The 71,036-nt window shown below is 35.3% G+C and overlaps 1 protein-coding gene, 1 non-coding gene and 1 pseudogene across 2 annotated transcripts; 2 read left to right on the forward strand and 1 right to left on the reverse strand.

Annotated features, from left to right (window-relative positions):
* The first annotated feature begins 35,479 nt into the window (after nt 1-35,479).
* On the forward strand, nt 35,480-36,118 carry LOC113305872 (annotated as a pseudogene).
* Nucleotides 36,119-47,541: 11,423 nt separating this feature from the next.
* TRNAE-UUC lies at nt 47,542-47,615 on the forward strand. The gene has a single exon. It is a non-coding gene; the product is annotated as a tRNA-Glu (tRNA).
* Nucleotides 47,616-48,148: 533 nt separating this feature from the next.
* Nucleotides 48,149-53,483, reverse strand: LOC113302406 (adenine phosphoribosyltransferase 3-like). The gene is made up of 6 exons (XM_026551311.1): nt 53,051-53,483; nt 52,839-52,949; nt 50,500-50,592; nt 49,369-49,518; nt 49,237-49,295; nt 48,149-48,517 (listed from the first exon to the last, which is right to left on the reverse strand). Exons 1-6 carry the CDS (start codon nt 53,166-53,168, stop codon nt 48,464-48,466), a joined length of 585 nt encoding a protein of 194 aa, XP_026407096.1. The 5' UTR covers nt 53,169-53,483; the 3' UTR covers nt 48,149-48,463.
* Nucleotides 53,484-71,036: the final 17,553 nt, after the last annotated feature.

The following is a 71,036-nucleotide window of genomic DNA, read 5'->3' on the forward strand; positions in this document are numbered from 1 at the left end:
GATTAGTTTGTAGTATCCACCAGCGACAGATTTAGAGATCATAAATGGTCCTTGCCAGTTGGAGTCCTTTGCAGAATGAAAGTTACGCTTGGTTTCTTTGAGAACTAAATCTCCTTCCTGGAACTTGTTAGACTTGATCGGCCGTGCTCTGAATATGTTATGCTGATTCGGAATCCTATGTGTAGTAGTGTTCCATGGTTGTGGTATATATGAACACTCATGCAGAGGGGAGTATTTGAGATATTGTTTGTCATTCTTGGCTATATCTTCAGCGATAAACCTTTTGATAGTATGCTCAATTTGAAAAATCTCTGAACTTAACCATTTGGTGAAATATTGCTGAGGCGAGGTTATCCACTCATAGCACTTTGCAATTGCTAAGTTGTTGGTGGAGTAGAGCCCTCGAACCAAAGCAACATGTTTGAGAACTGATAATATCGACACATGAGCAGGAACAAGACTTGCCTGAGTACGAAATCTTTTGATGAAAGCGTTTGCTTTTTCCTGAGGATTTTGTGTTAGCTCCGTCAGGGCTTTGACTTCTTTCAGATACTCGAATGATGAGATATCTTCTTCTTCTTCCGAATCAGAGGCTGCTTCAGCGAAGAAATGTGCAATTGAAGGTATTGGTGTTACCTTCCCAGCATGAATCCACGTGCGTCCAAGAATCATATCATATCCTGGATCCCCTTGGATTATGTAAAATTTTGTTTCTGTCCAGACTGAGTTAATGTTCACCTTGAGAGTAATGTGGCCATAGGCATCTATGGGCGCTCCTTCATGATCTGTGATTGTTACTGGAGCATGAATGGCTTCTTGTCGTGTGATACCAGTAGCTCTGAGAGTTTTCATAGGGATAACATTGACAGCAGTGTCGACATCGACTAATGCTCGTTTGAACTCATTTCCCTTAAGATAGACTGTGGTGAGAAGTTCCCAGTCGTACATTTTTTCATCCGTTATTGAAGGCGGTTAAGGAAATGTCTCTTGAATCAACAATCGTTTCCCTGATACGATGTGATTCAGTGCAGCAAACATGTCTCCCCTTTGAGCTTTGACAGGTATAACAATTCGCGGACATGCTCGATTAAGGATTGAACTGCTCCCTTGACAGGAGGTTCAGACAGGGTGAAAGTTCTGACTGGGAGAGGATCTCTGTGTACTCCTTTTGTCCCCAAGTTGAGTTCTCCTGATTCGAGTTTTTCCTTAAATATGCGCTTCAAAGATCTGCAATCACTTGTGGGATGGTTGACGAATCTATGAAAGAGACAATAATGAGGATTTTCCATGGCCTCTTCAGTTGGTTCTTTCCTGATATATGGCAGTTTGATTGCGCCGTCTTGAACCCAGGCATATATAAGTTCAATAACCTCTTCAATAGAGCAGGGAAAATCGGGTGCCTCTGGATCGGCTTCTGTGTGTTGAGTAAAAACTTGCGTATTGCCCTTCTTCTGTGCCTTCGAAGGAGTTGAGGGAGTATGTTTGCGCTGCGGCTCAGCCTTTCATTTGATACCTTCCGCAACAACATTTGTAGAAGGTTGGAGGTTGTACCGTTTGTTGATTAAACGTCTGCTACCTCGAGTCTCTCGTGGCTCTTCAATTTTTGTAGTCTTAGCCCTCTCCAACAAAGCATGTGCATAGTTTCTGATCTCTTGGCCGCTTCATGAAGTTCTGAGAAAGTCTGGAACCTGAGATTTTCCAATAAGGATCTGTAGACTGGAATCATTCCATTGATGCACAATTCCACGAGTTGTTGTTTTGTGACATTTGGATCATGGCAATCCAAAGCTTGAACTCTGAACCTTTTCACATAATCGTTAGGATGTTCGTTGCTTCTTTGGAACATCCTTCCGAGATCCGAGAGGGTGATTTGTTCTGAGATGAAGAAATACTTCATGTAGAAAACATTAACCATTTCTCCCCAACTTTTGATACTTCCTGGTGCGATGTTGTTGTACCAGGTATATTCTTTGCCTTTCAGAGACTTTGAAAATTATTTCAGACGGACAGTATGATTATGCTCATGTTATCCCAGTGCCTCTAGAAATTGAGAAACATGTTCTCGAGCATTGCCTGTTCCATCATAAAGTGTGAAGGTTGGAGAGGTGTAACCTTTTTGCAGAGGAATCCTTTGTGCAGTAGCAGGATATGGAGGTTGGTGACGGTGGACAGAAGGCGTTTTGTCTTTTCCACGATCCTCCAAAAGGCGTTCCAGGTCTTCACGAGTGATGAAGATGGATGGCTCTTTCGCTGGTGGATTGTCTGCAATATTGGGAACTTCCTCATCGTCTACTACATGAATCGGATTGACCTCAGGATCAGCGTCTGAAGACGTTTCTTTAGATTTTCCTTTCTCCTGAGTTTTCTCTGACATCTTGTCTGTAAGAGTCTTGAGATACTTGAATAGTTCCTTCTGACTAGCAACCATGTCAGTCTGATTTTTGGCAAGAGTTTATTGCACCTTCATGATATCACCTACGGTATGTGGGTTTTCCATGACTTCTTCAGGAGAACGTCTGAAGAGTGGATTGTTGATGTCTCCGGTGTCGTCACTTACAGGGGTGATCACTGAAGCACCACTGCTCGGATGGGCAGTAGTGGTAGGTTGCGCCAGAGGAGTGGTAGTGGCAGGTTGCGCCGGAGAAGTGGTGCTAGCAGGTTGTGCCGGAGGAGCGGTGGTAGCAGGTTGCACCGGGGGAGTGGTGTTGGCAGTACCACTAGAGCTTGCAATATTAGAGTCGGGTGTTGAATCCAGGTTGGTAACTGAACCACACCTAATACCGACCATCTTTGTGAGAAGTGAGATTGCAACCGAGAGAATGATCTCCCGATGTGGTGGTCAATATGTAGATGGGGCAAAACGAGTTGCTGGTTTTTACGGAATTGGGGTACGGGGGAAACTCCTTGAACCGAGCGAACTGTCAAACCTCACACAGATGCACTGCAAGAAGGGAGTACTTTGAATTCGAGAGATCAATCTGTAGTACTCCGACCTAAACCAAGACAATGGCCGTTCCAGAGTAAATTCGGTCACAAGAGTGGACGGGTCGATCTATAGGAGGGAAGCTAAGAAATGTGTGAGATCAATGGTGATCGAAGATTGTAGGTGTGTTGTATATTCTGAAAATAAGATAAGTTCTGAATGATTGAATTTTCTCAGACGTTGAGTTGTTAATCTCGTGTTGTTGCTTGACGTAAAATTTTCCTCATTTTTCAATCATGATTCAGAGACTTATTTATATCGCTAGAATTGTAAACACCATTATCCCATGAAGTGTGACAGTTGATGGGATCAAAGAATGGAGAAATGGAAATCGTGTGTTAAAACCAGTTGCTCAACGTGCGAAGACTTGGTCGATTTTCCATACACTACTTTGTTAACTCCTTCAACTGATTGCACGACTTGCTCACATTCTCATTTTGTGTATGAACACACGTGCCGTAGACCGCCAGACCAAAATCCTAGTTAATATCCCCCAATGTGACACGATTGACGTCTCGTGATTGTGGAGTCTGCAAGGTATACATGTATTTAGTTAGTCAGTTGCTGACTTCATGGGACGATGAGTCCATGTATTGCTGAATTGAACATGATTTGCAAATGTTCTGAAATTCATGAATTGAACATGTCTGTTGAGACAAAGGTATTATTCTCAAGTAAACGTTGATAGTTAAGGTGAGAAAATATTGCTCATTCGATAAATTGTTGAATATTGAGAATCAAACCAATATTCCTTGGTTTGAGCAAATATTGCTCATCTGAGCAAATGTTGCTCGTTTGATGAATAATTGGTAGCGTGACCAGATAAAATATTAAATTAAGATACTGACAACTGGACCGAGTACCATAAAATCAACGTAAAATTATTAGCGTTTGAATCTGGGATTATGAACCTTGGACTCGAAACCCTAATTTGATCAATTAATGGTCTATTGAGAATTAACCATGGAATGAAGGAGGGACCGTCTATATGGATGATTAATCGGCCATGTAGCGCCCAGATGCTCCAGTGAGCAAAATACCAAAGTCTTTTGAAGACGTTGATGAAAGGATGATAATATGCCGGTTTAATCATTTATTAAAATAATGCTCGTCTGAGCCTTAGGTGATAAAACCTAATTAAGTATGACGGGATGAGGGACTACCAAGGGGTCATGAAACCAGCCCTGGGTGGTCACGGGATCAAATGACGGTCGTTTTATGAAGTTCCAAAATTATTTGGAAGAGTTTGAACCTAATATGAACAAATTAGGTCAAATGATGAAAATATGTAGGACCGGCCTTTTGCAAGCCAAGGAGACAACCTTGGTCGGTCAAGGTAATATGCTCGCGTCACCAAAGTGTTCATGTCTCAGTCCTGAGAATTTTGATGTTTTCTGTTATGCATTTGAGCAATCATTTGGGAAAATAGGAAGAAATCAGGGGTTTTTGCTGAAACTGAGGAAACTTCATGAGATGGAGGAAAAATAATAATAAAATGAAGGAATCATGAAGTGTGGGACCGGCCATGGTCAAGGCATGACCGGTCGGCCAATGATCCCGGACCCATAGCATTTTTCATAATTTTATTATATTTTTCATGATTTTATGAAAATATCATGAAATCAAGGAGTTTATTGAAATAAAGGAATTTTCCTTGAAGTGAAGGAGTTTCCATGAGATGAAGGAAACAAATAATATAATAATAATAAAATAAGTGCGTGTGGGACCGGCTTGGGCATGGTCGGCTGGCTAAGGCCCGGTCCCATGAGTTTTCCCTAATTTTATGTATTATTTCCATGATTTGAAAGAATTTTCATAATTTGAAGGAAATACCATGAAATCAAGGAATTTCACGGGATCAAGGAAACATAAAAATAATAATAAAATAAAGGATGTGTGGGACCGGCTAGGGAATGACTGGCCAGCTAGGTCCCGGTCCCACGAGTTTTCCTAATTTTATCTTATTTTTTCATGGTTTGAAGGAAATACCATGAGATTAAGGAGTTTTCATGAGATTAGGGAAATAATAATAAAATAATGAGGAATCATGAGGTGTGGGACCGGAGATGACTAGGGCATAGCCGGCCGGCTAGTAAAAGACGGTCCCATGACACCTTTCCCAATTTTATATTATTTCTTTGATGCGAAGGAAACACCATAGAACTGAGGATTTTCCTTAAAACGAAAGATATTTGTTCAAATGAAAGGATTTTCATAAGATCAAAGAAAATAACAAAATATGATAAATATAAAACTGGGGGTGGGACTCGTCACGACACGGCCGGCAGGTCGGTGGGCCCAGTCCCCCAACACTTTGATCAATATTTTATTATTTATTATTTTCTTTCCTATTTTGCATAGGTTCATCGTCTCGTCATATTTTGAAATACTCATTCGCGCATTCAGGTGATTGTTAGTGCATTATTGTTGAGCACACCTGTACCATTTGGGTCGGGGCTTACTCGAAGGTAGCTCAGATGCCCGTACGCTGAATATTTATTACTAACCCATGGAACTATGTTGAGAAAACCATGAATTGAAGTAAGGAAATATTATGAAAAACATTGAATATTTTTGAAGGATTCAGTGAATGAATCTAATGATTTAGGAATAGTTAATTGATGGCTCTATACTAGTACGATCGTCTAGGAGGATTAATTATTCAAGAGTTGAGTGATATGAGCTTGTTGAAGCGTCATATTTCTTCTATACAGTCAGGTAAAACATTGTTACATCCTGAAGACGTTATTGCTCTATACTAGCAGGCAAGCTGTCTAGGAGCCGTATAATCTTGCGATTTTATATGGAAGTGATGACTGAAGTTGCTCAGTATTCATGAGATATGTCGTTGCCTCAGCTGAGAGACTACACATCTACATATACTCTGAGAGACAGTATTCTCAGTCAGAGATTCTCGTGGCATGAGTTTTTACGCTTTCGATAAGAGACATGAGCCTCAATACTCGTCTGATTGCTAGATCAGGAGCATATATAATTACGGGTTTACGATTTTAGCCCTTGTCAAAATCCACCATCTACAAGTAGATAGACTTTTGAGTGATAGATAAGTTCAAGTCTTCAATACCTTTTTGTCGAGAAGTTCCACCGGTTCCTTGGGTAGTTCTTCTACTTGTATGATGAATCGCCATGAAGTCATTGAGATCAACTATACTTTCTATCCTAGTCCGAGACTTATCTATAATAGACTAGAAATCAAGACTTATAGTTTTGATCACTAACATTGACAAACATGCTTGAGATAGCAACGCATGCAAGTTCGACCGAGAAATGCTCTAACAATCTTCCCCTTTGCCAATTTTAGTGACAAAACTATCAATACATATGGAATACAAAAAAGATAAAGAAACTTTAGTAGCTCCTATTCCACATGTCTAATCTTCAACATTCCTCGAAATATTCGTTACTTCCAAGTACTCCAATGATCCCAAAGGTTGTAAGTTTAGCATCACCGCCGTTGAAGATCCGTAGCTATAACAACGAGAAAACATAGTTCTCGATCATTGTTATACAGTGTCATAGTATTATTACACAGCGTCAAAGTTCATTTGTATCACAACTTCAACAATAATACTATGGTGACATGTATCACCCCCCCCCCCCTAGTCAATACTCCATCTCACATGGACACTCCCCCTTACATAATGATACGAAAACCATATGTATTTGTAGTATGAACTACATATTAATTCCCCCCCTTTTTTTCAATAAAATTGGAAAAGGTACAAGAACGAGATCGTAATAAAATTTCCGAGAGAGACATTTCATGATAAAAGGAAAAAAATATATACCAACTAATTAAGATGCAATCATAAAGCTGAAGCTAAATGCATTCATCAAAGAGTTTAAAGATACAAGATAACCCCTCTAAAATTTCACAGCTGCACACCCCTCAAGATATGACCATTAAGCACAAGTTCAAAAGAACTCTCCCTCATTTGATGTTATTCCCGAAAGAACAACAAGAGCGACCTTAATTTCAAAAGAAAAGAAGGATTTTATTGGACACCAAAAACCATGAGAACGATTTTCTATATCCAAAAAACTCAATCAAATTAATCACAAGTAAACCCATGATTAATTCAATCGGAATACACAATCAAATTAAACACAAGATGTGATCAATTCAATTGATTATGCTCAACATAAGAGAACTTATGGAGACACGAAAAAACTCAACTAGATTAATTACAAGAGAACCCATAATTAATCTAATTGGAATACACAACCAAACTAATCACAAAAGTAATCAATTTAATTGTCATTTGTTTTGCTCGACATAAGAAAACTTACGGAGCAATAACTAAATAACCAAACAAGATGATTAATTTAGTTCAATATGCTCGACATAACATATCTCACGGAACACCAACTAAGCTAATAAATCAACTTGGTTGTATAATGCTCAACATAAGATGCATTACGGAGCCTTAGAGTAATACATAAAATATGGATCAGGGATGATCAATACTGCGGAACACACAAGGATTCGTTCTATCTTCAATTACTATTTTCATAATAACAATTAATAGACATAATCCTTGAAGACAAAAGATTTTAACCTATCTTCCATCAAAGATTGACAATATAGTCTTAACTTTTGTATTTTCCAAAATTCCATTCATTCTTTTAACAGTACGTGAATACCGAACACGAACGACTTTACTTTTGACAAAGTATGGGACAAACATAGTTCACGGACGTAAACACCAATATCCCATAACAAATTGCAATATAACAAATCATAAAGATTAAATACTGCAAAACATCATCCTCCAAATATTTTTAGAATTTATCAAAGATTGACAATATAGTCTTAACTTTTGTATTTTCCAAAATTCCATTCATTCTTTTAACAGTACGTGAATACCGAACACGAACGACTTTACTTTTGACAAAGTATGGGACAAACATAGTTCACGGACGTAAACACCAATATCCCATAACAAATTGCAATATAATAAATCATAAAGATTAAATACTGCAAAACATCATCCTCCAAATATTTTTAGAATTTAATATCAAATAAACCTAAAACGGACAAGAAGATGAAACATAATAGCTACGTGTAGTCACAATCATTGCTATTCAAGTACTAGTTATTCTTCCAACTAAACCAAAAAGAAGACATACTAGAAAACATAGAGATTTCTCAAGGCCTCTACTGAGAATTCCTTCTCATTATTAAAGAACCCGTTGATTATGGGATCATTCAATTCCTCTAAGTATTCAGAAATATCAGTTAACTCACTGAGTTTTCTTTTTAGATCACGCAAGGTGTTCTTGGTTAGAGACAACACTTGTTCATGGTGAGTTATGTTTTCCAAAGAGGAAACAATTTGAGATTTTAAATTATTTCTCTTGCTGATAAAAACTTTCACCATGCCTCTAACATCATTATCAGAATGACAAATAGATAAGAGACAGTTAGAGGAAGAACCTTCTCCAATGTTTGTATCCTCCAATTTCTTCACCCTTGAGGAGGAAATTCCTTTACACAAATACACTTTTGCTGCCTCGACTGCATCCCTGCTTGTAGTACCTCTAGTTACGGGAGCCATGAAACTGTATTTTTATGAAGAAGAAGGTCTACAAAAGAATAAAGATAGACTTATGAACGTCTAAACCCTAGAAGAACAAGTATTCTATAGTTTAGTGATCCATTATCTATATTGTTAGAAGAATATTTTCTTAACAAAAATAAATACAATACTTGAGCCGAAAAGACGCAACACCGCATTTTCTCAAGTTAAAGATGAGGATGCGATCGTCTCTGGAACTAGACAGAGACGTTATGAGCCAAACGCTCCCCTTGTTTTCCACATAGTGGTTTACCAAGGTTTGTTGTGTAAACATATTTCCTACCTCTTCTGAATCTGGAAGCACTGGTTTTATGAGTTCCCTGTTGATTATACAGATTCATCTTTTCCATGTTCTTCTGCAGTTTGGTGATTTTCTTATTGCTTTTTTGAATCTCCAGCACGTGCTTTGAACATGATTTGAATTTACACAAAACAAACACATCAAAGATCCTTTGTCTTGTCGAAGTACCTTCTGTTTATCACAACTGTCAACCTTTAATCCATGATTAATAGAAGTAATAGGGTTGACAATGCCAATAGTTTTGCCTTTAAATCCTAAACCATTTGTGTTTCCAAAGGACTTCTGACCAAATAGCGTTGCTGAAATTTTGTCAGAGCTTCCAGAAAATCTTTGTAGATCATATTTAAGAGTGTTAATCTATTTTTCCTTTAGATCAATGGTTCTGGTGATTTCATCATTGAGACGATCTATCTCAAGAGTTTTCACATGGATTAGTGATTCTAGTTTCTTCATTGAAACTTTTAATTGAAGATTTTCTTGAAGAACCTCTCTATTCAAGAATTCAGAAATCTTTGTGTCAGACTCAAATTCTGAATCAGGACTCGAGTATGAGGATGTTTCGGTTGCAAGAGCTGAGGGTTCATCACATTCATCAGACGTATTCAACTCGTTGACACTTAAATATTTTTCCTTTACAGAATCATTAGCGGTAAATGCTGACGAAAGATGTATGTCACATCTAAGGATTCTTTTCACAATATTTTTGATTCTTTCTGTCACTAATGGTTTGTCAAACCAATCACCATTAGAGCAACATTCATCATCCCAAGACAAGATAGAAGTTTCACTTGTGTCGGAAACAACATTGAATGCAAAGGTTTGAACAAAATTATGATCAAGATTTTTTACCTTTTCATTGGGAGGACAAGATACAAGATTCCATACCTTGGAACTGAGTTAACTCTTCATGCATTGCATTTTCCAATAAGGGATCTCTCAGAGTTTTATCAATATTCCTTTTGAAAAGGTCAGGGGTTTTAGAACATTACCTGAGATTGTGGTTTATTCCTGGTGAGGCGCTCATAGAGATTTTATCTTCCATAGAGTCAGATCGCTACAAACACAGACTTGTAAGGTCTTGAACGTGTTTGCCTGCTCTGATAAAAATTGAAAAAGAGGGGGTCTAACAACACCACCCAATATTTCGCTTAGCAATCTATATGGACAAACTCGAATATACTTTTAAGAAAATCAACAAGACTCAATCAATTAAAAGTATATCAACGAGTTTATATATGTCTCTTGATTTGATTTACTCAAGAAGGAACTGCGAGTTCTAATGCAAGGAATAACTTGGATGGTACCAAAGACCAATATCCAAGGATCAATCAATGACAATCAACAACCAAAGGTTGGATTACTCTAATTGATGATCTAACGCACAACCTGTATTATTTCAATTATAAAGATAAAACAATATAATGCGGAAATTGAAATAACACAGAAACCAGAAATTTTGTTAACGAGGAAACCGCAAATGCAGAAAAACCCCGAGACCTAGTCCAGATTGAACACACAATGTATTAAGCCGCTAAAGACACTAGCCTACTCCAAGGTAACTTCGGACTGGACTGTAGTTGAACCCCAATCAATCTCCCACTGATCCAAGGTACAGTTATGCTCCTACGCCTCTGATCCCAGCAGGATACTGCGCACTTGATTCCCTTATATGATCTCACCCACAACTAAGAGTTGCTACGACCCACAATCGCAGGCTTTGACAATAAACAAATCTGTCTCACACAGAAAAGTCTATCAAAGGATCAATCTGTCTCCCATAGATAAACCCTAAAGGTTTTGTTCCGTCTTTTGATAATAATCAAGGTGAACAGGAACCAATTGATAATCCGGTCTTATATTCCCGAAGAACAGCCTAGAGTTATCAATCACCTCACAACAATCTTAATCGTATGGTAGCGAAACAAGATGTTGCGGAATCACAAACAATTAGACGAAGATGTTTGTGATTACTTTTTATATCTTGCCTATCGGAGATATCAATCTCAAGCCAATCAATCTGATTGTACTCGTACGATAGAAGATGCAAGATCAGATCACACAACTACGATAAAAGTAGTATCGGTTTGACTTCACAATCCTAATGAAGTCTTTAAGTCGTTAACCTGGTTTTAGAAGAAGAAAACCAAAGGTTAAAGGAGAATCTACTCTAGCACGCAAACTAGAATCACACGTAAGGTGTGGGGATTAGTTTTGCACAATACTAGACGTCTCCTTTATATTGTCTTTCAAATCAGGGTTTGCAATCAATGTTAGCCTAGTAACAAAGCATTCAATATTCACTGTTAGATGAAAACCTGATTTAGATTTAAGCTAATATTTCTCAACCGTTAGATCGTAAACTTAGCTTGTGACACACATTTGACAATGCACGCTTCTAGGTTTGTTAACCGTACCCAAACATATGCACTTGTTGGTTCAACAATAGTTAACCAAAAGTTTATCCATACGGGCATTTCATATCAAACATGTTCTTCTTCACCAAATTTCTTCACTGAGGTTGAACCAACTTTTTGATAAGTGTCTAATAATACGTATTTGTAGATAATTTCCGAGGAATTTATTGTATCCCAGGTGCTTTAATGTTCCATTATATGTCAAATCTTGTATTGTGTGCATATGTCCATCGACGGGTCATTTTGTCGGAATAATCTCATTTTGTACAGTGTTGTAGGTGGTTGAGTAAATGGTGAATAAGAGAGCAATGGGTTGATACAAAGGAAGTGATTAGGGAGGACCTGGTGGTAGAAAAAAGAAATCACTCATCTGATTGTAGCCATAGACAAATAGTTTTGGTGGCTTTGTGGTTTTAGCGAGGAAGATACATATAAATGCATTTGGTCTTATAGAATCAGCTAAATAAAATAGCTGCTCAAAGGATCCAAAAGTCGCCATTTGGAAACCAATGATACATGTCAAACTCTCATATATTCAAGGTTGATGTTAGTGCCTAACACCAAAAAAACTCTTTTATCACCTTTCCCAATTTCAATTCCAAGATCAGAAACTAAAAAAATCCTTCTCCTTATTACTCCACCCAACAACAGTAACCTCCTCCCTACTGCCAAACCACCAACATCTCCTATCTTTCTCTCTCAAGCTTTCAAACCCATATGTTTTGCATCTTTCCCTAATTAATCAGATGTCCAATTCGTACTCCAATTTTTTTACCCATTTCAAGCTTCCCCTAGATATCAATAGTTGTTACTCGAGGAACAATAGGCCGGAGAATTTATCTCCAAGTGCAGTGAGAATGGCGAAGGAAGGGTCTGAGATTCAAGTTCTCTTCAACATCAACATCGTCAGACAATTAGCTAGTGAAAGTAATAGGGTGAATGTAAATTGAAGACTTCATCAATGGTGAGTTCCAAGAACACCAAATCCTTAATTTTCTAATAGTAATTTACATGGGATTGAGAATTGGGAGAATTTTGTATAAATGGGGGAGGCAGATGTGTATTGAAACTAAGATCGGAGTAGCCCATGCAACATGCAGTAGTACAAATATTTAAGTTTAGTTTTAATACTTTCAATGTTTTAATTTCCTTTTGGGTTGAGATGAAACCCATAAATAGTTAGAATCATTTGGTTTGATTTACTTGTTCTCCATGAATATATTGAAAAGCATGATTTAATCTCTGGATTCATAGAAAATTACTTTCACCTTTTATCTCATGCATCCATGGTAGTTTGAGCAATCCTTTGTTATGTATTCAGGATCTATGTAAACTATTTAGTTCAATTTGTGACTATTTATGCCTAAACAGATAGATAATCCTAGGGATTGACATATTTGGCTTGAGGTTAAATCATTCATTTGTAGAAGTGATTTATCACACCTTCAAGATAGTTTGAGGCTAGAACCTCTATGGCTCTATAGAAAGGGAAATATTGGTTAACATTAATTGGGAATAGGAAAACTGTATTTAGGTACTTTAATGCATATCTTGAGAATATTTTCGGTTTTGGAATTTGAATATTTTCCTTGTTGTCCAAACAACCTTGGTCTATAAATACTTGAGTTTGTATTTCTTGCAAACTATCCTAAGAGCCAGACAAACTTCATTTCTTGTTGTTTCAGGTGGATCCGTCTATTTGGAGAGGAAAGTACCCTAATTAGGCGAAATCTCTTACGACCGCTCATTTAAAGACTTCAGTGGGATCAAGAAGCTCTACGATTACCGTTGATGGGAAACTAGATAATTGCAGTGTTATTACTTTTCGATTGATTTGATTGACTAACGGTTGTTGAAACTTTGATCGCACCTAGTTTGTTTATTCTTGAGAATCTTCTCTTATGATATAAGATTCACTCAAACTAGATCAAAGTATCGGCGAGATCTTTAGAACCATTTTCGGATCTAAAGACATCTTGTGATAATCTATTGCTAACAGACTCCGTTCTGTGCGTGATTGCACAAGAGGATTCAAGTGTTGTTGTGTAGGTATTTGAAGGCAATAGAAGATTCGAAGACGAAGAATATTTCTTATTAGTTTCAGTATCTTGTGGATTTAGTGCACAAACCTTGATCATCTGGGATCCAAATAGAATCGGTTTATCTTTGATAGACTTGATTGATTATTTGAGTGAGATCGGCATCGCTTTATAGTTTCTCTTTGAGATCTATATTGATTGATTGCGAATCTAGAAGTTGAATATTTCGGTAATCAATATTTATATTTATCTAACCAGACAAAGGAGTTTATTAGATTAAACATAAGAGCCTTTGTCAACGACTCATTAATATCTTATAGCAAGATTGATTAGAGTGGTTACCAAACAGATTATTCCTTTGTTGTTTGGAATACGATCCAAAGGACTTGTTATTCACGTGCGTGAATCTAGAAGTCGAAGGCGCGGGGATACTGGCGAAACTAAGTAGCTAGGGGTAGTCTGCTTGGTATCAACTATACGAAGTTGGTATTAGATTTTGTATCGAGGTTTAATTATGAGAATATTCAAAATTGGATTAGGTCCCGTGGTTTTTCTGCATTTGCGGTTTCCTCGTTAACAAAATCTTGATGTGCCATTTTCTTTACCTTTCCGCATTATAATTGTTTTATTATAATTAGAGTAAATTGCACTTGCACGTTAATTTCGTAACACTTGATATTGATCCTATAGAGTTTCGGTTATTTCTGAACCTATTATCAAGTACGCACTTTGTTGTCGTATCGTCTCGATCTTGTATCCATAGTCAATCACAAAATGGATCTTGTTGTTGTATTGTATCGATCTCGTATCCATAGGCGGTCACACGAAGTGTGAACTGAATTTGGTGTATTGTCTCGACTCTGTCCATAGACGATCACATTCGGTAGAGGGCTTATAGGTGGATAAATAAAAGATTGTGGTGTATTTAGGTACCCTCATCTTTTCAGACTTCAATAACTGAATCCCCCAATTCATAATCTAACTAAGATCAGAATTAACTTAATTTCTTTTATCCAGAATCAAATGGACTAAACACATGACCCCGTAATTTTTGTTAAGCCAAAAATAATAGATACAAACCAACAAAAATTGACTTGCCATTATTTTTCTTAACCGGAAGCAATTGAGACAAATATAATCATCGTAGCACCGCATTTTCACCAAATTTCGTTAAGCAAAAACACTTGATACCAAAGAATAAAGAAGATACCAAATCATAAGTCAAATAGATTGACACGCTTTTTCTTAACCAGAAACAATTGAATCATAAAAATCAATCCATACACAATAATGGAACATATCAATTTTACCGATTTTTTTTTAAGTAAAAGCAAAATATATGCAATATAATCATGCTTTTTCTTAAACATAAAAACGTTTAACTAACAAATAAAAATCGTTACCTCAATTTCCGCAGCCACTTCTCCCCAAAAAGATATATCATTAAGCGCAAGTTCAAATAAGAAATCTCCCCCTGTGTGTTGTCATCCTCTCGCAAGAACAAAAGAATAACAACAAAAGTAAACTTTACCAGAGAAAGGTTGAATCGGTTTTAACTAATGTGTGCCAATGGCAAAAGTTGAAACCCGAAACACATATGTTATGTTAAACACAACTTATGTAAACATCAATTGATTATCAACATATTGTGACTTTTCACATATGGGTTTCAATCGGAACACTTTATGGTCCTTTGATAAAGCCTACCAACATGGGCTAAAACTTAAACCTGCTAAATCAAAAAGCCACACAAATCATAAGGACTATACATAATATGAGATTGAAACTTAAAGTTAATGAAAATTAACGTTTATCTCATACATCAAGAGCACTCACATGTATACCAAATATTTAGTTTATAGAATATAAACAAACATTAGTACAATTGACTTACACATGATCTACACCATCAAAACGTTCTTATGATTTTGATATAGCAATCACGAAGATATTATCCAAAGATTGGCTATATTCAAAAGTCAGTAATCATAAGGAAGTGAGCCAACATATGAGAGTGAAAGACAATGGTTTATCTCATAAACTCAAATGCAATACACCATAAATATTCAACATAAAATCATGTATTGAAATTACCTCAATCTTGTAGGGAATGAAATTACAAACACAACGCAAAAAGAATGAGGTCATTCCGAGTTCGGACGAAGAAGTTATGGGAAAAAAGTTTTACACTCCTTTCGTATGAACTAGGTTATGACCGGTTACACCTTGATCCCTAGGTTAGGTTATAACCGGTTACACCTTGAATTCATACACAAAACTGTTTTAGGCATAAATTTTGCATACGATGTCTGAATTCAGTGATTTTGGCTCGTTTTAACCGTATAAACAAGATTTGCACATATATGACATGTAGATATCAACACCATAAACTCGTAATTACCGTTTCTATCAAAAGCTCAATTACGGATAGATAAGGTATGAGCAAAGAAGAGAAAAATCTCCCTGAAGATGTTAATTAGTCATATAATAACTGAGAGGTAATGTGCTCAGTTTTTATGTGCTTCCTCACCTTTCACAAGATTGAGCACAAAGGTGAGCATGCACATTCCAACACAACTAGGTTGTGTTGAGTTGAGCCTTGTCTTGTTCGTCACAGATGACTAAGACATAATCATCATTCTTGACCTCTTGCCTGGTTTTCTTATTACTCTTGTTCCATTTCTTGTTTTTCTTCTTTAACTTGTGATGAAGAGTGTCATTATCACAATGTGCATTTGTACAAGAGACATTAGATAATATGATGTCTTTCTTTAGTCTTTCAAGAAAATTCTCATAATCATTGTTACCAACAATTATCAAATGAGAATCATTCTTGTGACTAAATTTTGTCCTCTCCTTGGATATGGAGGACTTCGGGACCCATTTGTAGGTGGTTTTCGTAGCGAGGTTTTCTCCTTCATACCATTAGGACCATTGCCCTTTTGGCTATTTTTCGAAATGACCTTTCTCCAATTTGGAACATCAGATCTTGTCTTCGCATTTACAAAGTCATCTCTCTTTCTATAATCATGTATTTTATGAGATGACCTTGTCAAGCGAAATGAAAAATTTGAACTATCATTATAATAATTTTTTTGCCTAAACTTAGGATAATAAAGATCTGAGTTTTTTCGGGGAGCAAACTTAGCCAATTCGTTTGATACAAAAGAAAGTGCATCTTGCATCATACGAAATTTGCTTCCCCATTGCAAGTGTCCTTTATTACCACAAAAATAACAATGCTTAGTAACATAAGGAGTACGAGTTTTAATGTTACCTTTTTGTGGATCCTTTTGCATTGGAGCTCGACGAGTTTTCTTCTTGTTGTTGTTGTTGTTGTTCTTATCTTTGTTCAACGTTGCTGGTTTCTTGACATTAGCATAAGTGCTTTCTTTGATGGGTTCACTTGAAGGGTCTGATTGAAATGATTCTTAAGCTTGACAGGCTTTACTTCCTTACAAGAAATAAGAGCATCTTTGACATCAGCGGAAGCCTCTGGTTGAGAAGAATTTGTAGCTTTGAAATTTTTTACCTCTTTGCTAATATTTGAAGCATTTATTCCCTTATAGCGCAATCCTCGTGTATCACGATGATTTCTACTTGCTTCTAACATTGAGGTTAATTGTTTGATCTATCATTGTACTTTTTCAGGTCCAAAATTTTTTCTTCCAACATCTTGATTTTATCAAGAGCACCAGCTGGATCAGCTTCAAGATGTTTTTCTCGGGAGAGAGATATGCACCTTCTTTATCTTCAAAACTCTTTTGTTGAGAATTAACCCTTGCTTCCAATTCAAAACTCTTTTGTTGAGAGTTAACTCTTTTATTATTCGACAAAAAGATATCTCTCCGAAGATTCTCGCATTCGAGACTCTTTGAGTTTAGCTCTTCTTTACGATCTTTAATAAGAGATTCATTGAGGCGATAACCACTATAATATCCTTCGCAAACATTCTTCGGTTTCTTGTTCTCACGACAAAGAGGAGTCATAAAACGAACGAAATCCTAAGTTCTCAGTTTTTTATTTTTCAAAGGATCCAGTAGTTTAGAGTATTCTGAGATATCCTCTTCTGCATATCGTTCAAAATCTGAGTCATCATCATCGGAAATTTCATCCAACATTTCTTATAGACGTTTTCCCCAGTTGTCATCAGTTTCTACATCATTAACAAGATTAACTTGTCTAGTAGATTCTCTCGAGATGATTTTATGAACATATTCAGATATTGATTCGTAGATGCCATCATCAAGTGTTAATTCAAAAATCTTGATACCTTGCTTTACGTTAACTAAATCATTCTCAGGTTCTATAAAAACCATTTTTATATTCCAATCTTATAGGTTAGATCGCACCAAACACATATTGTTAGATCTTTTCGTGTTTGCCTTCCCAGATACCAATTGAAAAGACGAGGGTACCCAAATACACCACAATGTTTTAATTATCCATCCATAAGTCCTTTACCGAATGTGATCGTCTATGGACAGAGTCGAGACAATACAATAAATGTGGTTCACACTTCGTGTGATCGTCTATGGATACGAGATCGAGACAATACAACAACAAGATCACTTGTGTAATTGACTATGGCTACAAGATCGAGATGATATAACAACAAAGTCTGCACTTGATAATAGGTACGGTATTAAACCGAAACTATATATGATCAATATCAAGTGTTAAGGAGTTAACATATGTGTGTAATTTACTTACTTATAATAACAATTATAATGAGGAAAACAAAGTAAATGACACAACAAGATTTTGTTAACGAGGAAACCGAAAATGCAGAAAAACCTAGGGACCTAATCCAGTTTTGAACACTCTCAGAATTAAGCCACCATACAAAATCTAATACCAACTTCGTATAGTTGAGACCAAGTAGACTACCCCTAGCTACTTAGTTTCCTCAGTATCCTGCGCCTTCGACTTCTACAGTCACGCACGTGAATAACAAGTCCTTTGGATCGTATTCCAAACAACAAAAGAATAATCTGTTTGGTAACCAGTCTAATCAATCGTGCTAGAAGATATTAATGAGTTATTGACAAAGGATCTTCCGTTTAATCTAATAGCCTCCTTTGTCTGGTTAGATCAATCTAGATTTTACTTACCGAAATAATCAAACTATAGATTCACAATCAATCAATATAGATCTCAAGGAGAAACTATAAAGCGATGCCGATCTCACGCAACTAATCAGTCAAGTCTATCAAAGATAAATTAATTCTAGTTGGATCCCATCCGATCAAGGTTTGTGCACTAAATCCACAAGATACGAAAACTAATAAGAATTTTTCTTCGTCTTCAAATCTTCTATTGCCTTCAATAACCTGCATAACACAACTTGAATCATCTTGTGATCAACTACACACAGAACGGAGTCTGTTAACAATGGATTATCACAAGATGTCTTTAGATCCGAAGATGGTTCTAAAGATCCCTTCAATATTTTGATCTAGTTTGAGTGAGCCTTATATCAGAAGAGAAGGTTTTCAAGAATAAACAAACTAAGTGCAATCAAAGTTTCAACAACCGTTAGTCAATCAAATCAATAATCAAAAACTAATAACACTGCAATTATCTAGTTTCCCACCAACGGTACTTGTTAAGATTTTTGATCCCACAAAAGTCTTTAAACGAGCGGCCGTAAGAGATTTCACCTAATTAGAGTACTTTCCTCTTCGGATAGACGGCTCCACTAGAAACAACAAGAATAAAGTTTTCCTGGCTCTTACGATAGTTTGCAAGAAATGCAAACTCAAGTATTTATAGACCAAGGTTGTTTGGACAACAAGGAAATTCCAAAATCATAAATATTCTCAAGATATGCATTAAAGTACCTAATTTCGGTTTTCCTATTTCTAATTAATGTTGATAAATATATCCGAAAACTCTCATAGAAAACTTCTATTATTAGTCTAGCACATTAACTAATAATATTTTCCAGAGGATATGCTTTAATTGCTGGTAATTAAAACATATATGGTGAAAATCATAATTAAATGTTTTTCAATATTTTGGACCAGGATCACCTTGAGCATCAAGGAATATCTTTGTAAAACTAATGATAAGAGTTATATACATGTTCAAATAATGTCGACATCTAGAAGCTTCTCATCTTGACAAACCCAAAACCCTAATTCACACACACCATGAAGAAATATGTGAACCATGTATACTTGGTTTTTCTCATGGAACCGACTAAACTATCACTCCAAAATATGTTGTGACCGGTTATACATGATTCCCAATATAGGTTGTAATCAGTTACACCTTGCTCCATAAAGTAGCTTGTGACCGGTTACACCTTGCTTCCCGAAGTAACTTGTGACTGGTTACACCTCGCTTCCCAAAGGTAGCTTGTGATTGATTACAACTAATTTCCCAATTCATTTTGTGACCGGTTATACCTTGAATTCCAAAGTAACTTGTGACTGATTACAACAAGCTATATTATATAGGCTATGATAGGTTTTACCTCAAGTCTCAACATAAGTTAAGATAGGTTCTACCATTGTCATCTTCCATTGGTCATCCAAAAGATATTCAATAAAGAACAAGACCAATCATGATTTCCCTTTCGATTATAAAAACAAGTTCATACATCTACTTCCTTAAACCCATGTAATGATACATAGTTTTCTAGGATGAAATCACACCTATATAATGCACACATAATGTAACAAATATATACACAATAAATTATGTCGATGTCGTATTTACGAAGCTACAAAAGATAAGCGTTTATACTTTGTAATATGTTTCCTTGATACTTCGATCATCCTGTTATGACCAAGTATCATCACTAGAATATTATATACAAATATATACAGCTTCGCATGTTATGTTTCCAATATAGCACGACTTGAAAGATACGTTAGGAATGGAAACAAGATCAAGTCAATATTACTAACCTCAAGTGGAATGATGATGTCGTCATTATAGTCGTTACTTCTTCTCATTCTTCAGGTCTTCGGAGTAATACTTGTACGTCTCAATATTCCTAGACTTTATAGTCTAACCTAAACGAAGTTGAATCTAGTATTTAATCAAGCGACTCTAGATGAGTTTTGATACTAAAATATGACAACCAAACTTGACATACCAACGCTTGGTGGGTTCAACCGAGTTATTCTCTAACAAGTTCGACCGAGCAATGCTCTAACAATCTCCCCCTTTTTCAATTTTATTGACAAAACTATCAAAACATATGGATAAAAAATAAATCTTCGACAACTTATTGAATCCAACATGTCTTGATTTCCTTGGCATCTTCAACTCCTTGAACTCTTCGTAATTTGAAGTTGCAATGATTCTGAACGTGTTCAACTTTGCATCGTTGTTGTTGAAGAACCGATTCCATAGCGATAACAAATTTTGAAAATAAATATTTTCAATCGTCGTTATACGGAAACATAGTTCCTTCTCCAAAGTTCAATTGTATCTCAACTCTGAAGTAATACTACGGTGATATGTGCCCCCCCCCCCTCCCCTAATCAATACTTACATCTTTTGCATAATAGGTAAAACCTATAGATTATTGATTCGCCCCCCTTACATAATGATCCGTAAACCATATGTATGTAGTATGAAACTACTAAATAATTCTCCCCCTTTTTGCCAATAAAATTAACAAAGGTACGAAAATCGCGGGATCGTAATGAATACAATCAAAAGATATGTCAAGTTTTAAGGAAGTTTTGAGATTCCACATTATAACATAGTTAAAATGCAACTCATCATATCAACTTTTTTAGATGATATCACATAGTAATAAATAGTTAGCGCCCATCTAGGAGATTAAAAAGATACAGGCATCCCATTTCAAATTCCACAACCACACTCCCCACAAAGATATAGCAATTAAGCACAAGTTCATTTAAGAACTCTCCCCATTTGATGTCATTCCTAAGAGAACAACATGAGTGACTTTGCTTAATAAAACTAACGATTTTGTAAGACATTAAAAAATCACATGGATTTGTATCCGAAAATTGACTTAAAATAGTGTCAATGCCAGTTACAGACACAAAGATAATTTTGATCGATATGACTCAACGTAAGAGAATCTTACGGAGTGTGTCAAGCAGTAAAAACATAAAAGTGTGATCACGAGTAGATCAATACCACGAGAAAATTCTCAAAGAGTTTGTTATTCCAACCGATGTAGACAAATATAATTTATAGGTAAAAAAAAAAGTAAGAGAAAAAAAAAATGAAGATATAACAGGAAAAATTGAGGCTTAGTCAAATAAAAGAGTTCAAAGTGAAAAATTAGCCGTAAAACTGAAAAGTTGGAAATGGAAATTAAGTATCCGTTCAAAATCACACGGAAACTAAGTTTTCGTAAAGTAACTTTTTAAACTTAGCTTAAAGGGGGATCAGATCTGATCAACTCTTTAGAGTAACGAAGGAATTTGACCACATTAAAGTGAAACAAAAGACCATATTAGTTTGAGTTCGATACAATTAAGAGATTATCCAAGGTAAATTTGATTTTCTGCTTTAATCTTGTATTTGTTAGAGCATTGATCGGTCGAACTCGCAAGCGTTGCTATCTCAAGCTTGTTTGTCAAGTTTAGGTGATCAAAACTATAAGTCTTGATTTCTAGTCTACTTATAGCCATGTCTCGGATTATGATAGAATGTGTAGTTGAGCTTTAGACTTCACGGCGTTCATCGATTGAAGACGAAAATCTAGTGAGGAGAGTTTGGAAGAAATTCATCAACAAAAGGTATGCGGAGACTAAAACTTATCTATCACTCAGAAGTCTATTTTATTCTATATCCTAATGAAACTAAGTCGTATATCTATATAGACTTTTATATTATACACATTTGATATTTCGATCTGAGTTTAACTCGGTTATCTATTTCTCGAAATATGTGTTGGAAGCTTTTTTCTCTAGCTACGTTCATCATATTCTTGACGAGTTTAGTTGGAAACGATTTATTTGTTAGAAACTAAATAATAAGTGAAAAGATGATCATGTGAAAATCGCCTTGAAACATCTTACATGATTTGTGTGAGACAATCATTTGACGTCGACTCAGAAAGTTTTATATTGATCAGTCGATCACTTGAAAATTACTTATAAGCTAATAGTTTGTGTGAGATAGCTATTGTCGTCTTCTAAGGATGTTTCAATGATTGAAATGGGAATTTAGAACAATTAACCTTTGTCTGGAGACATCATAGTATGCATACCAGTATGCAAACTGTTGTGGTATGATTCAGGTCCGGAAACCTTGTTTGCACACCAGTATGCGAAATGTTCTACCTGAGTTAAGGTCCGGGACAGCAGTATGCATACCAGTTTGCAAACTGCTGGATAAGACCTAAGTCCGGAAGCTATAGTTTGCGTACCCGTTTGCAAACTTAGTGGTTAAAGTTCTAAAATCGGTTAAGTATGCTTTCATACTCATGAACAAATACATTTATTAACTAAGGAATGCAATCTTTGCAAACCATGGCTTAATGTTCATGAATTGATTCTCATGAATCAATTCGATTTGGATTCAATTGGTTCATATATATTTCTATGAAATAGTGAACAATTGAAAAACTCTATTTGAAACACAATTAGATTGATTTGATTATCTTTCATGAATGATTGATCATCATAGTTGATCTAGAAGTGTTAGATGAATGTGGTTAAGACAAAAGTGTTCATATGGCTAACTTCGGTTAACTATTATTGAGCCAACTCAATATACACGTTTAGGTACGGTCACCCATATCCAAATGAAAGTATATTTCATTTGTGTGTAACAAGCTAAGACCATCTAATGATGGAGAGATATTTCTTTGTTTTTAACCAAACTTAGATTGAATCTTAAATCAGGATTTCATCTACCGGTGAATATTGAATGCTTTGTTACTAAGCTATCTTAGCTTTAATTCTAAGCAAACTCTGATTTGGAAGACTATATAAGGGAGAACTCTAGCAACTGGAAAATCCAATCACGGCACTTTCCTGTGTCCTAGTTGCGACTAGAGTCGATTCTCCTTTAACCTAGGTTTTTCCAAAACCATTAGAGGTTAACGACTTGAAGACTTCATTTGGGATTCGTGAAGCCAGACCCAACTATTTTATCTGTAGTTGCGTGATCTGATCTTACTTGTTCTATCGTATTGAGTACTATCTTCTCTAAGATTAACTCGAGATTTATCTCCGATAGGTAAGATATAAAAAGTAATCACAAAGCTCTTCGTCTCATTCTTTGTGATTCTACAATAACTTATTCTACTACCATTTAGTTAAGTTATTGTGAGATGATTGATATTTCTGGGTTGTTCTTCGGGAATATAAGACATGATTATAAATTGGTTCATGTTCACCTTGATTTATCAAAAGACGGAAAAAAACTTCATAGATACTTCTCTGGGAGACATATTTATCTATCAGAATAGACTTATCTGTGGGAGACAGATTTTTTTTATAAGTCTTCGACTTCGGGTCATAACAACTCTTAGTTTTAAGTGAGATCATCTAAGGGAATAAAGTGCATAGAGTCATGTTAGGATTCAGAGGCGTAAGGAACGCGACTGTACCTTAATCGGTATGATACTTGGTTATGGCTCAGCTACATTCCAGTCCGAAGTTAACTTGTAGTAGGCTAGTGTCTGTAGCAGCTTAATATAGTGTGGTGTTCAAACTGGACTAGGTCCCGGGGTTTTTCCTGCATTTGCGGTTTCCTTGTTAACAAAACTTCTAGTGTCGGTGTTATTTCTTTTCTGCATTATATTTGTTTATATGATTTAAACATCATAGGTTGTACGTAGTTCAATCAATTGGTAATCCGACCTTGATTGTTGGATAAGAATTGATTGGCACTTGGGCATTAGTCTTTGGTACCATCCAAGTATTGCTCACATCAATCAGGCTCATAGATTTCTATCTGTTTGATTTGCTGATTGATTTTAAAAAAAATGATATAAATCTTTGGTATATTTCTTGATTGGTATATTTCTTGATTGAGTTCGCTTTTTAAGTTGGTGCTCTCGGAATTATATTGGTGTTAGTCCATCCAGATTGTCGAACGGATTATTTGGTGTGGTTGTTATACCACCGCTTTTTCAATTGATATCAGAGCGAGCAAACACGCTAATACCTTATAAGTCTGTGTTTGAAGCAATCTGATTATTATGGACGAGTCTATCTCTAATAACATACCAGGTCAGAAATTGCTAGATGATTTTCAAATCTTGGATTCACCTGAGAGAACTGTCACATCTAAGTCAATATCTAAACATTATCTTGATGTAGAAACTGTTGATTGGGAAACACGCCTAGAAGAACAGTTGGATGAACTTTCTGATGAAAGTGGTTCAAATATTCATAGAGATGTTGATGAGGAAGTCTCAGAGCATGTTAATCTATTGGATTCGTTGGAAAAGAAGAAGATGACAACTTCTCATGTCACACCTCTTCTGACTCCTCTCTGTCAAGAAAACAATAAATTGAAAAGGATTTACGAAGTTTTTTATGTTTCGAATTGCTTTCGAATCGATCCTCAATGATTCCGAGGAAAACCTGAGTAGAAAGTCACTTGATAATGTTTATCAAAAATACTTCTTATTGGAAGAGAAAGTTGCAGAAACTGAAGTAAGGATTAACTCCAAGCACACAAGTTTTGATGACAGAGAAAACACTTATCTCATTCGATCAAAACGCTTTGAGGCTGATTTAACTGTTTCTCTTGATAAAATCAAGATGTTGGAAGATGAATTGAAAATGTTCAAAACTAGTTCAAGCAAATTAACCAAAATGCTAGGAGCAAGTAAAAATCTTCGTGATACCCAAGGATTGGGATGTAAGGGAATAGATGCTCTAAGTATTAGCAAAGAGGTAAAATTTGTCAAGGCTAGTGATTCTTCTTAACAAAAGGTTTCCACCAATGACAAAAGTGAATACCTTTATCGGTAGTTAAGGTTCGAAAGAGGAAATTATATCAACCTTCAAAACCAGCACGTACGCATGAATCCGGGTAAGAACGTTCCTTATATTTGTCATTATTGCGGAAACAAAGGTCACCTGGAAAGGAGATGTCGTTTTCGTATAAGGAATGTAAAACTTTATGATATTCTTGTTTGGGTGTCAAAAGAAGTGGTTAAACCTAGATCATATGTTAAGGTTAACACCCTTGACATTACGGGTTGTAAACTTCCAACCTTTAGGCAAAGGAATCAGTGTTGTATTAAACTTAGATTTACCTATCAATGTCATACGAAGTCTTTTCACAATTGTAATGATTATCAAAAGGATAACTTTGTAAAGACGAAGACAAGATCCTATGCTCCCAATTGGATAAAGACTAACTTGCAAAAGAATAGTCAATCCAAATCTCTTTTGAGAAATCTAGAAGAGAGTAACGGGAAGAAGGTTTCGATTGTTCCTACACGCACTTAGAAGTGGGTAACAAAGAAGGTCAATGATGATTTGAGTGTGAAAAGAAATAATCTCCCAGAAAATTCCATGACTATGGAGAAGGCAATATTCATGATGTTGGAAGTTAAAAAGTACTTTGGAAAAATTAATGTGGATATGAAAGGTTCTAAAAGTGATCTCTTTCATGATAATTCAAAAGTGAAACACAATAGTTGGTGTAAGAAGAAACAAAATAAGCCAAAGACTGTAGATTGTGAAAAATCCGTAGATGCGTAAAAGTAGGTTTCTGTCACCTTTGGTGAGCAAGGAATTTTTCACCTCAACACAACTTGATTGTGTTGTAAGTGCATCCTCACCAAAGAATGCCCTATTACGTATACAGTGAGGGAGGCACGAGAATTGGGGCGCACATATTGTGTTAGGTATGATTTTTTGAATCTTTGGTAAGGCTATAGAATTCGATTGGATTCCTCTAAAAATGTATGTTTATAAACTTGAGAAAGATTTATGTTTCTATTATTTTCTTAAAGTACTTATAATGATCCATGTAGCTTGTGTATCGTTCCTTCTACCTAACTTGATTTGTATCTAAGGTTCTTAGATGTTTAGGTTTGAAAATAGTAGTTCGGGATGTTTGGACTTCATGTACACATACCAGGTATGCATACTATCGTTTAAAATTAAAATCCAGGACTTCAGTTCGCATACTAGGTATGCAAACATCTCCAGTTCATAAAATTTTGTTTGCGAACACCGTTTGCGACTGGCATGTAGACGTCAATTTTGACAACTTGTTTTGGCCTTAACTTCTTCGTCCGAACTCGGAATGACCTCATTCTTTTTGCATTTTCTTCCTCTTTGAATTCTCTTCAAAATGATGATGAGAAATACAGGATTTGGATGAGTTAAAATTGGTTTTCGTTCCGTTTATTGTTTTTGAGTGTTTTGCTCCGTTTCGTCGCCCTTGTACCACTTGTCTTGGAATTGGGCACTTGGATTCTTGGAGTACTTTGCTTATAAGATCATTTGTATCTTTTAAAAGAATGTTGTTGGTGAATCACAAAGAAGAAAGTTCAAGAATGGGCAGTAGTACGCATTGCTCTGAGATTCTTGAATGTTCACAATCCTCTTATGTGAACTATGGTACATGATCGTTAGTGACTTTGTATATTATTATTTGTTAAGAAAATATTTTTATACGCATTTGGTAGCCATTCTTGGTGTAAACCTGTGCGAAAAAGATTGATTCTACCTTCTTAGGGAAAATCATCTTGTAGGTTCTTTACGAGTTTGTTTGTCTCTTCGTTTTGTTATCTAGAAAAATTCTTATGGGAATTTATTCTTATGTTTAAGAAGGATAACTAGGATTTGGAATAGAAAATATTGTGATTACACATATCTATATCCAAGGTTTTTCATCTTGTAATGTTTTAGATTTATTTAAATTCTAAGTTATTTGGAAGATGATTTTGCAGTATTAATCTTTATTGGTTTTATATATTGAAAAAACATTTTATAGGATATGTGTGTTTACGTCCGTGAACTATGATTATCTCATATATGTCAAAAGTTAAGTCTACTTTATCTTTATGCAAATCCTGATAAAAGATAGAATAAACTTTTGAATATTCCGCAGTATTGATCTTTCCATGATCCACATCTATGTGAAAATACCGCATGGATCCGTAAGTTTTCTTATGTTGAGCATTTCTGACTAAATTAATCTATAAGGTCTTCTTGTGATTAATTTATTGAGTTTTCTGGATACAAATTCATGTTTCATGTAATTTGTTAATGTCCAAAGAAATCCTTCTTTTCTTGTAAAAGTAAGGTCGCTCTTGTTGTTCTTTGGGGAATGACATTTTTTTGGGGAGAGTTCTTAATTAAACTTATGCTTAATTGCCAGATCTTTGTGGGGAGTGCGGTTGTGGATATTGTAGGAGTTATCTTGTATCTTTATAAACTCCTTGATAAATACACTAAGTTTTGACTATGTCAAATCATCGAAACAATGTTGATATGTTCTCTCTTAGTCATGAATTATCTCTTTGAGAACTTCATTATGATTCCGCAATTTTCGTACCTTTGCCAATTTATATTGAGAAAAAGGGGGAGAATTATTTGTTAGTTCACACTAAATACATATGGTTTACGGATCATTATTTGGTACTTTTCATTGTGAGATGGAAGTATTGACTAAGGGGGAGTGATACATATCATCGTAGTATTATTATCAAAGTTGTGATACAATTGGACTTTGATGTTGTGTAATAATACTATGACATTGTATAACAATAATTGAGAACAGTTGTTTTCTTATTTTTATGACTACGAATTCAAGGAATGTTGAAGAACCAAGGAAATCAAGCATGATGGATGAGAAGCTACAAAGTTTATTTATTTTATAATTCATATGTATTGATAGTTTTTCACTAAAATTGACAAAATGGGAGATTGTTAGAGCATTGCTCGGTCAAACTAGCAAGCGTTGCTATCTCAAACTTGTTTATCAATTTTAGGTGATCAAAACTATAAGTCTTGATTTATAGTCTACATATAGCTATGTCTCGGATTAGGATAAAATGTGTATGTTAGAGCATTGCTCGGTTGAACCCACCAAGCGTTGGTATGTCAAGTTTGGTTGTCATATTTTAGTGAATCAAAACTCATGTTAAGAGTCGCTTGATTATGTACTAGAGTCAACTTCGTATAGGTTAGCTTGAAAGTATTAGGATGATGAGACATTACAAGTATTTCGAAGACTTGAAGATGTGAAGAAGCAAGGATCTACAACGACAACAATCATCCTTCCACTTGAGGTTAGTGATATTTAACTTGAACGGTTTCATTCCCTAACGTATCTTTCAAGTCGTGCATATTGAAAATAAAACTGCGAAGCATATTTGAACTCTAGATAGACATAGTATTAAGGAACACAATACGAGGTTTATTGCTTAACCATTAAACTTTGTAGACAAGACATCGTCATAATTATTTTAATGCTATTGTGATTATGTATGGGTATAAGGTGAGTATTTCATCCTAGGGAACAATGTTTTACATGTATTCTAAGGAAGTAAGTTTATAAACTTGTTTGTGAATCGAAAAGAAAATCGCCAGGAGTTATTGGTTTTGTTATTCATTGCATATCTTATGACAACCAATATGTGTGATTGGGTATAACCATTCACGACTTGTTTGTGTTCTTGGTAGAACTATTCGCAAAGTCCTGACTTGTGTATCGGTATGACTTTTATTAGTGAGACCGATCTTAAGTAATCACCTGAGATGGTATGACCGGGTTTGTGATTTTATGTCTGACCAAATATGGGAAAGGGGAACCGATCCTAGTAACAGGTGCAATACATCACAAAGGGGAACCGATCCTTATATGAGGTGCAGCAAGGTTTACAGCAGAAAGGGGAACCGATCCTATGAACATGTGTAACACGTTTTTAGGCAAAGAGGGACCGATCCTATGGACATATGCAACACATATAAGTTAGATACCATATATACGTGGGGAACCGATCTTAGTACCTAGTCAACCGAATTTCGGAAATCTAGTGTGACTATGCACAATACTCACATGGAAGGTAGAACCGAAACTTGTTTTGGTAGAACCGTTAAACCCATGAATGTGATTGAATGTTATTTGATCAATCACATAGTTCTTGAAAGTCAGATGGACCAATTATAAACTTGTTTGGAAGTGTGGCAAATCGGTTTCAAGGTTGTAAGTGTGAAAGAGAACTTACAAAACAAAGTAAGGATGTCGACATACTTTGAACACGTGCTATGAATATTTATTTCTTTAATTGTTCAACGTTATTCCTTAATAGCTAAGGGAAGATAATCCCAGGATCGAAACATAAATAAGTTAAGAATCTTTTAATTAAGGTTATTAATTTCATTTTGTAGGGAAATAAGAATCAGTAATATGCATTTACTAATTAGAGATTTTTCGAGAGATTTCGATCATTATTTTTGGACAGAGCATTTCTAGGAATTATGAAAACCGAATTTGTGCTTTAATGAATATCTTGAGAATATTTTCGGTTTTGGAAATTCCTTGGTGTTCAAACTTCTTTGTCTATAAATACTTGAATTTTTCCTTTCTAGCAAACTACTCATTCGTAACAATAAGCTTCCTCTTTGTTGTGTTGTTACTGGTGTAGCCTCCTATTCGGAGAGGAGAGTAACCTAATTAGGCGAAATCTCTTATGGCCGCTCAGTTTAAAGTCTTCTTTGGGATTGAGAAGCTCTAGCGTGTACCGTTGGTGGGAAACAAGATAATTGCGGTTTATCTTTTGTTTTCATTGATTTGATTGACTAACAGTGGTTGAAATATGATTGCACTTAGTTTGTTTATGCTTGAGAATCTTCTCTTCTGATATAAGATTCAATCAAACTAGTTCATATTTTCGACATGGATCTTCAGACTGTTGTTAGTTCTAAAGACGATCTTGTGATAATCCATTGTTAACAGACTCCATTTTGTGCATGATTGATCACAAGAGATTCAAGTGATTGTGTGTAGGTTATTATTGAAGATCTAAGAAGATTTGAAGACGAAGAAGATATTGAAGATTTATGATTTGTGAGTTCATAATCTTTGGTGTGCACAATACTTGTTTCTGTAAAAGAGGATCCAATTAATAATCGGTTTATCCTTGTGGTGGATTGGATTGATTAATTGAGTATATCGGCATCAACACAATTCTTTGGATTAAGAGTGTTGTTGGCTTAATCTTAAATTATTACTTCGGTAATTGAACATAAGATATATCTAAGGATCTGACGAAGGAGTTTATGTTAAGATAAACAGAAGAGCCTTTGTCCAACTCATATCACTTGGTTGAATAGAGTTGATACCAAACATATTTGTTTTTCATTTACTGTTTGGAATATGAGCCAAAGGAATTGATCCAAGTACGTGACTTATTTATAAGTTGGAGGCGTGGGAATACATACGAAACTATGTGAACTATAGGTTTAGTTGCTTAGTCTCAACTATACGAAGTTGGTGTAATTTTGTGTAGCGGCTTAATCCTGAGAGTATTCAATTATGGACAAGGTTCCGGGGTTTTTCTGCATTTGCAGTTTCCTCGTTAACAAAATCTTGCTGTGTCGTTTACTTTATATTTCCGCATTATAATTATTTTATTATAAATAAAGTAAATTACACAAAAGTTAATTCCTATTTACTTGATAAGCAATCCTATTGTTTTTGGTTAAGTCCGAACCTTTGTATCAAGTAAACATACTTCGTTGTTGTATTGTCTCGATCTCGTATCCATAGACGATCGCACGAAGTGTGAACCGATTAGTTGTATTGTCTCGACTCAGTCCATTGACAATCAATTTCGGAGAAAGGACTTATAAGTAGGAAAAGTTTTAGATTGAGGTATATTTGGGTACCCTAGCATTTTCATTGTAGTTGAGCTTTAGAATTCACGACGTTCATCGATTGAAGACGGAGATCTACTGAAGAGAGATTGGAGGAACTTCATCAACAAAAGGTATGTGGAGACTAAAACTTATCTATCACTCAAAAGTATATTCTATTCTATCTCCTAATGACACTAAATAGTATAGCTATATATACTTTTATATCATACACATTTGATATTTCGAGCTAAGTTTAACTCAGATATCTATTTCTCGAAATATGTGTTGGAAGTTTTTTGCTTTAGCTACGTTCATCATATTCTTGACGAGTTTAGTTGGAAACAATTTATTTGTTGGAAACTAACTAATAAGTCAAAAGATGATCATGTGAAAATCGCCTTGAAACATCTTACCTGATTTGTATGAGACAATCATTTGATGTCGACTTAGAAAGTTTCGTATTGATCATTCGATCACTTGAAAATTACTTATAAGCTAATAGTTTGTGTGAAACAGCTACTATCGTCTTCTAAGGATGTTTCAATGATTGAAATGGGAGTTTAGAACAATTAACCTTTGTCTGGATACATCACAGTATGCATACCAGTATAAAAATCGTTGTAGTATGATTCAGGTCCGGAAACCTTGTTTGCATACCAATATGGGAAAGGTTTTAACTATTAAAGTCCGGGAACCAAGTTTGCATAACAGTATCCGAACGATTCTACCTGAGTTAAGGTCCGGGACAATAGTTTGCATACCGGTTTGCAAACTGCTGGACAAGACCAGAGTCCGGAAGCTATAGTTTGCGTACCCGTTTGCATACTTAGTGGTTAAAGTTCTAAAATCGGTTAAATATGTTTTCATACTCATGAAAAAATATATTTATGAATTAAGGAATGCAATCTTTGCAAATTGTGGCTTAATGTTCATGAATTGATTCTCATGAATCAATCATATTTTGATTCAATTAGTTTATATATATTTCTGTGAAATAGTGAACAATTGAACAACTCTATTTGAAACACAATTAGATTCATTTGATTATCTTTCATGATTGATTGATTATCATAGTTGATCTAGAAGTATTAGATGAATGTGGTTAAGACAAAAGTGTTCATATGGCTAACTTCGGTTAACTATTATTGAGCCAACTCAATATACACGTTTAGGTACGGTTTCCTATATCTAAATGAAAGTATATTTCATCTGTGTGTAATAAGCTAAGACCATCTAACGGTGGAGAGATATTTCTTTGGTTTTAAGCAGACTTAGCTTGAATCTTAAATCAGAATTTCATATAATGGTGAATATTGAATGCTTTGTTACTAAGCTATCTTATCTTTGATTCTAAGCAAACCCTGATTTCAAAGACTATATAAAGAAGAACTCTAGCAACTGGAAAACCCAATCCCGGTACTTTCATGTGTCCTAGTTGCGACTAGAGTCGATTCTCCTGTAACCTAGATTTTTCCAAAACCATTATAGGTTAACGACTTAAATACTTCATTTGGGATTTGTGAAGCCGGACCCAATTATTTTCATTATAGTAGCGTGATCTGATCTTACTTGTTCTATCGTATTGAGTACTATCTTCTCTAAGATTAACTCGAGATTTATCTCCGATAGGTAAGATATAAAAAGTAATCACAAAGCTCTCCCTATCATTCTTTGTGATTCCACAATAACTTCTTCCACTACCTTATAGTTAAGTTATGGTGAGGTGATTGATATTTCTAAACTGTTCTTCGAGAATATAAGACCGGATCATCAATTGGTTCCTGTTCACCTTGATTTATCAAAAGACGGAAAAAAAAACTTCATAGGTACTTCTGTGGGAGACAGATTTATCTATCAGAATAGACTTATCTGTCGGATAAAAATTTGTTTATAAGTCTTCGACTTTGGGTCGTAGCAACTATTAGTTGTGTGTGAGATCAGCTAAGGGTATCAAGTGCGTAGAGTCCTACTAGGATTCAGAGGCGTAAGTAATGTGACTATACCTTAATCGGTGTGAGACTTGGTTAGAGCTCAACTACATTCCAGTCCGAAGTTAACTTGTAGTAGGTTAGTGTCTGTAGCGGATTAATACAGTATGATTTTCAAATTTGGACTACGTCCCGGGGTTTTTCTGCATTTGCGGTTTCCTCGTTAACAAAATTTCTGGTGTCCGTGTTATTTCTTTTCCGCATTATATTTGTATATATAATTGAAATATCACAGGTTGTGCATAGTTCAATCAATTGGTAAATCCGACCTTGATTGTTGGATAGGAATTGATTGGCATTTGGGCATTGATCTTTAGTACCGTCCAAGTATTTGTCACATCAATCAACCTCGTAGATTTCTATCTGTTTGATTTGATGATTGATTTGAGAAAAAGATATATAACTCTTTGGTATATTTCGTGATTGATATAGCTTTTTAAGTTGGTGCTCTCGGAATTATACTGGAGTTAGTCCATACAGATTGCCGAACGAATTATCTGGTGTGGTTGTTATATCCCCGCTTTTTCAGTACTGACACTCACGCAACAAAATAGTCTATAGGTTCTGTAACGAAAAAGTTGGTAATGTATTTGGTACCCTCTTTTTTCATACAGTATATTGCACCTTTTCGTAATATATTGACCAAGTATTGATGTTGATTTTTGTGACAAGGGAAATATGGCCTTTTTAAGGTTCGTTTCGATTTTTACCGCAAAAGTTAGACTCATAGGCCAACCCAAGTCTCGGCCTCATGTGCGAGACTCAACTCTTAATCTCTCGAGCGAGACTCAGCTTCTCTTGGCCTAATACAAGACCCAGCATCGGCCTCACGTGACTACGTTCTCGTCCTTAGAGCATATAGACGTGGCTCCTAGTATATCCCCCCGAGATACAACGGTCATGTATACTCATCACCTCATGATGCATCCACCAGTTGATTCCATGAGCATGAACGAGATTCAGGTATCCGGTAAGCACGACTTACGCCTTGGTCTCACTAGCATGACTTAAGTAGCCTTGTGACTGAATACTGGTACATCTCTGCAAGATACATTGGTCATGCCTGCTCTCGAGACTTGTGACTGAACCTTAGTAAATCCTTACAAGATACACCGTTCATGTCTCCTCCATCATGAACTTGCTCCCGACTCCTAGTAACATTAAGTGTTATATAGTATCATATAAACAAAAGATACTCTCACGTACAATATGCAGACCTCAATCTCAATCTCATAAGCACGTACCAGATGACTCCATGAGACTTGAGACTCACAAGCACATCCCAGTTGACTCCATGAGCCTTGAGCCCCACCAACTCACCTATATCTCATAAAAAGACGAGATGCTGGCATACATAGCTTCAGACATGTGTGAAAGAAGATCCATTCACATTGTTATCCCCACACTTCGGCTGCTTTTTTTATTACTATTATAACACATAAATAGTGTTGTATTTAAAATTAATATTTTGAGGATACATTACGAAGCTCTATGCTCCTATTATTCTGAAATGTATAACATCACCATCTATTATCTTGAAAATCAGCCCGTTTGAAATTAAAATCGGTAGACAGTGGGATTTGATATTTTAGATGCACTCATTTTTTTCTAGGTACGTAAAGCTTTGCACAAAAAAAATACATCCCAACATATTAGCTTAAAACAGGCCACATAGCTCAGCTGGTCATCCATGTTCCATAGAATTTAACATGGAAGGTAGAGTTAGCTTGCCCCCTTGTGACATAATCACAACCTCCTATTCGCTTCGGTTCCCTTGGCTTGGTTCCTCATGAAACTCGTTGGTAGGCTACCACGGAAACTTGTTCAACTAATGTAGTATAGTAGTGCGTTATTGGAGTTTAGTTTGTCACGCTTCCAATTAGTTAATGTTATAATATTCTTTATCTAATAATAATAAAAATTTATAAAATATAAGATAATAGTATGAAAATGGCAATGTGAGTGGATCCTCCCACTATTGAAACCAACAAGCACTCCAACAAGATAACTTAGATATCCAACGATATCGTAAGAGAAGAATCCGTCTTGACTTAATACGAGTCAAGATATCGTATAGCCCTATTCCAACTTTAGGACGGCCGGCAGCGTAGAAAATCAAGCATTGTATCCCATTTTTTCCTTTTTTCATTTGTTATATCAATAATACGAGTCAAGATATTTGAGTTGAATGTATAGAGTCTATAGACAACGTTCACAACTATCCAAAGGCATGACGAGGTTGTGAAATTCAAAACGGGAGATACCCAATTTCTTAAAGAATAGATCCCAAAAATGCCAAAATCTTTTTGTATAAATAGTACCTTTGAGATGTTTATTCTTACAAACAAGATCAAGCTCGTAGATCAACATGAATACTCATACTCTAACTCCCCTCATCTTCTTTCCAACCCTATTGTTTTCAATGTTCTATTTCACCGCAATCACCCAAGCAGCTACCTTTGACATCGTGAACAAATGTAGATTCATAGTCTGGGCTGCAGCTGTACCAGGTGGAGGTCGACGATTAGGCCCAAACCAATCCTGGAGAATCAATGTAGCTGCTGGAACAAGTCAAGCCCGCATATGGGGTCGAACAAAATGCAACTTTGATGGTAATGGCCGTGGCAGTTGCCAAACTGGTGACTGCAATGGACGTCTACGATGTACCAGTTTTGGTAAACCACCAAATACCCTAGCTGAATATGCATTAAACCAATTCAATAACTTGGATTTCTTCGATATTTCTCTGGTTGATGGGTTTAATATACCCATGAGCTTCACCCCTACAAGCGGCTGTCGAGGTATCAAATGCACGGCTGATATAAATGGACAATGCCCGAAACAACTGAAGGCACCGGGAGGTTGCAATAATCCATGCACCAACTGCGTTATCTAATTTTTCAAAAAAAGGTGCCCCAATGCTTATAGTTACCCGAAGGATGATCCTACTAGTACTTTTACTTGTCCTGGTGGTACAAACTATAGAGTTGTGTTTTGCCCACATTAAGGCCTGGCAAATCTATTTGATCTGCGAGCTGCTAGTAAATGAAGCTTCTCAACTCAATACTATCTATATATTTATCTTCCAGTGAGCACTAGTTACCTAGAATAATAATGAAGCTCTGAAATTTGTCTCTCTCTCTGAATGTAAGATTGCAAAAGATAGCGTGTTTGTTTCACTATTGTATCTAAAATGTATATTCATAATAAAATAGGACGGTGCGTATGCTTTGTGTTGGCAATCTATGGTGTGCATGTTTTGGCCCCGGCTCCGCGTTAACTCTAATAGCTAATTTCTTAATCATGACATAGGTATGCCTTGAGTGGATTTTGTGTTATAGTGTCTTCGTAAAAACAGAGGTAGATTTCTTGATAAAATAGCAACAATATTGCTTGGAAATTGAGTATACATATAGTTAAAGTGAAAGTCACATCAGATATTGCCTGGGTTGATGGATTTCATTTTGATATTGTGCAATGGAATATCAACGTAATCAATATCGTTGTCCAAACCAATTTTGACTCTAGTAAATGGGTACTCATCTGCTTTTATGGAAGTCCTTACCCAACTAATAGAAATGTAGCCTGGGACTTCTTAGAAGATACATGACATCAAGTTAATATGAGAAACATGCCTTATCTAGTAATAGGAGACTACAATATGATCTTTGATCAATCGGAAAAGTTACGAGGTCTCCCATTCAATAAAAGAGATTGTAAATATGATCATAGAATCCTTGAAAGAGCAGGGTTTTTTGATTTAGGCTTCTTAGGTTATGAATTTACTTGGGACAATCATAGAAAATGTGATAATAATATCCACAAAAGATTAGATAGAGCCTCCCAAAATGCACAATGGAACCTACAATTTCCTAATGCATCTTTAACCCATCTTGTAGCAGTAGGATCATGCCACTCTCCAATTTTATTAAATCTGGATAGTATTCAAAAGAAAGGAGAATGGATCTTTAAATTTTATGACACTTGGAAGAAAGAGCAATCTTGTGTCCAACTTATTAATAACTCATGATGTAGGAACACCACTAATGAACCTTCTCTAGATTTGGTGACTAACCTAAAAACCCTAGGTACCAACCTTCTTGATTGGAAGAGGAACATTTTTGGTATTACTTCTAAACAAATTAATAAACTAATAAAACAAATAGAAAGACTTAAGGCTAGCAGAACTACCGATCACCATCAACAAAAGCTAAAAGGAAAATATGTAGAACTAAAAAAACTTTATGCAACACAAGAAGCTATAGCGAAACAGCAATCCAGAGACAATGTCATAGAATTAGGAGAAAAGAATACTAAGTATTTCCACACAATTACGTTAAGAAGGCGCAAATGGAATAATATAGAGTGCCTTACAAATAAACAAAACGTAGTCATCCGAAAAAAAGAAGACATTAGTGATCTTTTGACTGATTATTTTCAAGATCTATTTACCCAACCTGTTTCTTTCCTGAATCCTTCTAATGATATTTTTGAAAACATCTCTGCTGATATATCTGATATAGATAATACAAATATTATTGCAATCCCTTCTGCTGAGGATATTTTTTCTGTGCTTAAGAACATGAAACCAAATAAGTCGCCAGGACCTGACGGTTTCCCAGCTAGCTTTTTTAAGAACAATTTGGAACTAGTAGGAACTCAGGTTATAGCTTCAGTTCAGGAATTCTTTCAAACCAAACTCATGAATCCAGACCTGAATAAGACTCATGTCTTCTTAATTCCTAAGCTGAAACAACCAAAAAATCCTAGTCATTTTCGCCCTATAGGACTGTGCAATAATATATATAAACTAATAGCTAAAATCCTAACCAATATAATTAAGCCTCTGTTAGATAAAATTATCTCTCCTTTTCAATCTGCTTTCGTTTCATCTAGGAAAATTTCAGATAATATAGTTGTAGCCCATGAAATAATCCATTCCTTTAAAAACAAAAACATCAAAACTGGGGGTCTAGGAATTAAGATTGACATGTCTAAAACCTTCGACATAGTAGATTAGAACTTCCTTCTAAAAGCTCTTTCTTCACTAGGGTTCAGTAAAGAGGTATGTAATATCTTTGAACAATGCTTTTCTACGACTTCGATTGCTGTCCTTCTAAATGGTTCGCCTGGTATATTTTTTTAACTCTCTAGAGGATTACGTCAGGGGGATCCCCTTTCTCTATACTTATTCATTATTTGTATGTATATTTTCTCTAGATATCTTCTCTCCCCAGAACACAATAAATCTCTCCATGGAGTTAAAATCACACCTAAAAGCGAACCAATATCCCATCTTTTCTTTGCTAACGACTGTCTTCTCTTTGTTAAAGCCAATCTAGTGGAATGCAAAAACCTCCTAGAAGCCATAGACAAATTCAGTAAAGCTTCTGGACAATTAATCAATTTGGAGAAATCAGGGGTCTTTTTTAGTAAGAAAGTTGAACCCACCAAAGAATGATGAGGAAGATCTTAAAAATTAAACATATCAACCTCAAAGATCCTTATTTAGGTGCTCCACTGTTCATTGACAAGTCAAAAGTTAAAACATTTGACCTTATCATAGAAAGAATGGAATCTAAGTTAGAAGGATGGAAAGGAAAATTTCTTCCTCAATCCAGTAGAATGGTGTTGATAAAAGCTGTCTTAGCTAGTGTCCCCACTTTTCAAATGGGATGCTTCATCATCCCAAAAACGTTAACTAAGAAAATAGATGCTATCCAGAGGGACTTCTGGTGGGGCAAGGATACTAATTCAGGTGGATTATATCCGAAAGCCTGGCTAAGTCTTTGCAAACCCATCCATAAGGAAGATTTAGGCTTTAGGGATGCCCATAAATTTAACCTTGCAATGCTAGCTAAATTGGCATGGAGACTGATCAAAAAGAAAGACTCTCTTTGGGCAAAAACCATGAGAAGTAGGTATTTCAAAAATAAGAAATCCCCTCTCAGAATTAAACCCTCTACTAGAAGTTGTTGGAGTTGGAAATGTATCTGCCAAGGACTTGAGCTAATCCAAAAGTATAGTATTTGGGAAATAAGAGATGGATTAAGTGTTAACATATGGATGGATAACTGGATTCCATGCCTAACTTCTTCTCTGCTAGAATTTAAAAACTCGTTTAATAATCACCTATCCTTAGTAGATGATCTTCTTCTTCCTAACTCGCTGTCTTGGAACATTACCCTCATAAAGAACTCCTTCCCTGAGGACATAGCTATTAAAATTCTGAACATGAAACTCTTTCTTGATTTAGATGGAAACCTAAAACAAGACCATCTAAGATGGACACTGACTATCAATGGAGACTTCACTGTCAAATCTATGTATGACAAGTTGAATGAACCAGGAACAGAAATAACCAGTCTTCTTTTACCAGACTCGTTCTGGAAATCTGTCTGGAAATTGGAAGTGCCTCAGAGAGTTAAAGTGTTTCTTTGGAAATGTTTGCAAAATGTCATTGCGACAAATATAAATCTTTACGGTAAGTAAATGATATCAATCTTAATTGTACTATGTGTGGCGAAGACCTAGAAACAGCTGAGCATCTATTCTTTTACTGCCCATATGCTAGAGAAATATGGTAAATGGCTCCAAACCCTATCTCTCTACAACTAGATCCCACTATGTCCCTATTAGACACCTATAAGGAATGGATTAAAAACCCAAGACATGATATATCTATAGAACTAATTCTAACAAAAATGTGGATGATATGGAAAGAACGGTGTAACAGGGTATTTGAATCTAAAACTAGAACAACAACACAATTATCTCAGGATATACAAAGACATCTGTCTTTTTGGACTAGGAACCACTCTAATCCTATTAAGCAGAACAAGAAAAAAGCTACTCCCAAACCTTATTGGATAGCTCCAGATGATAACACACAAAAAATCAACGTTGATGCAGCTTGGGATTCTGATATAACCCCCTCAAGTTTTGCTTTAATTTTGCGTAATGGTACAGGAATCTTTGAAAGAGGCAGAGCAGGACCATCACTCTCAACAGATCCACAAGAAGCGGAAGCAATAGGAGTGTACCAGGCAGCAGTATGGGCGAAGAAAAAGAACTTCAAAGATTTCAGCATTGAAGGAGATTGTGAAAGCTGTTTCAACTACTTACAAGGAAAGCGCTCCGAGGTTTCATGGATAAGTAAAGCTTTACTGTACGAAGCATCTAAAATCATTAGAGAAAGTCATAACTTTTTGGGTTTTCATTTTGTGCCTAGACTAGGAAATGAAGTAGCAGACTCTATTGCAAAGTTTGCTAAAAAACTATCTTTTGTCACGGACTGGGATAAGATCCCTCCGCCTTGTATCTTAAACAAACTGGCAGTAGATAAATCTAATATAAGGAGAACTTCACAACTCTCTATATTAGATGGCTCTACTTCAGATGTAATGGAGCCTCCTTTGGAGTGCTAGTTTTTCTTCAATTAAATGTCTTATTCACAAAAAAAAAAAAAGTCACTTGAGCTTGAAGCCGTGAATCCATGAACACAAAACCGACGAGAATATATTTTAGCTACCCTACCCACCTTGTCCTTGCATTACAATCGGTCACTTTCACTTTTTACATCTACTGCCATATCATTATCACAACATTCATTCCGTGGTCAAATGTATGATGTACAATATGATTTTTTCCAACGACAAAAGTGTGCAAATTATAGTTGGTACTACTACTACGTAACATCTCTTCCATGAATCATTCACATATACTTGACAAAATGTACGAGACTGTAGAAAATATGATATCAAAGACTTAATGAAAAACATGACAAGATACTCGAAAATACTTCTCTTAATTGATGTTTTTCGACTCATGGCTCAATATCCTATTTATATGTTTAACAAGCTTGACTCTCAAGCAATAAACACTTTCCTAACATAACCAAACTCTAACAAAGACTTTTCTAGAAAATTCTCACGTAAACAAACTCTAAAACCAGTAAAACTTGCAACCCAATAGTTTACTTCTAAATACTGTACCATCGTGTCAACCAAACTAGTTGATTCATGCATTGTGTCAACAATACTTGCTGACGCACTCAAACTTTGTCAACTCTCATAGTTGATCCTTTCTATCTTCTTCATAGAATCTTGGTTTATTCTTCAACATCCTCCCTTAAACCAGGATACTCTTTACTAATCATTCCCAATTTTCCACGCAAGTAAATTAAAGTGTTAGACTTCAGAGACTTGGTGAAAATATCAGCTACTTGCTCTTTACTTTCACAAAACTCCCACAGTTATCTCCTTGTTACTGACAAGCTCTCTGATGTAATGAAACTTAATATCAATGTGCTTACTCCTTCCATGAAGTACAAGATTTTTAGTTAATGAAATTGTTGACTTGTTATCACAAATATTGTTGTAGGTGTCTTCTGTCTTGAAATCAGACTTCGGCATCATTCTCAACCACACAGCTTGTGTAGCACAGTTTCTAGCAACTATATATTCAGCTTTTGTTGTAGATAATACAATAACTTGTTGCTTCTTAGATGACCAAGATAAGAATCATGTTCCTAACTGAAATCCATAACCAGATGTGTTCTTTCTTCTTTATGTATCTCCATCCCAATCACTGTCAGTGAAACCAACTAATTTTGGATCTTCTGAAACTGTATAAAAAATTCCCATGCTAGTTGTTCCTTTAACATATTTCAGAAAATGTTTTGCAGCTTGTAAATGTGATTGTCTAGGAGATTCCATAAACCTACTAACCAATCCAACTGCATACATGATATCAGGTCTTGTAGCAGTCAAATATCTCATACATCCAACAAGACCCTTAAAGTCCGTTGAATTTACAAGCTCTCTCAACCCTTATTTTGTCAACTTCAATCTCTCCTATACTGGTGTTAATTGGGTTGCAATTATCCATCTTGAAACGCTTTAGTATTCCTTCTGCATATCTCTGTTGATTGATAAAAATTCCTCTTTCAGTTTGTTGTACTTCTATGCCAAGAAAATATGACATTAAACCAAGATCTGTCATCTCAGACTCCTTCACCATATCCTCCCTGAACTCATTGATCATCTCAGAACTATTTCCAGTAAATATAATATCATCCACATATAAATACACTATAATATGATTGCCAAGACTATCAACTTTCAAATATAAAGTATGCTCATGTGGATATCTTATAAACCCTTTCTTAATGAAATAAGAATATACTCTTGTATACCAAGCACGTGGTGCTTGTTTCAAACCATACAAAGCTTTGTTTAGCTTGTATACTTCATTCTCCTTCCCCTCCATAATGTAACCTGCTGGTTGTTCAACATAAACTTCTTCTTCCAATATTCCATTCAAGAATGTTGATTTCACATCCATTTGAAAAATCTTTCAATGCTTTTGTGCAGCTAAAGCAATAATCATGCGTACTATATCAAGTCTTGCCACTGGTGTAAAAACTTCTGAATAATCAACTCCTTGTTTCTATCTATATCCTTTAGCAACTAATCTTGCTTTCAAACGATCTACTTCACCATTTGACTTGTATTTTGTTTTATAAACCCACTTAACACCAATAGGTTTCTTACCTGGTGGAAGTGTAGTAAGTTCCCAAGTATTATTCTTCTCAATTTACTTCAATTCTTCTTTCATAGCTTGAATCCAACCTTGTTATTTAGAAGCTTCTTCATAGGCTACAGTATCACAATCTCCAAATAATGCAAAGTTCACCACATCATCATCAATATCTTCACTATCTCTTGATAAAACATAATCATTCAACCTAGCAGGTATGACATATTTCCTTCTTGGTCTTGTAGTTTCTTATTGTGGTATTGCTTCTTTTCTTGCCTCTTCATGATGTTCTTCAACATTGTCTTGAGTTTTCACATCTTCTTCAATTACAATTGGAACTGTTATGACAACAGTAGATGGATCAAAATTCCTTGTTGATCCATTATTTCAATTCAATTGTGAATCTTCATCAAATATCACATCTCTACTTGTGATTATGTTTCCAATTTTTGGATTGAACAACTTGTACCCTTTGGTTACTAAACTGTAACCAACAAGAATACACTTCTCACTCTTATCATCCAACTTCTTCCTAAGTTATTTAGGTACATGTGCATATGCAATGCATCCAAAAATTCTCAGATGTCTTACACTTGGTCTTGTACCTCTCCAAGCTTCTTCTGGTGTCATATTATTCAAACTATTTTTAGGACATCTGTTAAGTAAGTACACAGCTGTATCAACAGCATAACCCCAGAAATTCTTTGGTAAATCTTTTGTTCTTCTTATAGTTCTTGCCATCTCCATTATGGTTCTATTCTTCCTCTCAGCAACTCCATTCTGTTGTGGTTTATATCTTGCAGTTAATTGATGTTGAATGCCACGTTCTTCCATAAAATTGTCAACAACAGTATACTCTTTGCCTCTATCAGTTCTTAAAATCTTGATACTCTTACCAAATTTTTTTCAGCATAATCTTTAAAACTTCTAAAAGCTTGAAAAGCATCACTCTTTTGTCTAAGTAGATATACCCATGTTTTTCTACTAAAATCATCAATGAAAGTTATAAAGTAATTGTTACGTTGATGTGATGTGACTTCAATAGGACCACATAAGTCACTATGAACAATCTCCAGCTGTTGTTCTGCCCTTCTTGCCTTATTTACTGGGAATGTATCTTTGTGCTGCTTGCCAAAGATGCAATTCCCACATCTTGAATCTGGAAGCTCAATAAAAGGTAAACCATATACCATCTCTTTCTTTGCTAAAAATTGTAAATTATTAAAGTTTACATGACCCATTCTCTTGTGCCATAACCAAGAATCAGTATGTACAAGAGTACTATAACAGCTTTCTCTTTGATGCTGAATATTTAATGGAAACAATCTATTCTTTGTCATCTTTACTCTTGCAATAAGTCTTCTAAAACGATCATGAATTGAAAAAAAATACCATTGAATATGTTCATAGAATATCCTCTTTCTGATAACTGGCCCATGCTTAAAAGATTTTGATGCAAGCCTGGAACATAAAACACATCCATAATATATGTTTTAGCATCATTCTTCAGAACTATTCCAATTCTTCATTTTCCCATAACTGGAATTGTTGAATTATTTCCAAATTTCACAGGTGAACATACTGATTCATCAAGATTGTCAAATAACTCTTTTCTACACATATGATTGCTGCAACCTGTATCTAGATACCACTTATGTTGAGGTTGTTCTTCAGGTGTATGACAAGCTAACAACATATTTTCAACTTTCTCTTCTTCTTCTTCTTCTTCTTCTTCTTCTTCTTCTTGACTTTCTGCAATATCAGCTTTGAAGTTTGCCTTGTAGTTATTAGCTGTTGTATTTCGAGGTTTTTTACACTCAACAGAAAAGTGTCCAAAATCTCCACACTTGTAGCTTTGAATCTTTGATCTATCAACTGGTTTTATTCCTTGATAACCTCTAGTATTAGATCTCCCTCCATTGTTATATCTTCCTTGAAAACCTCCAACATTAGGTTTTCCTTGATTGCTTCTCCAGCTTACTTGACTTTGAAGTGTTTCTTCAACTTGTTTTGTAGCAGATGTTTTATCTAGCAATCTTTGTTCATAAGCTTGTAACGAACCTAACAACTCATCAAGCGTCATAGTTGCAACTTTGTTGCATTCCTCTATAGCAGTAACCTTTGATTCAAACTTCTCAAGCAAGCTTTTTAAGATCTTCTTTACAATTGCAGAATCTTCTATGGTATAACCATTAGCCTTCATCTCACTGACAAAATTCAGTATTTTTGAGAAGAATTCTGATATTGTTTCAGTAGTTTCCATCTGCAATAATTCATACTTTCTCTTTAAGGTTTGTAATCTAACCTTCTTGACCTTGTCAGATCCTTTGTAATAGCTTATCAAAGAACGCGCGATTGGGGGATACTTAAACTAATTGGGGGATATAAATTACTTCCCTCAACCAATAGTGTTTGCTAAGGGGTGTTTTCTGGAGGGGGAAATACTAAAATACCCTTCCCTCAAAATAAAAATCTAAAAACTTAAAATCAAAAAACAAAATCATATCCCCCATTTCCATCTTCACTTCTTATTAATTTCTTTTAGGATTATGGCTTTGAAACTTAAATATTCCCCATTTCCTTTCAAATTCTAAATTTTCCCAACTCCCTTTCAAATTCTTTTCTCCTTCTCTGTCGGCTCCTCACTTTGAAAACAATTTTTTTTTACATTTGAAAGTGATGAAGACCATGCCAGTAGTGATGAAGATCATGCCGATAGTGATGAAGACCATGCCAGAAGTGATGAAAACATGTCGGTAGTGATGAAGACCATGCCGAAAGTGATGAAGAACATGCCGGTAGTGATGACGACCATGCCGGAAGTGATGAAGACCATGCCGGTAGTGATGAAGATCATGTCGGAAATAAAAAAATTTATATCGCCGGAAGTGATGAAGACCATGCCAGAAAATGGTGTCGGCATGCTTGGTAACTAACATTCAATGCCGTAACTAAGTGCCGACATGCTTGATAGAAATCTATCAATGTCAGTAGTCAAGTGGAAAAACATTCAATTTTCTGGATACTCAACATCATGTGTCGGCAAAGAAATTTAAGCAACATACCATGCCGGTAGCAGTACCGGCATGCTAGAGAATTAACTGACTGTGCCGACAGTGGACTGGAAACCAGAAGAAAAAAAATCAAAACGGAATAGGTTTTGAATTTCAAAACCAGAAAAAAATTCTACGAACACAGCCGGGAGGGGCTACGCCTCCCCGGACCCCCTAGATAGCGGTAGGTAAAAAACAACTTTTGTACCAACATAGTTTTTTGGTTGAATACTATGTCGGCTTGAATTTCAAAATGGGGGATAAGCTCGGTGCCGGCATGGACGTGGTATAAATACCATGCCGGTATGGCTGCTTCTGGCATTGTATTCATGCCACGTCCATGACGGCACCGAGCTTTTTCAGCTGCAAAAATGGTGGATTCAAAGAAAATAATCAAATTTTCAACCTCTTAGCAGCAATTCTCTCTTCACAATCATCCTCCATTTTCACCAAAAAAAAATTCCTCTCAAATACTTTTTCCCTCCTTCTACTCTCACCTCGCTCAACCAAATACAAATAAAAATACACACTAATCATTTAACAAATACTTAAGATTTTTTCTAATTATAATTTAAAACTGATTAGTGAGGGGTATATTAGGAATTATATAAAATACTTAGATAAGGGGTGACCCTAATTTGATATTTAAATCAAGTTTTTTTCCTTTTCCTCCATCCCCAAATTAGTTTTAGTATCCCCCAGTCGCGCGTTCTTATCAAACCATCCCATGCTCTTTCAACTTCTTTAATGTAGATAACTCTATCCATGAGAGATTCATGAATACCCTGATGAAGAATATATGTAACTTTAGAATTCTTCTTTCTGTTTTCAGTTAAAGTTGCTTGCTGAGCTGCTTAAACTACTACTCCTTATGTTGGTTCTACATAACCATCTTTCACAATATCCTATACCTCTTGGTATATGAAAATATTCTCCATCTGCAACCTCCAGTGTTCAAAGTTTTTACCTTCAAACACAGGTACCTTAATTGAACTTAAACTTGTCATCTTCTTCAACTCAACAACTCATACCCACAACCCTAGAATCTGATACCAGATGTAGAAAATTTGATATCAAAGACTTAATGAAAAACAGGACAAGATACTCGAAAATACTTCTCTTAATTGATGTTTTTCGACTCATGGCTCAACAACCTATTTATATGTTTAACAAACTTTACTTTCAAGCAATAAACACTTTCCTAACATAACCAAACTCTAACAAATACTCTTCTAGAAAATTCTCACGTGAACAAACTCTAAAACCAGTAAAACTTGCAACCCAAGTTTACTTCTAAATACCGTACCATCGTGTCAACCAAACTAGTTGATTCATGCACTATGTCAACAATACTTGTTGACCCACTCAAACGCTGTCAACTGGCATAGTTGATCCCTTCTATCTCCTTCATCGTATCTTGGTTTATTCTTCAACAGAGACAGTGTGTTGTATTTCAAATTACACAAATGAGTTCTATAAATCCCACTGGTGTATCATTTTTTTTTATCGGTATCCGGTATCCCACTAGTGCGTCATTCTTATGCAGAAGACCTAGCAATATATGACAGTACTGATTCCCGTTGTCAAGGGATCATTAGTTCCAACCAACAATTTCAAAGTCTCCCTGACAAAAGACTTAAAACGAAGGGCTTCATCTGCTACCCAATAATAAATTAGATACAATTCAAGAATGTCTTTGTCTCCTCTAGAACCACGGGTGAATGAGAATGCTCATAAAGTATGGTAGCTTATAATTTGAAGTTAAAAGTCAGTCTTTTGAACTGTATCAAATTCAAAGAAACCAGATATAAAAGTAAATAACTGATACATCTCACAATCCATTGTAGTCCAGCCCGGTTAGGATACCTGGCTTTCACCCAGGCGACCCGGGTTCAAATCCCGGCAATGGAATCTTTTTTATTTTAGCACCCCATTCCTGGCAAGGGATTTTTTTTTTCCTTTTAATTTTAGCACCCCATTTGACAGGGTTTTGTTTTGAGACAGCAGTGGCCACTGGAAACTTTTTATCTTACTAGCTCCAGGGTATTGTTATGAGACGAGTACAGATGAGGCTTGGCGTGGCGGAGAGCTAGCTAACATGGCTGTCCTTCCCAAAGCACAAGATTTTTATATGCCTCGGCATATGTTAGCTAGATACATGGCTAGTTAGCACTTGTCGTTGCTTTCATCTAAGTTCCAGGTATCCTTCTAATCTTTTCGGTCCCTGCCATACGCACCAGTTACTATCTAAAAATTCTTCCGAGATAATTTAGATACTGCGAAGTATCCCAGATTTATTTTCTGACCAGCTTTCAAAATATTCAATGCAGACCAAATTTCTCATACATTTGGATTTTTAGCCTGTACATAAGAGGCTTCAAAGCCAAGCGTATAACTATTGATTGAATAGTTTTCTGACATTCAGAAATTAAATGGATAAAAGGGAACAATAAAGAGGATATCCGGTTTCATGCTATTGATTGATTTGATTCATTCAACAACCCCTTCTTTCACATAAATTAGGATACACTATGCTAACCGATGAAGAAAACTTGCTCGGAACATAAAAACACTGCCTAAATTTTACCCAGATCCATGTAATTAAGTCCAGAAGTGTAAGAGCAGAACGACCTTCTTGGAGCAGAACACTTGAACTGATCTTTGTAAAGGAGTTGTGAATAATATGTCTCCGCTGTTTAAACATCGTCATTTTTAATCCTCGCCAAGGTGCATAGCCAATGCTGCGATGCTACCATCTTCTAGTGGGTCTCGACCAAGATATATAACGGCTTACCATTTAAACGCTCACGACCCTGCAGCAATGAGAGAGAACCACATACATCATATTCAGAAACCTTAAAAAAACTTATTATAATGTGTCATTCAAAGTTCAACGGATTAAACACGGGTACGCACAGTAAAACTAAACAAGTATCAAAAACCAGGTAGTTCACACATCCACCAAACAAAGTAGCAAGCTGAGGGTTTACATTAACTACTCTTTTTTTATCCTAAAGCGATTGCAGCCTAGCAAAGGAGTACAAAGTGACATACAATAAGCCAAAGATTCAGTTAGACCTATTTTATTAACACAAATTTTGCTTTCAAGCAGTTTTGGACAATAAATATTATGAGATTGCAAGTCCTGAAAAGCACCATGGCAGTCTTTAAGCGTAAATAGTAGCAACAACATCGGCAGTTTAAAACAATACAACAATATTCATAACATCTTTGAGATGTATGCATGCTCGGCAAGTTTCATGATATTCTGCAATGTTGCTCATTGTCTAACACAGCCATGTAGGGGGAAATAACTTTGAGATGGATTATGTGTACCCTGAACATTTCATCATATTATGAAATGATTACACGGTTGATCATAGTCGTGCAGAGTAGATAACTTCCATGTGTATATTTGCATACTCTAAGGAGACATTAGATTTTAAAACTGAAGCTAATGATTTAAGCATGAGTATGATCCAGAAACATAAAATAGAACAAGAAAAAATCAGCAACTATAAAATGAGCACACCTTCAAATCAGGAAGTTCAATCACACATGCACATTCAACTACTTCAGCCCCAACACGCTCTGAAATTAAAATAAAAATGTTAATTGAGTTATAATATATGGAAACAATTTATTCATCAAAATTAAGACTTACCAAGTAATTTCATTGCAGCACACAAGGTTCCTCCAGTGGCTATCAAATCATCAACTACTAGCGCACGATCACCAGGTTCAACTGCTCCAATGTGCATCTCAAGACAATCCTTTCCGTATTCCAGAACATACTCCTCAGAGATGACTTTGCCTGCAATTGTAAGGATATTCAACATACAATTTAAAGCATCACTTTTGGTATGGAGAATAACAATTATGCTTTTCAAATAGGAAAAGCCATTTTGAAAAGAACAAAGAAAAGACAAAAAAGAACATTCTAATAAAAAGTATTATTTCTAGCATGAATAAAGTTTTTGTATCAGCCGCTAACATCGGTCTTGGCAATGTGGGTTTCAGAATAGGTCTACCTTGTTAGATGATTTGAGTTGAAACTCAATAGACGACAAGCTAATATATGTGCACATCCCTCTTCACTCTTTAGTTTTAAGTCATTTAGCAACAAAAGTTTCAAATAAGTTTGCACTTTTGCAGTTCGTGTTTCTGAAACTTCTTGAGACAGGATGTGTTTCTCACACATGTTGCACCTTTTTTTGTCCTACTTAGACAAGGTATAATCATGCTAAATACCAGTAAAGTCTCCCCCAAAAGTTCTTTTGATACTCGAATGCACTGCAAATTTGCAATGCAGAATCTGAATTTCAAAGGGATCGAGAACTATCTAAACTCTAAAATACATTCAAAATTTTCAAACTTAAACTACCAAGCTGAAGTACAGTAAGGGCAGAGAAATTTCCAGCGAAGCGGAAGCACAGCCAAATTTAAGAATTACTGATGGGGAAATGAGGTTCGGGTGATAATGGCAAAACTAAGGTATAACTTTAGAAATTCGAGATCCATCAGAAATCTCTACAGAAAGTTATGGCTTCTGGACTACAAGTGATCAGACCAAAGGAAAGACAATGATCAACAGACTAGTAGACTCAAAGAGAAAATGAAGAAACACACACGAGCATTTCATAACTTTAATAATCTGATTTTAAATGTGTTTGACACAAAAAGAGGAAAAGAAAGGAAAGACATAAAGGTTAAGCTCACAAATGTATAGTAATAGAGAAAAAAAGAAAGCATTTAAGTAAAACCAAACCACTATGATAAAGAGGGTAAAATATACCAGGCAATTTTCGTGGTTTCCTCAATGGAACAAACTTCGCTCCAATTGCCAATGCAATCGGTGGACCGAATATGAAACCCCGAGCCTCGACTCCTACAATCATATAAAGACGATGTTTAACAAAAGCTCGCCTAGCTTAATGTTTCGGATATCAATATAAAGTGCAGCGCATTATACATTTACACCACCATCAGTTGAATATACAAAATACAGGGCAGTGTGCTATCATCAGCTTCTACGCAAAGAAATTTGCATTAACAATAGAAAGTGTAGATAAGTCAACAACAAGAGAACCGGAAAAGTTACACCTAAGATCTATGAGAAGAGTCGAGCAAAACACATAAAAAGATTGAATATTAATTGGTATTCATGGCTCAGAAGGGATAATGAATTGATAAGGCAAAGAAGAAGTGGTAAATGCATACACATTTGTGTGATCAGTGAATGCAAATATATTGTGCATGTTATCTAGTGACGTCTATCTGGTGTTGTTGACTTGTAAACCCATATACAAGTTAAGGTTTAATTAAAAAAACTGTTTGCACCAGAAACAAGTTTGCCTGTTTTATTGCAACGGAAATCACTTGTTGTAAATGATTATATTGTTTCCAAGGCAAGAGAAGTTAGTTTCCATTGGAATAAGACAAAATGAACCAACTATCAATGCAGTTAAACAATTTTTTATTAAACCTTAACTTGTATACGGGTTAACAAAGGCTCTCTTAGGACAGAAAAATGAGTTATAGGTGGCAATTGGATGAGCCCAAGAGTATATATACTCAATTATACCATGTTGAATCTTTTTGACCTATAATCAGTTATATGAATTACCCTCAGCTGCATGTTTAAATCCCGCTTGTGAAAGATTTTACAAGTCGTCGCCGATGTCCTAGCTTGATCAGTAAACAGTACAGTGTGAAAACCAAATTATACAAAATAAAATAACACATAGGTGTATTGCAAAGTTGATATCAAGGATTAAGATGTATCTAAAATACTCAAAGAGTATTACTCACTTCCTAATCAATTCAACCGACTCTTATGTAAGTTAGTGAAGCCATAACCTAATAGTGAAAGAACTCGGAGTTGCAGTTTTCGCTTCAATTCGGTTGGTTTAACAGATCAACACTTTTACACATTCATTTCTAATTAAAAGATTGATTTCAAAAAGATGGAGCAATCTTATCCCATGTAAGATGGAGCAATCTTATCCCATGTAACAGTTGACTCGCCTTAACAATTCAACTATGTCACTTCCAATTTAACTAACCATGACTATATGGGAAAACACTCGCATCATACAGCTGATTTTATAAAGCTAAACACCAATCATCGTGATATTTATAAAGAAAAAAAAATTAAAAAAATCAGCACAGGAATGGAATCGTCTAAAATGCAGCAGCAGTTTATCAGCCTAATTAGATGTTCAGGTGATTGTATCTTGCCTTAGTTAAATTTCTTATGAAAGTGGACCTACTTCACGAGTTCATGAAACCCTCTCCATCACAGAAGGCCCAATCAATACAACTTATGCAAGTATGCCCATTTCAACTCTGGTTTCATAATCAGCTCTTCCAAGAACTAAGAGTTTGAAAGACTAGGTGCTAATTCAGATAACCTAGCCCTCTTTCTAGACGGAAATTCAGTAAACACTGGCAGATACTTCATTCCTCGGAATGCAAGCAAACCACACACACCAAAAAAATTATAAGAAAACGGTAAAACCCCTAAGTGAATATTAGAATTAGACCATCCTATTTAAACAGAGAACAAAAAAGGATGTCCAGAACAAGAAGAGAACAAAGTCTTGAAACAATGAAAGGACAAAAACCCACACAATATCCAGCCACAAACAAAAATCATCCGAATGCCAAAATTACATCAGCTGGGTCCATATACACAAGTTGTCATCCATTACCCACCACTAAACATGCAAATAACAATAGGATCAAGAAACAGTTTAAACACTAGATTTTCTTTGATATCTTCATAGATAATACTCAATAACCTAGCCACTGACAAATTTTGTAGTCAAATAAAACCACTCAAACTTCCCATGAAAATTATCACTAGAAGAAAAAAAGAAGTATTCTAAAAGACAATCAGAAACTTCAGCAATGGTGATGATTGAAAGAGTAGAAATCTACCTTTACTTCAATCTTAAAAGTGGCCACTTTAAACAAACAAACGATTTTTTTTTCTTTAAAAAAAAAATCCTTGAAAAAGTACACAAGAAAAAAAATCCCACTTGCATTTGCCGATCAATAACAAGAAATTATAATTAGATGATTAAAATCTTAATAGAAACACAAAAGAAATAGTAGTCCTTTTCTTTTTACCTGCAACCACTGATATATTTTTCCCCTTATATCTCTCAACAAATAAATCAACAGTATCCTTGAATGCTTTTGGATCAAGAAGCAAAGTTGTTATATCTTGAAACATAATCCCTACAAATAAAAACCCCATTAATATTACTAACAAATTAGTTTGTTCAAACATTAAAAAAAAAAAAATTCAAACAAATAGAAATGAAAATGTGAGCAAAAACCTGGTTTTGGAAAATTGGGAACAACACGAATTTTAGTCTGGATGCCATGAATACGAGGATCTTGGTTCTTACAAACCGGCATTGTTCTTTCTTCTGCTTCTTCTTCAACTTTGAACATCCTTCCTCACTCGGACTCTGTGTTGTTCAAAATTCCGTTTGCGGTAATAAAAAACCTCTCGTGTTAAGCAGCAACAGAGAATCTTCAAGAAAATATGGAGAGAGAAGAGTACAGAGGAAGAGACAAATAGGTTGAAACAACAAAAGGGAGGGAAGAAAGAGATGGTAGTAGAAGTACTAGGGAAAGAACGAAGGGAAGGATGGAGGAGATAATTAATGGGAAAGCCAAGGGTATTTATAGGAAGGGAGGAGTGTTTTTTGTTTTAGTTTCAAAAAAAAAAATGAAATGGAAATAGCTCACTGCACGAGAAATAGTTAAAGAAAAGGCAGCACAGTCTAGAGAGAGAAGGAAGCACCTCGAGAGAAGTAGTAAAGAAAGACTACCAAGTTAGATAACCAGTGTTTTGTCTGGCTCTCTGCAGCTCTCTTCATAACTTTCGATGAGCAAAAATGTTGTTTTTGTACTTGTGCTTTTGGTAACTAGTATGCAAATGTTTTACTACTGGTACCCTTCTCTTTTCACACTTCCAATGTAAAAAGTCTTGATTTCTGTCATGGTGTGTCCCACTGCGTATAGTATCTCGAAGCTGATTTTACCTCACCTACACAAAGGATCCCATGGATTTTATATCTAGGCATTCAAATCATTTTCTTTGTTTTCCAAAGATTGCATATGGAGGGTTGGTACAGATAGAATTTTTATGGTCTGCTCACCAAATCACGTTTAGATGGAGCTAATGCATGTCTGGTGAAAGTTAATTTTGGTTTATACTAGTTTGTTGGAAAAATAGGGTTAAACTGGAAGATGAAAATTGAAAAACAATCGGAAAATCGGAAAATTCTGGGCTTTATTATTCTGTTCAAAGATCTTTTGTTTTTTTAGACAATAATTAAAAAAATTCCAGATAAACGACGAGTATAGTAGGTCAACAAATTACGCCTTCAGGATTCAATGAAGTCCTGGCACCGTAATCAAATTCAAGGATTGAACTTTATTAACCCGACCAAAAACACATTGTTGAAAGTTTCTGATAATGGTATTAGAAGAAAAGAAAGCAATATGTTTTGATGTGTTTTCAAGAAAAACAATCAACGGTTTCATGTCTCATTGGAGATGTCTTTACATCTCCAGCATACATCTTGAAGAGCGCGTCTATTCAAATTTTAACTAATTTAAATTATGTTTCAAAGTACAACATAAAAAAAAAACACTGGGGGCGCCTGTCGTAGCGGCAAAAAAAAATGCATTTATTTGAAAATATTCAACATGGTTGTCTATTGTTTAATCATACTTTAATGACTAGCTTAAATTATTTTTTTTTGATCTATATGACTAGCTTAAAGTAATGCTAGATAAGGTTGAATGCTAGCATGACAGTCCACTCGCTTGGCGCATGTCATATGAGGTGTCTAATGTAGTCATGAGATGTCCTCCAACTCATGATGGAAAGGTTAGAGTGACATTTGGTAAGCATGACTAGGATTCACTTCTAGCTTCAGAATTGTTTTAAAAATAAACCCGTTTCATCTATCCATCATCAAGAATATGAGGAAACAGAAGTTGATAATAAGTCATGAAAGCTAAAGTGTCGTGTTTTGTTTTCAACCTGTTTTAGTAGGAACCATATGAAGTGTTCTTGCTATGTATGGTGTTGTGTATGTGTGTTGTAAAGCATGTTAGTATTAAGTAAAATTTCTGATTTAAGCATATAATTATTTTTGTATGATGTTTAGTTTTAAAGCATGAAGTTTAAGGAGCTGAAATTCCAACATTTAACTTCTATCTCACCTAATTATTACATGCTCTTCAACTAGGAAAACTACATGTTGATGAAACAGTCATTGAATCAGTTTTTCGGATACAACAAATGTATTTTGTTGCATAAGAGATTCTTAATTGGTTTTCGTCACGTTCCAGTCATTCAAAGTTATGGTGAAGTTGGCTTATAACAAAAGTTTTGGACGTCAAAGTGTATTCTGATTTTTTAGTTTCAAATTTGGAACTTGTAAAGAATTTGTGTCTCATTACTCTACTAAGTATTGCCAACATGATACTTTAAGTATATGTGGAATTGTTTTAATGAGAATTATGTATTGTGATGGTTTGTTTGATTCATTCAGAAATTATGAATACCAATCTGCCTAAAGGTGATTTGTCTTTATGAAATATGATGTGAATCAAGTCCCATATGGGTGATTAGCTTTTCATATGAAATCTCTTGAACTTATTAGGTCGCATGTATGTCGTATTTTCATCCCAAGGGAAATTTACAATGATATCAAGTCTTGTTTTGAGTTTAATATTGTTAGAATATAGCTCGGTTGAACCCACCAAGCGTTGGTATGTCAAGTTTGGTTGTCATATTTTAGTATCAAAACACATCTAGAGTCGCTTGATTAAATATTAGAGTCAACTTCGTTTAGGTTAGACTAGAAAGTATAGGAATGTTGAGACGTACAAGTATCACTCCAAAGACTTGAAGAATGAGAAGAAGTAACGATTACAACGAAGACATCATCTTTCCACTTGACCTTAGTTATATTGACTTGATCTTGTTTTCATTCCTAACGTATCTTTCAACTTGTGCTATATTGAAAACATAACATATGAAACTGTATATATTGTATATAGTACTCTAGTGACAAAACTTTGTCATAATAGTATGATCAAAGTATCAAGGAAAAATATTACGAAGTATAAATGCTTATCTTTTAGAACTTCATAAATACGACATCGACATAATCTATTGTATATAGTTGTTTGATTATGTGTGCATTATATAGGAATGATTTCACCTTAGGAAACAATGTTTTATAATATTTGTTTAAAGGAAGTACATATATGAATCAAAATCGAAAGGAAATCATGATTGGTCAGGTTCCTTATTGAATATCTTTTGAATGACCAATATAAGATGACAAGGTAGAACTTTTATGGTATAACCGGTCACAGCCTATATAATATAGCTAGTTGTAATCAGTCATGAACTACATTGGAAATCAATGTGTAATAAATCACAAACTATATTGGAATGCAAGTTGTAACCGGTCACAAGTTACTTTGGGATCCATGGTATAACCGGTCAAAAGACGAATTGGGAAGTTAGTTGTAATCGATCACAAGCTACCTTTTAGAAGCAAGGTGTAACCGATCACAAGCTAACTCAGGAAGTAAGGTGTAACGATCACAAGCTACCTCTGGGAATCAAGGCGTAACCGGTTACAACCTGGTTTGGGAAACATGGTATAACCGATCACAACTTACATTGTGAGGCTGGTAGAGCCGATCCCAAGACGCAAAACCGAGTTTCCAACATTCACATATCTCTGTACGTTTTGTATGAAGCCTGGAGTTAGGGTTTGCTAAGAAACTTATAGATGTCAACATTATTTGAACATGTACATAACTCTTATCATTTATTGTTCAAAGATATTCCTTGATACTCAAGGTGATCCCATATCCGAAAAAGTGAAAAGCATTTAATTATGATTTTCATCATATATGTTTTAATTACCAGCAATTAAAGCATATCCTCTGGAAAATATTATTAGTTAATGTGCTAGACTAATAATAGAAGTTTTCTATGAGAGTTTTCGGAAAATATGGTTTGGTATTTAAGTAGAAATAGGAAAACAAAAATTAGGTACTTTAATGATAATATCTTGAGAATATTTTCGGTTTTGGAATTTCCTTGTTGTCCAAACAACCTTGGTGTAAAAATACTTGAGTTTGCATTTCTTGCAAATTATCCTAAGAGTCAGGCAAACTTCATTCTTGTTGTTTTTGGTGGAGCTGTCTATCTGGAGAGGAAAGTATCCTAATTAGGTAAAATCTCTTACAACCACTCGTTTAAAGACTTATGTGGGATCAAGAAGCTCTACGAGTACCGTTGGTGGGAAACTAGATAATTACATTGTTATTGTAGTTTTTGATTATTGGTTTGATTGACTAACGGTTATTGAAACTTGGATTACACCAAAGTTTGTTTATTCTTGAGAATCTTCTCTTCTGATACAAGATTCACCCAAACTAGATCAAAGTGTTGACGGTATCTTTAGAACCATTTTCGAATCTAAAGACATCTTTTGAAAATCCATTGTTAACAGACTCCGTTCTGTGCGTGATTGATCACAAGAGGATTCAAGTGTTGTTGTGCAGGTTATGGAAGGAAATAGAAGATTTGAAGACGAAGAAGAATTCTTATTAATTCTCGTATCTTGTGGATTTAGTGCATAGACCTTGATCGGCTGGGATCCAACTAGAACCGGTTTATCTTTGATAGACTTGATTGATTAGTTGCATGAGATCGGCATCGGTTTATAGTTTCTCTTTGAGATCTATATTGATTGATTGCAAATCTATAGTTTGTTTATTTCGGTAATCAAAGGATAAATTGATCTAACCAGACAAAGAAGTTTATTAGATTAAACAGAAGAGCCTTTGTCAGCAACTCACATATCTTCTAGCAAGATTGATTAGGGTGGTTACCAAACAGATTCTTCCTTTACTGTTTGGAATACGATCTAAAGGACTTGTTATTCACGTGCGTGACTCTAGAAGTCGAAGGCGCAGGGATACTGACGAAACTAAGTAGTTAGGGGCATTCTGTTTGGTATCAACTATACGAAGTTGGTATTAGATTTTGTATAGCGACTTAATTCTGAGAGTATTCAAAACTGGACAAGGTCCCACGGCTTTTCTGCATTTGCGGTTTCCTCGTTAACAAAATATTGTTGTCTTATTTACTTTGTTTTCTGCACTATAATTGTTATTATAATTAAGTAAATTACACACGTGCGTTAATTCGGTAACACTTGACATTGATCTTATAGAGTTCCGGTTCAATATCTTACTTGTTATCAAGTGCACACTTTGTTGTCGTATTGTCTCGATCTTGTATTCATAGTCAATCATACAAGTTATCTTGTTGTTGTATTGTCTCGATATCGTATCCATAGAGGATCACACGAAGTGTGAACAAATTTTTTTGTATTATCTCGACTTTGTCCATAGACGATCACATTCGGTAAAGGACTTATAGGTGGATAATTAAAAGATTATGATGCATTTGGGTACCCTCGTCTTTTCAAATATGTTGCGGTAAGGAGATCATACAGTTGCGGTAAGTCAATAAAGTTAGAAAGGTATTCTGGTTTCTTGGCATAAGGCTAAGCCAAATAAAGTTTTCAAGTGAGATTGTTTTTGCATAAGTTTAGACAAATAAAGTGCAACTTGGTTTTAGCCTAAGGTTAAGCCGATTAAAAAAATGTTTTACTCCAGCATAATGTACCGTCTAGTTTTTCTGATTACAGAAATGGCCTACACATCTTAAAATGTGACTTGCGTGGTGGTGGTGGTGGTGGTTTGTGGGCAGGCGGCATAAACGACAGTTTCAGACTCACATGAACATATGGAATAGAAGAAAGACTCATATTCATTGCATGTCTGAAAATTATAGATGAAAGTTCTTTTTTAAGAGAAAATATAACTTGGTTCTTGCAATACCAAATTGGACACATAGTAGAGCAATGAGGCTAAGAAAATCACGAGTATCATTGTTACTAAAGACTTGATATTTTTATCTCAATTAACTCGCGTACACGAACTGAATCGGTCAGTTCGCGAACTAGTCGATTTTGAGATAGTACTGGACACCATTTAATTCAAAGGCATGCAAATTGTTTGACAGTTAGCGAACTAGTTAATTTTGAATGTTTCATGTACACCTTTTGTTTCCAAGTACACAAACTATTTTGACAGTTCGCGAACTTTCCCAAATCAAAAGGTTCACGAGTTACGAGACGATTTTGAGTTTAGAAATTATTTTGACAGTTCACTAATTGATTCGGTCTTGTGATCATTAATCTACTTACGCTTGTCGGTTCCAGAACCACTTAGCCATGTCTCTCTAGCAAACCACTTGATGTATTATTGTTTCACATGTTTTCTTTGTAATTCAAAGTAAAATTTTCACATACTTGCATGCACAATCTATATGGATAATTTTAGCTTGCTTGAATACAAAACAATTCATAAATATGGAAACTAGTTCATGAACCTGCTTTGTTTAGCATTGTTCATCAATATAAATAGAGGACTTCTTGCACTTTCGTGTCCTATTTGAAGACCAGAGTCATCATATAGAAACCTAGGTTTCCTCTAGAGAAACTGCACTGGGTTACGACTTTGAAAGACTTCACAAAGGATTCGTAAATCCCTGTCAGGCTATCTTTTACATGATAGTTCTTGTTATCCGGATCTTGTTCTTATTGATCTTCCAAGTTTTCAAAACTTTATACGAAAAACTTGATAGATAAAAATCACAAAGTACTTGTCATGGACTTACTATATGTGAGAGGGTTCCCTTATCATGTTACTTGTCAGTCTTTAAAAGTAGTTATGGTTGGTAGTATTTAATGTAGGAGTGAGTGTGTTTATCAGTGTAAGGCACAGTTAGACAAGAACCACATGGGTGACTATCTGGACGTGGATCCTAGGGTAGTAAATGAGAGTTATATATGATCTTGTGTCCATATTGGAAGAACTATCAAATTATAATCAAATTAATTGTTTAGTCGATTTTAGGTTGTTCGCAAGAGCAGAGAAACTTGATTCTCTGAATCAAGTGTTTATCATGTCATTGTACATCCAGGTACATGACAATTGGTATCAGATTCGTTTCGATCCATGGGGGATTTGTTGTATCGAGCTAGGGCGAAATGTCAACTCTATACCCATTTACTGGATTTGAAGAGACAATATCAAGATCTGCTTAAAGAAATACCTTCATTCAATCGAAAATATACTCTTTGGGAACTAGAGTCTCAAATCAACTTCACCAGGCTTAGATGGGAATCAATTCACCTTCCATCATCATTTGTGAAGCAGTTAGAGTCAATCCGTGGGGTTATTGAATCTCAACAGATTCAGGAAGAAATTCACTCTGCAGAACAAACAGTGGAAGAAGTTGGGTTTCCAAAAGAAACACAGACTGAAGAGATGTGTGTAGCTGAAGAATTGATTGTTGATTCTCTCGATTCGCTTGATGAGTTGATTCCATCATTTCTCTTTGTTGAAACTGAAGAAGATGATGATTGTCTCGATTTCGAATTTCTCATTCCTTCGTTTTTCTTCGATGAAGAGGAAGATTGTCCTGATGAGGTGCATTTTCAAACTACAGAAGATATGAGTACCGAGGGTAGTTGTGGGAAACTCCAAATCTTAAAGGAGTTCGGCAGCGGTAACAACAAAGTCATTAATCAATGCGATGGAATATCTGTGTTTGAGCTGCTCTCTAAGAATGAGTACTGGTCATATTCTTGGTCTAGTGATTCAATCGACTGTATACCAACTAATGTGGGTGTTATTAGTACTACCGGAATGATGCTTGATAAAATTTCCGGGAGTAAGGCTGTGAAATTGAGTGATATTGGAGTTTATTTCGTCTGGAAGATCAAATGAGTAGAGTTTTTGACCGTGGGAAAGAAATTGAACTTCTGCAAAGGTATTCTAAATTTTCTTTTTTCGAGGGTTTGAAATTTTTGGATGGCATTTCTAGAAACGAATTTCAGGAGATGGTTTCTGAGAATGGATACTTATGAGATTCATTTTTTACTGGTTCAATTACTGGAGCACCATCTAAGCTTGCAATTATTCTTACTGCTGGGAGTTTGAATGCCAATGTCCATCGTTATTTTCAAGATACTTGCTCATTATTTGATCAAGGTAAGTATGCCATTTTCTCCTCGATCTATTACTGGAAATTGTGTATCCGATTGCTTATTAACTTTGGGTACGAATCCAATTGGGTTATACATTCTATGGTTCTTGTATGTGTTGTTCATCACACGGATATTCGAGTTGATAGTAAGTTGTTCGTCCACATGCCTGAGAGAGAGCGATTTTGCATACTCTTGTTTGCTAGAGTAGGTAATATGGGGCAGGCTCGTCAATTATTGGTTCAAATGCTTAATATGAGGGGATAAGCTTTTGTTCTTTCACAGCTGCAGATAATCTGGGTTCCTTGCCGTCGCACCAATTATATACCATGGAGTGATATCTTTACAACTGATTCATTCTATAAGTACAACTCATGTTGTTTTCGGAATTCATCTTCTGTTGCTGCTTACACCTTCCAGATGTTGCTTTAGATACTTCAGCGACAGTTTCTCTCTGCTTTATCCATTGCTTATCTCTGAGTTCTGTAGTAACCATATCTCTGAGTCTCCACAAGAAGGTGTCCAGGTGTTGCAGCTCAACTGTGGTTGTTTATCTACATTTAACTTTACCATGTATCTCCTTTTATGTGGCAACCACCTGGAAGAGATGACTTATCGCTCGATTCATCTCCTTGCAAGGGTAGTTAAAACTCAGTTTGTGCTCCGGGTAATTCAACTACTACATGGGAGGCTGGTGGAATACCTGAGGTGGAAGTTCAAATTGGTTCTGCCTGCTTTGTGGAGTCTGAGAAATGTTCGCTGGATTGATAACAATTTCATATCAGTGTTGTGTTCAGGTCTTAAATGGGATACTGCATCCTGGAATTCAGTTGTCACTCAGGTCCTAGAGAAGTACGAGGTTGATAAGGCCCATGAAGGGCTTGATATAATGCATAATACTATTGTGTTGAGTTGTTACATAGATGCAGATTTCTTACTTCTGCAGCTCACCGATGGGTTCCCTATAGAAGTAAAATGTCTCTGTATTCGATTAACAAAGATTCGCCTTAACGCAAAAGAGGAATCGGATGTATTGTGGGTTCTTGCGATGAGTTTAAAAGGTAACATTAGATTTCTTTCAATCAATACTGAAGATAAAGTTGATCACGGGATCTGTAAGGTGCAACTTCGAGCTTTTACTTATCATTTGCTTATGTCGTCGGATGCTTGTGGCTTTTGTTGTAATCACCTGCTTCTGAAAGCTCATTCTTCATAAAGTAAGTCATCTGCGATCTTGAACTCCGAAGGAGATTTTTTGGTATTCCCTGACTATTCTCTCTTGTATTTGCTCTATCCTCAACATGAATCTTCTTGCTGTTATCGACTATTCCAATTGGTATATCGTCCACTGGATGGTTATACCAAGCCAGGGTACTATGAACATAAAATGAGATTACAACTGATGTTCATATTGATTCACATCCCCGTTGTGTCGATGTTCTTGTGGTACTTGAAGTGGAAATTCAATTTGTTTTCAACTGGGTTGTGCAGTGTGATAAATGTTAGGTGGGTTGGTAATATTTTTATCTCAGTGGGGTGCCTTGACATCAACTGGAAATATAAGAGCAATTGGTTCTGCGAAGGCGAGGTCCATAATTAAATTGTCGCAACTCTTCTGAGGAGCAATATGTTTCTGTCAAGTTTATGGAGTATGGGAAATACTACTGGTACTATATGGGTTTTGACTGAGTTACCTGAAACACCTGTCTGTATGGGTTATCGTCGTTTGTTGTCTGATAGAGGTAAAATGCTTGACAATGTAGTGATGTAATTTCAAAAGCACCGCTCTTTTGGGTTCCAGGCTCCTATGCACCTACTAAGGGAGTGCCATGGTTCGTCATAAATTTTTTATACGGCTGATGGGAAGTTTGCAGATTTCTTATACGTCAAAATTTCACCAGTTTTATATAAAGGCGGAATTTATACAGGGTATGAGTATTGAAGTTCGCATAAAAATGGTCAGTGGATTGCTGGGCATGATACTGAGGTGTGCAAGGGTCTTACATGTAGAAAGGAAACTCAATCCAAACTCATGGTGGTTCGAAATAAAATATGCAAATGTTGATGGTCTTCTTGAAGTGACCATTCAATCTGGACTGTAATTAGTTCTAGAACAGATAAGTACTTCAGCTTAACGCTCTATTCTCGCTGGCATTTTTGTAGAGACACTAGTACTGAAGTCTGACCAGCTATTCCTTTGCCTACCCAGATAGAAGACAACCTTGCGATTAAATTCTTCATCCTTGAAGACAAGGACGTTTTGAAGGGGAAGGGAATGTCATGGACTTACTATATGTGAGAGGGTTCCCTTATCATGTTACTTGTCAGTCTTTACTAGTAGTTATGGTTGGTAGTATTTAGTGTAGGAGTGAGTGTGTTTATCAGTGTAAGGCACGGTTAGAAGGGAACCACCTGGGTGACTATCTGGTCGTGGATCCTAGGGTAGTAAATGAGAGTTATATATGGTCTTGTGTCTGTATTGGAAGAACTATCAAATTAATCGTTTAGTCGATTTTAGGATGTTCGCAAGAGCAGAGAAACTTGATTCTCTAAATCAAGTGTTTATCCTGTCATTGTACATCCAGGTACATGACAATACTCTTCATCTCAGACTTTGTGATTCCACAAGATAGATATCTTTGTCACCTTTAGTTTAATTTGTTTAGATTATTCTTGTGAGGCAGAATTGATTAGGCATCTCTATAACTTTTGAAGAGAATAAGTTTAACTTAATCTTGGGTTTGGGTTTGCTTAATATATTTTTTTCTTGAGATCCCTCATATCATATAAATTTTCATACCTTGATTGAATATATTTCTGAATAAAATCAAATAGGATTTCCGCTAGAGGCAAAATAGTCACAAAAGTCTTCACTTCGGTTGAAGCAACTCATAGGCCTGTAAAGGACGTTAGCTAGGAAAATCATGTTGTGTAGGGTCTTGCGAGACCCAAGAGACGTAAAGGAGATCAATTGAATCTAAATTGCTCATAAATTCGATTTGGTCTCAACTACATTCCAGTCTGAAGTCTGATAGTGTGCTAGTGTCAGTAACGGCTTAATACAGCGTGGTACTCAAGCTCTGTACTAGGTCGTGGAGTTTGATTTGCAGTTTTCCTCGTTAACAAAATTTTTGGTGTCTTCTGCTATTTCTTTTCCAGATTATATTGTTTATCTTTATAATAGAAGTCGTATATTAAAATGACCTAGACAGAATTTAAGCCTAAAAGATTATATAGAACCTACAATATTTATTCATGCGAATTTATATCTTGAAATAAAAATTACAAGACATGTTCTTGTTGGAGTTCGGTTCGTATTACAGTTCTAGTACATACTAGGTTATTGCTTGTATATTGATTTTTGAGACCGTTGAAGTTAAACTAGTCTTCATATCGGGTGTCAGATCTTTATCGTTGATCCATGCTACTGACTATGACAAGTTTTTCCATACAAGTTTTTCCATTAGAGAAGGAAAACACCGGGAATATGTAATTTGTCTGTGTTTGAAGCATTCAAACCTGTAACATAACATACAAAAGATGGTTTCCTCAAGCTTTAATTATTCATAGTGCTTAGGTCTTACCTAATGATGGTTATGATTCCTTAATTCATTCCTTTGAAATCACAGGGTAATGATCCAACACTAGTTTCCGCTGAGGAAAATCAGCTTGCTTTACATTCTGACAAAACTAATTCCGACTTAGAAGAGGTACCTCTTACTAAATTTAAAGACATCTACGAGATCTTGGATTCTCAAGCCTCTTAAAAAAAATCTGTAAGAAGTATGAGCAATGTGTTGATGATCTCAATAAATCTCTTGACAGAGAAAACTTTCTTTCTAAAAATCTTGAATCTTGCTCGCTTAAGATCAATGATCTTGTTCAAGAGTTGATAGAATCCAGGGAGATTATTCGTCCTCTTGAGGAAGATATTGCAAAGGAAGTTTGCGAGAAATACAGTTAGAATATAATTATTCCTCAATATTAGATAAACTCCATAACCAAAAAAAAAAAGGTGAACACTAATGTTGCTCTAGTAAACGAGCAATGCAATCTTTTGAAAAATGAAAATGCTAACTTGAAAGATGCACTTTTATCATTATTTGATAAACACTCTGATAGCGATAATTTATCTTCTTCTTTTGATAAGAGATGTCGAAATATACATTTTTCACCAGTAACTTAGAGAGATTCTAATCATGTTTATCACTTTGATAATGTTTCATCAAATACCAACACCAGGTTCTCACCGTGGAAAGAAACGTCTCCTCGCATTATAATATCTTCATAGGAAGAAACTGGTTGATGATCTTTAAAAATTACTTGATTTTTCGATCAATGAAGTAAATTGTCAATATCATCTTGTTATGTTGCAATTCTGGAAAACATCTCTAACAGAAAATGTTGTGGGAAGAATGTTCCAAAATCGCCTCAATAGTTAAAGAACTTTTATGGCTTAATGTCCAATAAATAGGATATTTCAAGAATCACAAACTTCTCTGATAAAGAGAGTTCATCCCCCTGTTCCATTTTTCTTGGATTTGGACTCCAAATATTTTTTTATCATTCAGAAGGGAAAAACCCACTTGTAATTTTCCAAGTCAATATTCTCATGAAGAAACTTCATCAGGAAGTAAATTTGTTGACTCTGTCAAAATTTTCAAAATAAGGGAGAAACCAAAAAGAGAAACCTCGTACTGCAACATGAAATGTTTGGCATCTGTTTCCAAGCTGTCAACTTTACAAGGTAACGTCAGTAGCATGAAAAAGGCAGAAGAGATAATAAAACTCATTATAATTCAAAAAACCTTGAAGTTTCCTCTGGTGACACTTGTTGTAAGCCTCATACTTATCCCATCACCACTTAAACATAGAAATGGGTGCATCCTCCTTATTGTCTTGAAATTACGAGGATTACACAAAATATTAGAAAACCTTTTCTAATATCAAGGTTGCTCAAGAATTGTACAATCTTTCATGATTTGATTTTTGTTCTACTTTTTGTTTTTGATGGATCGTTCATTGTGTTTACAATTTCTCCCATAAATAGAAGACAACAAAAAGATTCATCTCTAAGAATTGTTGAGCCTTTACTCCAAAATTGATGAATTGCTTTTACAAAATAGGTTACACCACCTGTTTATATGACTCTTAAAAACTCTTATGTACATATATTTTATATTTTTAAACATACAAAAATATCACATGAATCACATATGAGAAACATGAAATTTTGACTTATGTTTGTAAGATGTTTCTTATGTTACCCACACGAAATGTTTATTATTACTGATACGAAAAACCTACGATCAATCCCGATAGTTGTACCAAAAATCTAAAAACCTAAAATAATATTAGTAGCAGTAATTTCTCATGTTAATGATCCATTTTTCAAAATTATAAAAGGATGAACTATGACAAAAACGCATACATATGAGATATAAAAAGAAAACCTTTTATTAGATATCAAAAGAATACATGGATGAAGGTTGTCAAAAGTTATACACGTCCAATAGTATTGTTGACAGGACGTACAACCTTTTATTAGTAGCATACATACTAATATGGAAATTGATAAATATGATGCCGATGAGATCAGCGCAACAAAATATAACTCTGGTGGGTTGAGTGTTATCATGCACATTGTAAGACAAGATCTACAACATCATTGTGTCTACATATGAGATATCAAAAGAAGCCTGGGATATATTTGAGATCGTATTTGAAGGGAGTACCTCGGAAAAATAAGTAATGCTTTAAAACCTAACTTCTGACTCGGAAAATATTCAAATGTGTGACGAAGATTATTCGAAAAATCAACCACAAACTTTCTAAAATAGTGAATGCCTTTCATCTGTTAGGAAAAACTATTTATCAAAAGGATATTGTGCTTAAAATTCTCAGTTTGTTGACAGTAATATACGAATCTAAGAAACATGTCATCACAGAAGGAAACAACCATTCAAAACTATCTAGAAGTGATCTTGTGGTAAAATTGAAGATCTTTTTATCATGAACATCACGTGAAAACTTAAAAAGCCTTTGTCGTTAAAGTTATGAAAAAAGATGAGAGTGTTCTTGATACAGAAAATTATTCATAATTACAAAGAAGAGTCGGACGAAAATCTTGGTATTATTGTATCTTTGATCTCACGACAGTTTCAAGATCTCCTATCTAAGGAAAAGGAATAAACATTTCTCTAAAGAACCTTCATCTTCATCAAAGTTACTTCACAATCGTATTTTTCCTAAAAACAAGAACAATCAAGATATTGATGCCTAAAATATGCCTCAATGCTGCAAGTGTAAATGTTTTGGTCACTTGGCCATTGAATGTCCTAATCTAATAAAATACACTAGAAGCATGGCCCTTGCAACGACTTTTGGTGAGACCTATGATTGTTCAGATGAAGAAACAATTATTGTTATTATCATAACGACTTTTGAATGCAACCCCTCTATTTCTTACAATGACGTACGCACCATATTAGTAATTTTATCCTTATCCAAGATAAACATTATCAGTTTAGTCCACCAAGCTCATCAGTCTTACCTTATCATATCGATGGATTCCTCTTTGCAGAGTGAGAACTAAGAAGAACATAAAGAAAAGAGAAAGAGGGAAAATTAGTTACTTAGCCGAATTCATTGCAATTTTTTGTAACCTCATCGATAAGAATTATTCTTTTATGGTTATTATCATCATCCAAAAGAGCAGTACCTAATTAGTTTCTTTGTTTCATGTTACTGGTCAGTACCAGATTGGCTAGGAGTTCATCTTTTCCTATCCGTAAGTAGTTCGTTTATAGTTAGGAAACCGACATTTTCTTTACTTACAACTGGGAAATGATGAATTCCTGGTCGTAAGAGTTTTTACTACTAGGAATTCATCATTTCGTAGCCGTAAGTTGACCAAAAATTCCAGAATGAATATTTGTACTAAATTTTATACTCGATCTCAGAATAAGTATTGAGTACTAATTTATGTATACTCGATTTTAGAATGAGTATCACTTTATACACGAGTTCAAAAAGAGTATAAATTCATACTCAATTTTATAATAAGTATCACTTTATACTCCATTTCAAAAAGAGTATAAGTTCATATAAAGTGATACTCATTCTTAGGTTGTTTATACTCATTTTATGAGTATCAATATATGCTCAATCTTAAAATGAGTTCAACTATATACTTATTTTTCATATAGAGTATAAGCTTATTACGGATGGAAAAAGGTTGAATTTTTAGCTGTAAAGCAGGTATACAGCTGGAAAATGTTGAAATGTTAGTCGTAAAGCAGGTATACGGCTGGGAAACTAGAAAATCCAAGCCGTTTAGGGTTTCGATATCCTATCCGTGTGTAATTCTAATTATCACAAAAGAAAAAAAACGGAGTTCGGATTGCGGTAAGGTTTTCCCTGTCGTAACTTGTTATACGGAAACCCAACCGTAAGTTATTCCGAAAAGGGAAAATTAGGATAAGGCCCAACCCATAGATAACCCATAATACGAGGCCCTTAATTAAAAAAAATTTAAATCTAGGCCCCGAGTTATTAAAAGACATTCATGCCTTTTTATATATTGTCAAGCCCCAAATTAAATAAAATTTAAATTTGAGCGCAAATTTTTTAAATCTAGGCCCAAAATTATTAAAATACAGTGTGAATGTGTAAATAAAAGTTACACATGCATATGGCATGTGTATCCTGAAGTTACACATCCTTATGCTATGTGTAATGCAAAGTTACACATCAAAAAAATAGACAACAAAAAGAACACATACGAAAAATACATGTAGTACTTTAATATTCATTTAAAATAATTTCTTAGCATGTGTAACTAGAAGTTACACATGCATCTGTCTAGTGTAATTGAGAGTTCCATATGCATCTATCTAGTGTAATTAAGAGTTATACATGCGTCTGACGTCTGATTTGTGCTTTTATGAAGTTTAAATATTTGCTTTTCCTTCTTGTTTTCCTCCCTCCAAAATGCTTGCATATCTGCAACGAAATAAACATCCATAGATTAGGTTGGATGAACAAAGAGTAAAAAATATAATATTATAGAACAATTGTAAGGAAAAATTATAGAACAACGATCACAGAAAAGACACATGATAACCTATCTTAGCATGTGTAACTGGGAGCTACACATGCATCTGTCATGTGTAATTGAAAGTTACACATGCATATGACTTGGATGCCTAGCATGTGGAATTTTTTGGTTGCAAGTTTGTTCATTTTAGCATGTGTAACTAGGAGTTACACATGCATCTGTCTAGTGTAAAGAGGAGTTACATGCATATAGTATGTGTAACTAGGAGTTACACATGCATATATCATGTGTAATTGAGAGCTACAAATGCACCTGACTTGTGTAACTGAGAGTTACACATCCATATAAAGCACACATTTTCAACTATAAAATAGCTAAAAATCATCACTTCTCACCTGGACAGTAGCCAACATCCTTATCTATCTAGCCATAAATTGCAAGAATATCCCAGATCTTTGATAAATGTTCTTGGTTCTCTTGGTAAGCTAGTGTCTTATCAGTACACGCAAACCACATCGAGACCTGCATAGACATCAATTGATATAGAAAAGGTTACAATTATTCAGAAATTACTAAAATAGAAACATTGAAATACCATAGTCAAAACACCCCTAGACAAGCATGTGTAATCAGCTGAGACACATACAAAATCCATGCGTAATTCGGAGTTGCACATGCATCCTTCTAGTGTAACTGGGAGTTACACATGCATATGTCATGTGTAACTGAGAATTACACTGGCAGCAACAACATTCACATCATCCATAAAAAAGACCCATACAAAAACAGATAAAACATAATTCACCACAAAAAATTCTCAGAAATTACACATGCAACTAGGTTGTGCATATAGGAGTTGCACATGTTATTTTAACGTATGTAATCATAAGTTACACATGTAATTATCTTACCTGGAAAAAACCAATTTCCATTGAGTTCACGTAGTAATTCAAACATTTTAACTTTAATATCCCCTCTTAAGTACTACCATACCTAAATTTCTATGTCATATTATTACTTGAAACAATTTTACGAACAATCACAGCTAGAACAGATAGTATTGGAATTGCATGGTAAATGATACTTCTAATTAATACTTCAAATGAATATATCTTAGCATGGTACTCCACCAATTCTTCACTGAACGGCTACCAGAACTCATGGCAAAACAACTGCAGCAACAACACTTGCCCAAAGGCAGGTAAATACCATGCATTTGTATAGAACATAGACTTTATATCCCACCATGTGTAACTAGAAGTTATATATCCAATTATTTTGTCATAATAAGATAAAGAAAGCCATTTGATGTGCCACGCAATGAGTAACAAAATAGTCCAGCATACTTATAATAGAGCAGGCATCTTCAAGAAAAATGCATAATCAGCTAAACACTCATAAAACAAGCATGTATAATCAGCTAGTACACATAAAAATGCATGTAGAGGTAAGGTAACAAAGCAATTCTCTATACACGCTTAACAAATATGTTACTAATAGCTTAGAACCAACTCACGAACAACTACAAGTATTATTTCTATTCATCAACAAAAAACGCATAAAACTGATGTATCATTGTATTCAATGATCAAAAACCTTCATAAGAGTCATAACACTCAACCAATCAGAATTGTAAACAGCTAGATCAGATCCCTAGGGCAATTTACACAGCATAATCAAGGATCCAAGTATAAATTTACACATAATTATCTCAGAACCTGCTCGGGTACAATAGTAACAAGATCTATCGGAAGAATTCAATAGATACATACTGAAACCCTAACTACAAAATTCTGAATCAAACTCCACAAGACGAGTAGTAAACTCACCAATTTTTGCACCGAGACCTTGCATCCCAGAGACAAGGATGTTAGAAGCAAAAAGTCTCTGCATAGTTTCCCGTCAATAAACAGCAAGCTCTAAGCTCACCACCAAGTCCGTTCTGCAGCTTCAATTGCAACCAACATCTGTTTCACTGCCTAAAATTCAGCATAGTCAACAACAAACTATGAAGCCACGCCTGTAATATCTTGACTCTTAACTACCACACTGTAAAACAAGTTTCATATACGTAACTAAGAGTTACACATG

Source organism: Papaver somniferum, chromosome 8 (assembly GCF_003573695.1).
Source record: "Papaver somniferum cultivar HN1 chromosome 8, ASM357369v1, whole genome shotgun sequence".
In the NCBI taxonomy this organism is placed as follows: domain Eukaryota; kingdom Viridiplantae; phylum Streptophyta; class Magnoliopsida; order Ranunculales; family Papaveraceae; genus Papaver; species Papaver somniferum.

Excerpts from the sequence above, each read along its gene's own strand:
- LOC113302406 (XM_026551311.1), bottom strand. The coding sequence starts at position 53,168 with ATGTTCAAAGTTGAAGAAGAAGCAGAAGAAAGAACAATGCCGGTTTGT. Across the intron at positions 50,593-52,838 it reads AAATATATCAGTGGTTGCAG|GAGTCGAGGCTCGGGGTTTC; the intron begins GTAAAAAGAAAA and ends ATATGATTGTAG. Across the intron at positions 48,518-49,236 it reads TTGAACTTCCTGATTTGAAG|GGTCGTGAGCGTTTAAATGG; the intron begins GTGTGCTCATTT and ends TCATTGCTGCAG.